The sequence below is a fragment of the Protopterus annectens genome, chromosome 8.part1 (assembly GCF_019279795.1).
Source record: "Protopterus annectens isolate FY-2018-M chromosome 8.part1, PAN1.0, whole genome shotgun sequence".
Lineage (NCBI taxonomy): Eukaryota > Metazoa > Chordata > Ceratodontiformes > Protopteridae > Protopterus > Protopterus annectens.
This window is the reverse complement of record NC_056742.1, coordinates 541,069,664-541,141,752: the sequence shown is the minus strand read 5'-3', so window position 1 is coordinate 541,141,752 and position 72,089 is coordinate 541,069,664.

Genomic DNA, 72,089 nt, shown 5'->3' with positions numbered 1-72,089 from the left:
AAAAGTCCACCCCCACCAAGCTGTGTTTAGCAATGTGGCCAAATTTGGAGAGTGTGCACTCTTGTGGTGTTGGGCCATGCTGTTATATGGATCAGCATGTCAGACGAGGAAGAAATATCAGGCACCTATGATTGCCTGGATCGTGGCCTCACCTCCAGATGGTTCTCACCTCTAAAACCAGATAATGAGAAAAATTAGGTACCACAAGCAGGGAGATGAGTATCGCAAGCAGATCGTATAAGGAGGAATGAAGGACAGGAACAGGGAGATGAGTATCGCAAGCAGATCGTATATGGAGGAATGAAGGACGGGAACAGGAAGATGAGTATCGCAAAGAGACTGTATATGGAGGAATGAAGGACAGTTGGAGGAGAGGCATTGCTAAACAGGAAGTAGCATGGGCAAAACATATAACAATTAATTAAAAAAGACATTGACCAGTGCATCTGTAATGCTTTCAGAAAGGCATATTTGATGCTAACGCATAGGTGCAGTCAGTCTAGAAAACCTCTCCACTGCAATATACTTTACTAATTTGCTCCATATCTTTAAACAGTGCTGCAATTTGGGGTCTTTATATAACTTAACACAAGGAAACAAAATATAGAAATCCCTTTTAATGCAAATTAGACAACTAGAAAATGATTGAACAACTTAGAAAGACTTAACAGTTGTCATTATATTTCATATCCTACAGACTCATACTATCCTTCAGGGCCTTTTCCAGCCATGACCACATCCATGATGGTAAAAGTAAATGCTATAAATATGTGGATGATAGAGTGTAGCCAAATATCCAGCATGCTTTAGGAATTGATTTGAAAGTAGAATGTTCAAAACAAAAGTTGTGCAGACTTTGAGAGAGCATGTACATTATACACACACACACACACACACACACACACACACACACACACACACACACACACACACACACACAGACTAAAATGAGATCGGGAGTGAACCCCAAACCCTGGGGCTGAGAGGCACACTATGCTTGCCTATGCTTACAGCTTAAAAGTGATCTCTCTGTGCTAGATAAGGCCATAAATGACATGTTTTTTCTGTTTTTTGTTTTTCTGAAAATTAGTTTAGAATTCACACTCGCAGGAGCCAGTATTGTATTTGGAAACCAACTGTTAATGGAAGACATCAAAAACAGGAAAAGAAGGGCAAATATATTACACGTGTCACATTCCTGAGGAACATGCTTCTCCTTAAAATCAGAATGAAGTTTGTTAATTACAGTATTCAAAAGTATGCTGGATACAGATATGGAAAAGGGAAAAAATGCACATGGAGTGGTGGTAATCAGATGTCTCGAAGGACAACAGTATGTCTGCTTAACATCAGAATGTATGAACCTTGTGATGATGAAAGCATAGCTTCAACAGTAGGAATATTGAACAGTTGTACTCCAGGGAAAAGCCTACTGCATTATAAAATTATTTTTTTCCATAGAAATGAATAAGCAGAGGGGTTATCCAGTAAAGAAATACTATTAGCTAAGCTGTCAGGAAATGAGAAAAAGGACTGCCAAGGCCAAGCCTTTTTTCTTTTCTTTATGAAATTAGTTTTGCCTGGGCAGTATTACAACTTCTGCTACATATTGACTAGTTCAAGCTTAAAACTGTTTCATCATCCCAAATGTACATTCTGCTTGTGATATACTTAAAATAAAATGTGTAAGGCTGAGTACGTTTATTTTTGTCATTAATTCTTCCATGCTGCTGTTTTATCAGGTCATTAGATTTTAGTTACAGCAGCTTTTAAAGAAGCAGGGATTTATGTACCAGACAATTAAAATTTGTTTCCACCAATTAAATAAAAGTTTTCTTTTGACTACTTAGACAGAATACACACACACAAACACACATACACACACACACACACACACACACACACACACACACACACGCACGCATATATATATATCTATATATATATATATATATATTTTTTTTTTTTTATCTTTTTAATTAATTTTGTTGATAGGTGTTTTGTAATCAGATAGTAAGTAAGAGATTTTAAGATATCTAATAGTATGGTAGGGTCTTCCTCAGAGTTAGATAAAAATAGCAAAACATTATCAGAATAAAGATGTAAAACACAGTTATTATCACCAGACATGATATCTTGGATTCCAACTTGTCCAAGGAATTGTACTAATTGTGTTTCATTATTTTTTTTAACAAGAAACATCTTTATTAAATTATCATGTATGACATATGATCTGCACAAGAGAGGCTTTGCAATGGGAAGTGAACACATTAGTATAACAGCAGGATAATGATGTGTTAAGAAAAGGTGTAGCGAACATTTACATGCACAAGAGTCATACAAAATATTCAAAAACACTTGGGCATAAATCTGGATTTGAACCTTGAGAGTATTGTAAGAACAATGTACAGACATGGATATTATCTAAACATACCGCATAGGAACTCCTATGTCACAAAGTTCCTATGTGACAACAGACTGCAGAAAAGGAGAATGTATATAACAATCTTTATTACCCTCATCACAAGTATGAGCTTGTTAAAAATTAAATTAACCAGATTAAAATAGCTAAGCACAGCAGAGCGAAAGGCACCACAGTTATGTAGTTGAAGGCAAAACTCACAAGATTTTGCCATCAGCTGTATACTTCCATTTAGCCTCAGCTGCAATTAATGCTCGGTGCCAGGCATCACACAAATGCAGAGGAGAAAGACTAATGATGCAGATGGGAGAAATGGGGCCATACACAGGGTGAGAAGGCCGCAGGGACAAGCAGCTGATGACACAAGCAAGACTATGTTCGCTCAGAAAAATATGTAGGCAACAGCTACACAGAAATGTTGTACTAAAACAGTCACTAAAGCTTAGCTAATGGCTAGATTAGAACCTTGAAAGTATGCAAAAATGTATCTCTAAATTTGAGTATCATACCATCATGCCACAAAAGGATTCCTTCTTCACACACTTTAGATAACAAAACTGAAGGATAGTGAAAAAACTGAAAAAGAAGGCGTGAACAGAGAAAGACCAGAGACAGATGGAGAGACTAGCAATAGCATCTTATGTGGGACATATCAGACCATCTGTATGGTGTGTTACCCTTACTTATCACATCATCATTAAACTGTCATGGTCTGTACAATAAAATGTTTGTTCTAGAAATCATAAAGGGGTCAGAGTGCAATCAACATTAATACATAAGTAAGACAGGGGTGATTTACTAAGTCTCCCTTTCAGAACTGCAATGTTTTTGCAAACCATGTCTTGCTGCACTCTTCAAAGGGTATGATAATGAAATGTTGTAAATGGAGAGAAACACAGATGTTTGTATTTAATTCTGTGATAGGAATATGAAATCTCATGAAATAATAATTTGATCTACAACTGTAATTAAACCAATGGCATTATGCAAAATATGTAAAAAACAAACAAAAAAGCAGACGCCAAAGTCTTCCAATAAGTTAACGCTTTTGTCAAGTTTATTCCACTCAACTTCTTCAGACAACCATTTGCCAAAAAACATTTGTCTTAAATAGTTTCACTTAATCATAAAAATCACATGACAAGCTATTCCAATTACCTTAAAAATATATGTACAGTAAAATACAACATTTCCTTCACTCCATGTTCCATAAAAAGGATAACATTTATACCACTTAGTTCCCTAAAAATATATATATTTATATATATATATATATATATATATATATATATATATATATATATATATATATATACATATAAGAAATGCATATATATGTAAAAATACATGTATGCATCACTTTTTCAGTTGAAGCAGAATGGTTTTACAATGGAAACATAAAAAGGGTAAAAAGCATATAAACAATCGTAACCAAAAAATGGGGAGGGGGTAAGAGTCACCTTTGCAAACTTTTCAATTTTAACACACAGGCTACAGAGAATACATCATTCAAACCTGGTTTAATGTATGCTTTTGTTTTTATCTGCCAGTACAATTCTCAAACCTCCAGTTCCACACTGAGTGGACCTCCCCTGATGTCATAGTTGGTTTGATCAATAGCCCTAAACATAAAGGAATGTCCTGGATTATCCCTCACATGTTTAGCCAAAGCATTTTTGACTTTCCCTTTCCGAATATTGTAGAGGTGTTTATATACCCTCTTCCTCAATTTACGCTCAGTCTTGCCTATATAAAACCACTGCAAGACTGGCACTGGGCCAAATAAACTACCCTACCCTAGCAGAGTTATGATTAAATCTCATCTTGCAAAAGTAATTAGCCCCTAATATTTTGTATTTATTACCTGTAGACATGTATTTACAATACATACAAGCCTTACACTTGTACATTCCTGGCATCCTAACCGGGGGAGTTAACTTAACTTCAAATATATTTTTGAAATTTTGCGCCCTCCTAAATACTATCCGTGGTTCAAAACCAAGTTTTTCCAACCTTCCATCGGCTTTAATAATATCCCAATTCTTCTTCAAGGCTTGTTTAATAAGCCCACAATTAACATTAAAAGTAGCAATAAATGAATGGTGATAATTACTTTCATCTTTTTTATTTAAATCATTGCCTTGGACCTCCCCCAATTTTGATTATTAACTTAATTTGAGGGACCAAGAATCACCCTAAAGTGACCCATCATTCTGTTATAAGTAACTTCATGTGCCAATTCATGAAGGAGATGACTTGGGTACCCTCTCTTCCTAAACATTTGGACCAACAGCTCACACTCGGCCAAAACGTCAGTTTCAAATGTACACGTATGTGCAGCTCTGACCACTTGGCCCTTCACCACCATTCATTTTTTATGTCTCAGGTGTGCACTACTATAGTGTAGTAGTGCTTTGAACCAATGGCATTATGCAAAATACATCAGTCTACAAACAGGAGAATTATCTCGATACTCCATATGGGAACTTCTAGATCATCGCATCCAGCAGCCTAAGAACTGTTGCAGTAATTGTTTCATAACACTGCCTTCAGTCAACCTCCGTACAAATGCTGAGGACAAAAAGTGAATGTATTTCAATGGGCAATTTCTGTGAGTTGTGTTTGAATCTATTTTTTGAATAGAATAAAAGTGTGAAAAATGGGTTGACAGGACAATGGTGAAAATGGAGGAGGAGCAAGCAGAGTGTAAGGCACAGGGGAAAGAATACAGGAATTGGTACCCTCTTTTTTATCTTTAAATATACTGTGTGTGACACATAGTGATACGAATATGAACAGTGTCTTGTGAAAGCCCTGGTATTCTGCACTTGTAATCCAGTAATACTGGTGTTTTTGCAAACATAATGATGTTTAATGAGCATATGCTCATACTGAAACACAACAAAGTTAAGGAAATATCAAAACTATAAATTTTAACTATTTATTTATAATGTTTCCTCCATGTCAGTACCTTTATTTTTTTTCTCTCTTTATTGTCTGTACACCATTTGGCATTGTGTACTCTGTGGTGATGACAGTCTCCAGCATTGAAATAAAAAAAAAGTAAAGGATTTAATTTAGGCTGCATTCCGTAGAGCAAGGCAGCCCGATAGCATTGCATGAGCATCAGTACTCTAGATAATACTCAATGAAGAAAATGCAGCTGTTAAATTTCTCTATGGTACAATGTATAAGTACACTGAGCTTAGAAAAAAGGGGCAGCAGGGTTTTAATCCAGTTAAGTGATAATTTTACCTTAGGGGTTCTGGACACATATTTGCACACATTTTGTGATATCATTGTTTTGTTGCTGTTTAAAACTCAGCTATTCTTACTATTGCAAACAACATATAAGCTCTCTGTTAACTTTCACATTATTTGGCATTATCTACACTTCTGATAATTTGTGCCAGAAATTATATTTGTGATGTGTCAAGGAGAAGGATGGATGGGTCACTGTAATGCAGTTATTGTTCTGACCATTGCTAGGGCTAGATACACCCTATTCTTGAATTAAAATGTCCTATCAGTTTTTTTATCTTTGTCAGTTTTTTCTTATAATGCCTTTTTTATTTGCTCTGTGCTCATCAGTGTGCAAACATGGTCTGCTTCCCAAGGAAAAAGTGAAACATTTAATTTATGTTGCCTTCTATAGTGCAAACCAGCCTGGCACTGGTGTGCAGCCACCAGCACTATGGATAGTACTTGGTGAATAAATTCTACCTCTCAGCTAACTATTCCTGTGTCAAAAGTTAGAACAGAAATGATGTGAGAGAAATAAAACAGATTTTGTAAGGTTTGAATCTAGTTAACTGATAATTTTACAGAGGAGGACATGCATACATATTTACACTCATTTTGTTAGACCACTGTGTTGTTGCATAAAACAAAACTATTCTCAATGTTGATAACAGCATGTGAGGTTTTGTCTGACCACTTTCATGTTATTTGTCATTAATTAAAAGTCTGACCATGTGTACCACAAATTACATTTCTGATGTTGCAAGAGCATGAGAGAAGGATGAAGGTGTTACTTGAATGCATTTCTTGTTGTCCTCATTGATAGCTATACCCATTGATTGAATTCATTTTTATGCCAGCTTTTTTCCTCAGTCATTTTTTATAATACCATTTACATTTGCACTCTGCTCAACATTGTACAGACTTCACTGCCTAAGGAACCAAATGAAAAATTAAATTTAGGCTACCTTCTGTAGTGCAGATGAGACTGGCACAAGAACATGGATACTACTCAATGAATAAATTCCACCTGTCAGGTAATGTTCCCTGTGGCACAAGCTATAAATGCAGTGATCTTAAAGAGCAAAGACAGGTGATGCACGATTCAACTCCAGATGACAGAGACTTTTACAGATGGGATCAGAATGCCATTTGTCACAACAGTTTGATTAGGAATATCAAAGTAACTGCACATGAATATCGTAACTATGTTTATTGTCATAAATGTATCAATACTGATTGCTATAGAGGGCCAATATAATGTGTGTAAATTATATTAAACATAATGATTATATTTAATGTGGAATGCACATACATACTGTAGGTATAGCATGCACAACAGTTTTGTTCTAATAATCGAGTTATCACATATCTTAACGATATGTTTATTGCAGTATGTGTGTCACCTAACCCACAATGTCTCTGAGATGCATTTGCAAACACAAACATTGCCTTTTACATAGAAATGCAGTCCCATGACTAAACAATGTCACATAGATACAGGCATCTCCTATGTATTTCTACATTGTTTTAAATTAGTATATATTTAATTACCATGTTATCAAGTAGGTTCTCTGGTGACAGTGACAGTTAATGAGTAAAGTTTAACATTTTATCTTTTTTTATTCTCTTGGGTTTGATTCCCAGGGGGTACTTAAACTTACAAGTGTTAACTCCCAACATGCCAATATATGACAAGCCATACCATTTTTTTCTCCAATCAACCATCATTATAATCAGCACCATATAGCATATCAGTGTTTAACACTGGAACATGTCTCAATAATTTGAACATTGCGCATGACCAAATCTCACTACCATTTTTAGCATTTTCTGTGCCTCTTGATGTACTAAGTGCCAATGTGTGTAGCAAGCAATTGTTGTGCTTCCAATTGCACAAATGCAGATGGCAAGGCTATGTGTGTTTTGTACAAGCTGTTATACATTGAGTAAATTGGGCACCAATTCAGAACCATATTTCTGGCTTGACTGCTGCAGACTTGGTTGGTAATGGTAGAGATGGTGTTCCATTTAGAACACAAAGGTGGGATCTTGAGGAATCCAGGATTTTTGTGTCACTCCTTTTGAAGAGCTACAGATGAAGGCTTCTGCAGGGGGAATATACTGGGTCTCAGTATAAGTCTGAGGCTTAGAATAGCTCGGCCAATGCTGTCTTCAGCACAAGTGGCATCGCATGCACTGGTGAGCAATGTCAAAACCACACTGGGGAGCAATGTCATCACCACACTGGTGAGAAATGTCTACGCCATACTGGTGAGCAACATCATCACCACCACACCGGGGACCATCATCATCACCACACTGGGGAGCAATGTCATCACCACACTGGTGAACAATGTCATCACCACACTGGGGAGCAATGTCATCACCACACAGGTGAGCAATGTCAACACCAAACTGGTGAGCAACATCATCACCATGCACTGGGGAACAATGTCATCACCACACTGGGGAGCGATGTCATCACTACACTGGGGAGCAATGTCGTCACCACACTGGGGAGCAGTGTCGTCACTACACTGGGGAGCAATGTCATCACCACATTGGGGAGCAACGTCATCACCACACTGGTGAACAATGTCATCACCACACTTGGGAGCAATGTCATCACCACACAGGTGAGGAATGTCAATGCCACATTGGTGAGCAACATCATCACCATGCACTGTGGAACAATGTCATCACCACAGTGGGGAGCAATGTCGTCACCACACTGGGGAGCAATGTCGTCACCACACTGGGGAGCAATGTCAGCACCACACTGGTAAGCAATGTCATCACCACACTGGTGAGCAATGTCAACACCATACTGGTGAGCAACAGCATCACCACACTGGGGAGCAACGTCATCACCACACTGGGGAGCAATATCATCACAACACTGGGCAGCAACATCATCACCACAAAGGGGAGCAATGTCATCACCACACAGGTGAGCAACATCATCACCACGCTGGGAAACAATGTCATCACCACACTGGGGAACAATGTCATCACCACACTGGGGAGCGATGTCATCACCACACTGGGGAATAATGTCATCACCACACTGGGGAACAATGTCATCATCACACTGGTGAGCAATGTCATCACCACAATGGGCAGCAACATCATCACCACAGGTATGAGCAATGCCATCACCACACAGGTAAGCAATGTCATCACCACACTGGGGAGCAATGTCATCATCACACTGGGGAACAAAGTCATCACCACACTGGGGAGCAACATCAACACCACACTGGGGAGCAATGTCATCACCACACTGGGGAGCAAATCATCACTACACTGGGGAGCAATGTCATCACCACACTGGGGAGCAATGTCATCACCACACGGGTTAGCAATGTCATCACCACACTGGAGAGCAATGTAACAATGTCATCACCACACTGAGGAACAATGCCGTCATCACACTGGGGAGCAATGTTATCACCACACTGGGGAGCAACATCATCACCACACTGGGGAACAATGTCATCACCACACTGGGGAGCAACATCATCACCACACTGGGGAGCAATGTCATCACCACACTGGGGAACAATGTCATCACCACACTGAGCAGCAATGTCATCATCACTACAGTGACATGAAGAAACACAACAGAGACCTCCTGAGCTGATGGGAAGATGAAATGTAGATTGGCCGACCCATAACCTGTCTATGGCATGGCATTAATTACCCAGCTAGCCATGCAGGTATTCATTATGATTTCATATATATCGATATTTCTCCTGTACAGCTGCAGTAGAAATTGCAGAAAACCATGAGGCACATCAAGAGAGACTAACTCACCTCAAAGAGGCAGGGGTAAGTGTGCATCTGTTCAGATTGTAAGACAGAGAAGTATTTTCAGTCCATCACTGAATATCATCTCAAGCGGGAGCACTTTCTAACTTTTATATCAGGTCTTCATACTGACTCCAATAGCTCTTAGTTATGCCATTAGGCAATGAGTACATCAGATTACTTGTGTGTGGGTTCAATACCCAGAAACAGATATTTGATTTTTTTACAGGCTATTATGTATAAGATACTTCAACTTCAATACCACATGACATTGACAATTCAGTATCTGAAAATGCAGTTATTACCTTAGAAAGCAGATATGATACAGTGATCTACATATCATACCATTATGATTGCTTGATTTTATGACACATTCATGCCTTCCCATCATATCTGGATGTGGTCAATGTGTACTTATGTATTTGTCAATATTGGTTTATTTATTGAAAAAATAATGTGACATGCTATTTATCTAATTCTCTTTTTTGTCCCCTCAACCCTTTATTCATCCTTTTATTTTATTTTTTAATACATTGCTTCTGAAAACAAAATGACCATCTTCACAGTGAGGTAGACTGACCACTGGTGTTCAGCCCACCATACAGTCACAGGTGGCTGCAGTGGCACAACCACAGGCAGCACAAACACCCAGTACATTTGGGTCACAACCTGTTAGTGTTGTCAACCCCTTCTTTACCTGCTCCACCTGTGTCAGGTAGCTCTGCCCTGGTTGATGATGCAGTACAGTAGTACCCTCTGGGAACAATTATAGTGAAAGGGCAATTTTGGTACCCAACCATAGCTGACCAGACTGGTGGAGGGCATTATGGAGAGGGACATCTGTGCTTGAATCAACAGTGTTAAATACATCTTGCATTGTATTGCCAAAATTATGCCACATCAGGCACTAACACAGGATAGAGTGATGACAGTTCTGAGAGTGAAAACTAGATTCTCACTGTTCTCAAGCTGAACATGGATATGCCTCCAAGGTCCCCTACTTATCTGCCATCATGGTGTCCACAACGTTTTGTGTCCATCCCCATCCAGTATTTCTTGTATACCCTGTATAGCTGGTTCTACTACCAAACATACCTTACCTAACTGACCCTCTAATTCCTAAGCACCTTCCCCAGCACTGTCTCCAAGAAAAACAAAAAATAGGCACCATTCCAACAAAACAATTACACCCCATACATAGTTTTCCACTTTGCCTATATGTCATCTTGATACACTTGATTTGGACCAATTGGCTGTACAACATTATTGTGTTGCTGTCAGCCATCCCTTTTTTGGTGACTCTCCAACGTTATAAAATTTTGAGTGCAATACTAAATTTTTGTTTTGAAGAAGTGGATCGATATGGTGCTCTCCAACCACCCTACTGCAAATTCCTGTATTGTTCTCCTGTGTCTTACCCTCTGCTTGCCCCCCCATTTTCACAACTGTCCTGTCAGCCCTTTTTTCACATGATTAATATGGTTAAAAATAGTATCACACATAACATACATGGCTATGAATAGCACATGGAAAAGCCTTCACTTTTTGCCCTTGCAGTCTGCACTAAGGTTGGCACCACACATCAAAGTGATGGTAAATGCCATTCACCTTCCTATGGCAAAAGATGAAAAATTTAATTTCAGCTGCAGTGATCTGGTTTCTATTGTGCAAATGTGCGTAAATTCACTGCACCATGGGAAAGCAGGTTAAAGGCCGTATTTTAAAGCCATTACTCTAGCAGTTGTTAGGTTGCTGTATGTTATGACCTTCAGTTCTTAGCTGCCATGTTAAAATAATTCCACTAGCTATAGACTAATGTTTTGCATAGTGTCATGGGTTTAATTACAGCTGTAGGTCAAATTCTTATTTCATGACATTCTATATTCCTGTCATATGGCTAACTGGAAATGTATGTATTTATCTCCCTTTCCAACATCTCAGTAAGATAACATTTGAATAGTACAGGAAGAAAGAAATTGCAAAAACATTGCAGCCCCAAAAGGGAGACTTGGTAAGGCACACTTATCTTGCTTATGTCTGAATGATGGTTTTACTGTCTTACCCTTCTTCCTAAATATAGCAGCACTTTATTGTACAGAACATGATAGATTAATAATGAGGAAATAAGTAAGATAAATACACCATACAGATGGTGTTACACATCCCAGGAAAACAATTATTTTGCTATTTCTCTCTCCATCTCTTTCTCTCTCTGTTCACCCGTTCTGCTTCCGTAAGTTGTCACTGTCCTTCACGTCTGTGATTTACAGTGTCTGAAGCAGGAGTTCCTTTGTGGAATGATGACATGATGCTCACATCTACAGAGAGATTTTTGCATACTTTCAAGTGTTCTAATCCAGGCATTATCTAAGTGTTAATGACTGTTTTACTACACTGTTTTACATGGTAGATGTATCTAAGTGTTAATGACTGTTTTACTACACTGTTTTACATGGTAGATGTATCTAAGTGTTAATGACTGTTTTACTACACTGTTTTACATGGTAGATGTATCTAAGTGTTAATGACTGTTTTACTACACTGTTTTACATGGTAGATGTATCTAAGTGTTAATGACTGTTTTACTACACTGTTTTACATGGTAGATGTATCTAAGTGTTAATGACTGTTTTACTACACTGTTTTACATGGTAGATGTATCTAAGTGTTAATGACTGTTTTACTACACTGTTTTACATGGTAGATGTATCTAAGTGTTAATGACTGTTTTACTACACTGTTTTACATGGTAGATGTATCTAAGTGTTAATGACTGTTTTACTACACTGTTTTACATGGTAGATGTATCTAAGTGTTAATGACTGTTTTACTACACTGTTTTACATGGTAGATGTATCTAAGTGTTAATGACTGTTTTACTACACTGTTTTACATGGTAGATGTATCTAAGTGTTAATGACTGTTTTACTACACTGTTTTACATGGTAGATGTATCTAAGTGTTAATGACTGTTTTACTACACTGTTTTACATGGTAGATGGTGCCTACATGCACTGTCAGCCACCACTATCCTACTTCCCTCCGAAGCTACTTGGTCCCTGCCTCCCTCTCCCCCTGTCTACATATATTCTCAGGCTTTCTCACCTGCATTTACACAATCTCTGCACTGAACACCTACTGCAAATTACGCTAAATGGAAGTACACAGCTTGTGGTAAAATCTTACAGTGGTACCCTAGTACTGCTGGGATTAGTGATATATAGTCAGGTTAATCTACTTTGTAACAAGTTTCTAGAGCTGAATACACAGCTTATAGTTGTCAAGACTTAATGAAGACTAATACATACATTTTCCATTTCCGGAATCTGTCACATGACAAGTTTGTGGCATAGGAGTTCCTAGATGGTGTGTTTAGAAAATTCTCAGGTCTGTACATTTTTCTTGGAAGATTGACAAGGTTCGAATCTGGATGAATGCCAAAGTGTTTCAGGTTTGTTATGACTCCTGTGGGTTTGACTGTTGGCTACACATTTTCTTACACCGTTATCCTACTCCTGTATTAATGTGCTTGGTCTGTATTGTGAAGACTGTCTTGTTCAGGTCTTCCCAGAATAATTAGAGTGATAAAGCAAACAATAACACAACACAACAATGTGTGCAGAAATGAACCATAAAATAATCTCTTATCATGTCTGTAGGTGTATTCCTGTCAACAATGGTTCATCTCTTCCCACACCTACTGTATCATCAAACGAACCTTCTTGATTCAGAAATATTTCCATAAGCCATGTTTCCACCAGCAATAAAATCCCCCTCATGTGTATCATAATACATCTGTCACATACATATAAGGATCGAACAACTGCAACTGTCATGACAAACGTGTAAATTCCGATGCTGACACAGAGCACCATACACTACTGCTAATTCCCATTCTAAGTCCCACACCTGAAGGTAATGTTATGCACACGCTAATACTTTGTACTGCTAATTCCCATTCTAAGTTAAACACCTCAAGAAATGATGACACATGTGCTAATACTTTGCCATCAGCAGTATACATGAGCTTGGCAGTGTTGCGGTTCAGGCAGAGATACAACAAATCATTCTTTGTTTAGGTTGTACAACATCTGTATGTCTTTACTGAATTCTGAAAACAAGTTATCTGGATTTCAGAGTGATGTTAACTCATTTAAGTCAGTCTGTTAATGTATGTCTGCACTCCAGTGGTTACACCTGTAGCTGTGTTACAATGGTGTATAACATTTTCACACATAATCTATCCCTGTTATTATGCAATGCACTGTCATGTTTAGGAAGTGTCTATTTGTGTTGTCAATGTACATTGTGTAATCATGAGACAAGCAAATGACAAGTGGCACTATAAATATTTACTATTTCGATGCAATTTTCATAGTATCAACTGGCAGAAATGCTTGATTCATAATCCAGTGGTTTACAATTGTGATTTTCATTGGCATCCCACACTGTGAAAGACAATGTACATGAACAAAAGTATATAAATCCTCGCAGAGAAGGATGTTATTACAAGCACAGTGTTGTTACCCTGGCATGTCTACATACACATCCATTGGTCCCAAACCTGTGATGTGCAGTACCATCTGTTCCAAGCAGTGAAGTTTTACATCCCTTACTTAAGCGGTTTTGTCACAGAAACAATTGTAAATGACAATACATGCACACATTAGTTACCCAGTGTTGCATTTGAAACTCCTACTTATCCATTTACACAATCTGTACAGCACAGAATTAGCTATAAGCACTGGAAAACTTTGAATTGTAAGAGCTCAGTGAGAAATTTTGATATACTGACCTCATTGGTGGGCTGGAGAGAAGATGTTTGTGGTGAAAGTGGAATAAAAGGATGGGGTCATCCTCTTTTATGTTAAAATCTTTTCCTGACTGGAAATTGATGCAACATCTCTATTCAGGAAGCTGTACATACCAGACATTGATGCTAAACACAAGATCTATGCTGTGACATTTGAACCTGCGGCCTGTCTAGTTATACAATCTAGAGAGCATAGTATTAGCTGCAAGTCCCACAGGACAAATCTGACTGTTAAGGGGAGACATTACATTCTTTCCATTTACCCTCCCCTTGTAGTTATCCCTGTATGAATAACATTGTATTCAGTGTAAAGTGCCCCAGGTTCACATCCCCTTGCCCACTTGCATCTACATGATTACAACTCACTTGCCTTTACTTCATATAAGCTGTCCATGTGTGCTCAATTAATACGTTTGAACACAGACAAGTAGTTTCATTTATATTGTGTGCTTGTGCTCTCAATGCTGTTTGTGCTTTAGAAAAGTGTGTTTCACAGCCATCAACACTGCTGCTGCCCATGAAACAGTGCTTAGAAAAGTGTGTTTCACAGCCACCAACACTGCAGCTGCCCATGAAACAGTGCTTAGAAAAGTGTGTTTCACAGCCACTAGCACTGCTGCTGCCCATGAAACAGTGCTTAGAAAAGTGTGTTTCACAGCCACCGACACTGCTGCTGCCCATGAAACAGTGCTTAGAAAAGTGTGTTTCACAGCCACAGACACTGCGGCTGCCCATGAAACAGTGCTTAGAAAAGTGTGTTTCACAGCCAGCAATACAGCTGCTGCCCATGAAACAGTGCTTAGCAAAGTGTGTTTCACAGCCACCGACACTGCTGCTGCCCATGAAACAGTGCTTAGCAAAGTGTGTTTCACAGCCACCGACATTGCTGCTGCCCATGAAACAGTGCTTAGCAAAGTGTGTTTCACAGCCACCGACACTGCTGCTGCCCATGAAACAGTGCTTAGCAAAGTGTGTTTCACAGCCACCAACACTGCTGCTGCCCATGATACAGTGCTTGGCAAAGTGTGTTTCACAGCCACCAACACTGCTGCTGCCCATGAAACAGTGCTTAGCAAAGTGTGTTTCAAAGGCCACCAACACTGCTGCTGCCCATGAAACAGTGCTTAGCAAAGTGTGTTTCACAGCCACCGACACTGCTGCTGCCCATGAAACAGTGCTTAGAAAAGTGTGTTTCACAGCCACCGACACAGCTGCTGCCCATGAAACAGTGCTTAGCAAAGTGTGTTTCACAGCCACCAACACTGCTGCTGCCCATGAAACAGTGCTTAGCAAAGTGTGTTTCACAGCCACTGACACTGCTGCTGCCCATGAAACAGTGCTTAGCAAAGTGTGTTTCACAGCCACCGACACTGCTGCTGCCCATGAAACAGTGCTTAGCAAAGTGTGTTTCACAGCCACTGACACTGCTGCTGCCCATGAAACAGTGCTTAGCAAAGTGTGTTTCACAGCCACCGGCACTGCTGCTGCCCATGAAACAGTGCTTAGCAAAGTGTGTTTCACAGCCACAGACACTGCTGCTGCCCATGAAACAGTGCTTAGCAAAGTGTGTTTCACAGCCACCGACACTGCTGCTGCCCATGAAACAGTGCTTAGCAAAGTGTGTTTCACAGCCACCGACACTGCTGCTGCCCATGAAACAGTGCTTAGAAAAGTGTGTTTCACAACCACCGACACTGCTGCTGCTCATGAAACAGTGCTTAGAAAAGTGTGTTTCACAGCCACCGACATTGCTGCTGCCCATGAAACAATGCTTAGAAAAGTGTGTTTCACAGCCACCGACACTGCTGCTGCCCATGAAACAGTGCTTAGCAAAGTGTGTTTCACAGCCACCGACACTGCTGCTGCCCATGAAACAGTGCTCAGCAAAGTGTGTTTCACAGCCACCGACACAGCTGCTGCCCATGAAACAGTGCTTAGCAAAGTGTGTTTCACAGCCACCGACACTGCTGCTGCCCATGAAACAGTGCTTAGCAAAGTGTGTTTGACAGCCACCGACACTGCTGCTGCCCATGAAACAGTGCTTAGCAAAGTGTGTTTCACAGCCACCGACACTGCTGCTGCCCATGAAACAGTGCTTAGCAAAGTGTGTTTCACAGCCACTGACACTGCTGCTGCCCATGAAACAGTGCTTAGCAAAGTGTGTTTCACAGCCACCGACACTGCTGCTGCCCATGAAACAGTGCTTAGCAAAGTGTGTTTCACAGCCACCGACACTGCTGCTGCCCATGAAACAGTGCTAGCAAAGTGTGTTTCACAGCCACCGACACTGCTGCTGCCCATGAAACAGTGCTTAGCAAAGTGTGTTTCACAGCCACCGACACTGCTGCTGCCCATGAAACAGTGCTTAGCAAAGTGCTTTTCACAGCCACCGACACTGCTGCTGCCCATGAAACAGTGCTTAGCAAAGTGTGTTTCACAGCCACCGGTACTTCTGCTGCCCATGAAACAGTGCTTAGCAAAGTGTGTTTCACAGCCACCGACACTGCTGCTGCCCATGAAACAGTGCTTAGAAAAGTGCAAGCATGATGTGCATATTTAATGAGCACTGCTGCTCATTTTGTTAACCCACTTCAGTCATGGCGTTGCGCAAATCCAACACAATTATTAATAATTCCCAGGAATTGTCTTTCATGGTGTATGCTTTTGCTTCCTAACATTCAGTAGAATAGATTACAGTTTTAATTTGATTGCTAGTATTAATGAACATTACCAGTACTAAAAGATTTCACTTCAAGTGCACAGAACACAACCGCTTTCACTATAATAGCTTTACCAGGTGTTTAAGATGCACAGTAAAACACATCTCATATAAAGCACTAAAGTAACAATCGCATAATACATTCCAATCACAATTTAAAAGCATATTACATACAAAATACCAGCATATAATTTAATAGTACATAAAAACATAAATAAAACATAAATACATTAGTGAAAGTTGCACTATCTCCTCAATGGTCTATTTTTAAGTCTGGGTCTCATGGGTACAGATTCATTAAGACCATGCCTCGTGTCTCCCCTCAACCTAACAGTCCATGTAGACTCCAAGTCTTCAGTCTTATTAGCTATATCACCTAACCTTGAACTCTCTGATATTCTATCAATGACCAAGAACTTGAACATATGGGTGTTGTCTGTGTTCATGACATGTTTAGCCAGGGTATTAACCTTGTGTTTATTAATATTGTAAACATGTTCTCTTATACGTTCTTTAAATGTTCTATTGGTCTTCCCTATATAGAATCCCATACTTTTAACAGAATAGGCAAGATAAACCACATGTTTAGTCAAACATGTGGAATGTACTTTAAAAGTGTACATTTTCCTCTGGTCAGGATGATAAAATTCAGCACTGGTATCAATATAAGAACAAACGTTGCACCGCCCAAATGGCCTAGTGCCATATTCACAATCTTTAGCAAAAGCTCCTCTTGGGATAACATAGTCTCCTTTTTTTAAGGACTTGCTATTCCTAAATTGAAACCTAGGTTCATCATCTATAAGTCTGGCTACATCAGGATCAGTAACTAAAACTTTTCAATGCTTCCAATGATGTCTATATACTGAAAGACATCAGTAGTATAGCTCAAAGGAACCCTAAGTTTCATACCACCAACCTGTCTATTTCCCACCCTACCAACTTTCCTTCTCCCATCTGAAAAGTAGGGTTTGGCCTGACTATGCCTCATTCCCACGACATCATTGACATTCATAAGGATGTGTTGCTCATTCTACCCTCTATCTCTGATATTATCCATGGCAACGTTTACCTGTGTCTGAAAGTCCTGCTCCTTCACATTTAACCTTGATGCTCTATATATTTGATTACGTATATCATTCCTAAAAATGTAAGGAGGATGTAAACTATCCCTGTGTAGCAAATGATTCACATGGCATTCTTTCCTATAGAGCTTAGTAAAATGTTCTCCCTCATTGTCCCTTACAACCAACACATCCAAGAACTCAATCTTATGAAGTGCAGATTTGAAGGTGAACTTTAAAAATTTCGTACCCATGTTAACAAACTCATGAAATTCCAAAAATGTGTTGAGGTCACCCTTCCACAAAATAAAAAGGTCATCTACAAACCTGCTGAAGAATAAAATATGACTGCTATATGGTCCGTTCAATACATATTCAGTCTCCCAAATAGCTATAACTGCATTGGCATAGCTATTGGCACAGGATGTGTCCATAGCTACGTCATTGCATTGTTTGTATGCCTGCCCCCTCAAACACAAAAACATTGTGTTCAAGCACAATTTCAAGTAATTTGGCCAATAGGCTAACAGTTTGCTCCCCATAGTTGGCATAGCATTCTAAGAACAGAACAGTACTGGCAATACCCTCTACACTGGGTATCACAGTAAACAGGGAGACTGTATCCATGGTAACAAGTAAATAGTCCTTACAGGTACTCATGGAAGCAAAACAATACAAATCATTGAAAAAATGCTCACTTTCCTTCAAAACATGCTTGAGGTTATCCAAAGCAGGTCTCAGATGTTTTTCTATATAAATCGACATTGATTCCATACACCAATTCCTACCCGTGGCAATCGGTCTCATGGGTGGATCTACATTATTCTTATGTAGTTTTGGTATGCCTTGTATGAGCGGAACTGTAGGTTTGCTCACAAACAAATACTCAAATAACTTATCATCTATCATATTTAACTCTAACAGACATTTCACCAAAATATGTACATCAAAAATAGCATTGTTGACTTGCACACATGATATTTTCTCATAGAACTGCCCATCATCGAACATGTCTCTCATTTTTGTAACATACCATTCCTTATCCAATAACAGAATTGGCTCACCCTTGTTGGTAGGTCTAATAATGATATCTCTGTTGTGCTCAACTCATTTCAATGCATCATTCTCATTTTTGGTTAGGTTATACCATTTTCTATTCCTATGAGATACAGCATTACCAAACTCCAAGTCATAAATGTCCTGTACACATAGCTTCTCAAAGGCTGTTACTAGTGAATTAGGCTTAGGGATAAACCCACTGGGTTTAGAAAAAACATTATTAGCATTGTGAATATTATTAGATAGAGCTACATCATTACTGGTACTACTATACAACAATTTTAGTGTTAAATTCCTAACAAACATTTTCACATCAAAAATGACTTCTGTGTAGTTAGACTTACTGGCAGGTATGAAGGACAAGCCTTTCTGTAATATACTTTGTTCATATTCAGATAACGTGTGGCTGGAAAAATTCCACACTAGTCCTTTTTCGTGTTCAAAAACGCTTTCTTGATGGTGTTCTGACTGTTTAAATTCCCTTCCAGTTTCCTTTCGTTGCGACTCCGACTTCTCTCTCTCTGTCATTCTTTTATAAACTTGAAGTTCTGCTCTTTCACGGGCAAATAGTGGCAAATGTAGGTCATATTGCCCAAAAGAGCTCACAAGGTCAGAGCCTGTACCAACTAGCTCAGTTGCTGTTTTAATGCTTTTAACCATTGTGGAATCCCTATGAACTTGAGCTGTGGTGACAATAACTTTTTTTGTGAGCTCCCAAGTCCTTGCACGGAGCTGCAGCATTATCTAATGGTTGAGGTACTTCTTTTCCACTTGCTGATCTCGCATCACTCACACAAAACATCTCCAACGTGGTGACAGCGCCATCTGCTGTCAAGGATGCTTCTCTAGCATCCAACGAACTTGCATTATTGGCATTTGATGCCTCCAAACCAACAATGCTGCCATCTACAGTCATGTCCGTAGAACTGGCCTCAACTCTAAGCTCAGCTACATCTTCTCTAGGCCAGGTAAAGACATTCCCTGCATGAAATCTCATCGATCACAGCATATTTTGCTAATTTTGCCTTTCTGTGGCTTGGCCTCATACACAGAAAGGGAATTCAGCATGTCAGTCAGATGTTGGTCTAAAACAGCATCTGGATATATTTTCAGCAATTGCAAATATTTGACATTCACAGAGTCAGTTGATGTCTTAATCTCCCTTTCAGCAGCTTGTACCAGAAGCCTGAGATAACTAAAGCTAGCTTGAATATTAACCTTCATCAGAGTCTACTGATACTCTGACATCAGGTGGTAGGAGTCCCACACTTCCACTGTCAGGATCACCTGTAATATTATTCAACAAACACAGGAAAAAATGCATACCTACACTATTATAGTCCAATATATGCTAACAAACTAACAGTGGTGCCACCATTACAGACAATACAGCAAAACGCACAACAGTCCTGACACCCACATCAGACATTAAATATTTATTTGAACTGCTTATCACTACTGACATAAAAAATGTCTGGCTTACCATGTGCAGATGATTGTAGGCTGCCTATGCTGGATGGTCCTGGAGGAAGATAAGCAAAAGGTAAAGACATCATCATCACAATGAATAGTATCACAAGGGTTAAAACTTTTTTCCCTTTATATGTACATTAATGATACTTTTAACAAGAACTAGGATGACACATCCACCCCAAGCCCATGTGTAATCAACCAGAATGTGTTAACAGTGTCAATCTACAACTATCCCCCCCCAAAAGAAATTTAATGTTAAACAAAACTTAAGTATTGCTGTCAATATTTTACTATACAAGAAGTATTTAAAAACTGATACAGGTAAGCCCACCTGGAAGATCCTCCTGGGAAATACCTGTCCTCCCTGAAACAGCAGCACCAACACCAATCACGTGCTGTTGTACACTTTTCACTGAGCTCTCTGGATCCCTGACAGTAGACAGGAACTCTTCATTTGATGTTGGGGTGACTCTGTAGTAGCCCCCCTGGTAGCCATCTGTACATTGGCCACCGCAACTGCTCTCCTCCAGACCAATGAAATCATATCAGTGGCTCAATGGCACACCTGATCATATGCCCTGCTCTCGACAGATGCTGCATTCACATCAGCCACTATCTGCTGCCAAATTTGCATTCTACCAGACATATCCCCATGTCCCCCCTCAAGCAGAAAGGCACCATGTTGCCTAAATGCTTCCACAGTTCATCTGGGTGTCCCTATTTGATACACACGCTTCAACTGACTGTTTATTTTAAAAGGCAGTTCATATACCCTTACAGATCATTTACACAACTTTTTTTAAAGAATGTCTGGAATAGGATTTCACAATACTTTGCACTGTATACACTGTCCTGTACTGTGGAACATATACATTACTATATGATAATCCTGGTAATCATTGTGGCATTCCGAGCATTCCCACTAATCTAGTTTGCTCACTATCCATGTTGCTTTACATGGTTTCCTGGACAGCAACACTGTTATCAGCCATGGGACCAAACTTGTTTATGTTTAAACACAGCACACTGCATGAATATGTAATTACAGCTGCTGTTCACCTCACATACATGTAATCTCCGTGTAGGCATCATACAAAGCCTTCAGGGAGTGCATTGAATCCTGCTGTTCATGTTTTTTAGCAAAAGTATGTACATTATCATCCACCTGTTTAGTATTTGATGCTAGATGGTATAACAAATATATTGTAGTCAAGTGGTTTGTTTTACATACTTAATTGTTTAGTTAATTGATTAATTAATGTGATGTTAGTGAATATATAAGGAGAAAAGAATTGTGGTTAATTTTCAGATTCTGATGAAGTTCCAAATTCACTGGATGAAAGCAAGCAATCTTTCAGTATAATAAATATTTCTTTGGATAATATTGATTTCACAGTGAATTTACTTGGTTATTTATCTGCTGTTCGTGGTATGATTTTGGCTCTTGGTAGTTTTATATACTGACTCTTTTGCTTCCATATAATCTGTTATTAATCTTCTGTGCAGTGGTTTCAATTTCAGTTTGGCAGAATTATCTAGCAACAAATTAACCTTTATAACCCCATGATCAATGCACATCAACAGTGGTAAACTTGTTTTTTTTTCTCAAAATCTTTTTTATTTTTCAAATACATTTGAATAAATTCCATAGTATTTGCATATAACATCTTAATATCTATGCACACTATTTACATCAGCCTGACCCTATAACAGAGCTCAATATATACAATTACCTTATAGGTATAACAATCCAGTTATCAGAGTGTATCTGTTCAGTTATTGTTGTGTCAATCAATGATAAGACTTTTTCCCATGGATTGTTAATAAATGGCTTAGAATGAATCCTTAATTCTTTAATTTTAATTTCCAACAATGATGTGGTCTTCAGTAGGCTGCAGAAGTCTTCCAAAGTCGGTATTGTGGTTGTATTCCATCTTCTTGTTATACACTTGCCACCCCCATAGTGCCTTTCTTAGGCAAGGCTCAAAAGACAAACCCACTGCTGCAAATAGCACAAGTAACAAAAACGTGAGGGTAATGCTACTCAATGCCAGAAGTCTAAACCTCAAAATGCATGCACTCGAGGCACTCCTCAGTATGGAGAAAATCGATATATGTGCAGTAACAGAAACCTGGTTTAAGGCACCAGACAGCACCCCAGCACTACCAGGCTACAACACATACCATAAAATTCGGCCACAGAACCCGAACCGAAATACAAAAGGCGGGGGAGTATCCGTATTCATCAAGGATACCCAGACCTCTAGGTTAGTGACACAGCACGATGCTTCAGAGATCATCCACGTACAACTAACCATGGGCAAAACTGCAAATCAAATTGTAGCTTGCTACAAATCACCCACCATATCCCAGGACCCCTATTCTGCATTTCTGGAAACATTGGGAAACATAAAGGTCCTACCAAAAACCCTAATATTGGGTGACTTCAATTACCCAAACATTAACTGGGAGAACTACTCAAGTACTAACTCCCTTGCCCAACATTTCAAAGAATTTATAAATTCAAACACCCTGGTTCAAATGGTCAACACTCCCACCAGAGGTGACAACATATTGGACCTGGTCATCACCAATATGGGTGACCGGTGTTACACACCGGAGATCAACTCCTCGCTGGTTAGATCTGACCATAAACAAATTACTTTGGATATTCACATTCTGCCCCCACCCCTCGACAAGGAAACCACTGTGAAAAACTTTTCAAAAGCAAACTTCACATTACTTAAGACCAAGGTGGAAAGTTTCAAAGCCCCCTTGCTGAAGGATAATGCTGTCCAAGCTGCAAAATCCTTTATTAATGCATTCTACGGGCACCTACAAGAATGCATGGATTGTGCCATCCCAAGAAAAAACAAGACTCACTCCTCCAAGAAAAGGAAACCAGTCTGGTGGACTCCTGCCATAAACAAGCTATACAACAGAAGGAGGAAACTAGTACAGAAAAGAGTAAAATCTCAAGAAAGGAAGACATCCCTGATCAGTATCAACAAGAAACTACGATCCCTCCTAAAATCATCCAAGGCGAGCTTCGAAAGAAAAATTGCCAAGGACTCCAAAGCTAACCACAAGGCATTCTTTAGCTATGTCAAGAATTTAAGTGGCAATGCTCAGATCTGCTGAGTTAGTGCAGAATAGAACAAAATACACTGAACTGACCGGTATCACCAACATCCTGGCAGACAGGTTCAGTGCAAACTTCACCCTCATCTCACCCTCAAAAGGGCCCATAACCATACCAGAAGAATGTAGAGTCCCTGAAATCACAGACAGGTTAAACTAGCCCTCTCCAAAGCCAAAAACAGCATCAATGGGACCAGACAGTGTCCCAGGCTGCATCCTACATGAGCTCAAAGACAAACTAACCCCTCACCTAAACACACTGTTCAAACTCAGCCTCTCCACAGGCTACGTACTCATAAAGTGTTGCACAGCAATGGTTATTCTGCTCCACAAAGGTGGAGCCACAACAGACCCTGAGAACTATCACCCTATAAGCTTAACTAGATTGGTCTGCAAGGCTATGGAGTGCATCATCATGGAACTCATTAACAGAGATATTGGGAACCTCCAAACACTGGACCCTACCCAGTTCAGCTTTGTTAAGGGCAGAGCATGCCACCTAAACCTGGTGGACTTCTTTGAGACAGTTACCAAGACTATAGGGAAAGGTGGTACACACAGCCTATCTAGACCTCGCAAAGGCCTTCAACACCATTCCCCATTCTGGTATTATAGACAAGCTCACCAGCCTGAACATAAACCCCTGCATCACACGATGGGTTGCCAACTGGCTCACAGACAGAACCCACATGGTGTGAGTTGTGTGAGTTAGATCCGACTCTAAACCGGTTACAAGTGGCATTCCCTAGGGCTCAGTCCTAGGACCCCTCCTGTTCAGCATATACTTCTCAGAGGTACAGGCAAGCACAGGAGAACTATGGCTGACCAAGTTCACAGATGACTGCAAACTAGGGGCTATAATTCACTCTCTGGCTGACACAGACATCCTCCTAAAGGGTCTCACAGAGATGGATACCTGGTGTCAAAATCATGGCCTCAAGCTAAATGCCAAAAAGTGCATAGTCATCCCCTTTGGAAAAAACAAAGTACCCACAAACTACCACATAGGTGATAGTCCCTTAAATACGGAAGACGTAATAAGGGATCTGGGGACCCAAGTAGACAGTAATCTCACCTTTGACAATCATATTGCCAAAGTGGTTATAAAATCCTTCTACGTGGCCCAGCTAATCACAAAAGGGTTCACATCCAGATCAAAAGAGGTCATTGTGCCCCTCTACTCATCATCCATCAGACCCATCATAGAGTACAACGCCCCATTTGGGATGTACTTTAGAAGACAGCTGCAACAGCTGGAAAAACCATAGAAGTACCTCACCAAGAGGATCACTGGCCTCAAACAGATGCACTATGCAGCTCGACTGAAGAACTCCAGCTGTACTCAGCTGCATGCCACCTACTCAGAGGTGATCTCTGCCTGACATACAAGGCCATGTCCAACCCAGAATTGATGGACATACTCCACCTAAAGAAAACCTTATCCCCTCGAGCCACACACTCTAGGGACCTAAACCTCACCACAACAATAAATAGGACGTGCTGGAGGGATAGATTCCTATCCCAGAGACTTCCCATGCTTTGGAACAAGATTCCAATCTACATTAGGCAGAGCTCCTCGCTAACACTCTTCAAAAGAAACATTGACGAGTGGATGGGAAACAGAAAGTTTGCCCCGGAGATCACTTCAGTGGCTCTGCTGGACAGAGGCACAGGGAACTAATCTAAGGGGGCGACAAAAGCCAACTCATTCTGGCTAGGCTTATAAATGCCTTTGGCAGATAGCCTAGTACCTACATATGAACCTATGAACCTATGAACTTCCTAGAGATTGCAAGTATTGTTCATACTAGATACATATTTCATTCATTCAAATGAGAACCTTTGTACACATTTAATAATACTAGAGCTTTAGATAAGTTGAACAATTCATTAAATAAAGCTTGTAAAAAGTTTCTAATACCATTTCAAAATGGCTTAATTTTAACACAGTCGAAAAAAATGTGATTACACTCTGCATTGTGTATTTGCTCACAGCTCCAACATATTCCCTTTGTGGAAGAATTAATTTTAGTAATTCTATCTGGATTTAAGAATGCTCTGTGCAAGCATTTCCAATTAAACACTTTCCAGTATTGTATAAAGGATGTATGTTTTATTGATAATAAAATATTTGATTTAATTTCTTCAATTAGCTGTAATGAACATCCAGTTGTTATATAATTCCAATATGAGGATGTGGGTGTTGTTTTATAATTTATCAATATCTTGTAAAATTTCGAAATACTATTTCCATCATAATCATTATATATGATTTCGTATAGGTATTTTGTAAGTTTATGTATTTCTTTAAATGAAGAATTACTAATTATTCTGCATAAATCTTGCGAATACATCAGAATGCCTTGCATAGTTAGCCAATCTTGTTGTGGAATTTTGTATGTTGTTTATATTGTTTGCATATCCAGAACTTTTAGTTCTTTGATACATTGAAACCAACAAACAAATCCTTTCTGTTCCCAGGAATTAATAATTTCTCTGTATATTTTATGTGGATATCTCTTTGTAACTATGAATGGTGTTAAAAGATTAAACCAGATTTTTAAATCTATATTTGCATTAATAATTTTCCTTGATGAGTCAATGTAATAATTAATCATACGAGTTTAAGTGGGCTTAGTTATGTTATATTGCATACTAATATATAATATGTGCCATGGCAAATTGTTTTTATCTGCTATTTGAAATTTTTTTTGTAAATCAAATTAATTTCTTGATATTACAGTTAGTAATTATTTTCAATTTGCAGAATAATTTGGATTTTCCAGTCTTAGATTGTTTCAGATATTGATGGTTTTTATATGTTTCTATATCAGGAAAGTTTAATCCTCCCTGATTCCATGGTCTGATATGATGTATTAAAGCTATTCTGTTTCTTTTGGGAATCCATAAAAATTTTATTAGGCATCAGTTTATTTATTTGAGTGTATTCCTTTCTGGTAACAGTTGTATTGCCAAGGTTATATATAGACTCTTGGGTAGTAAAACCATTTTGATTAACTGTAGTCTATCTTCAAATGTTAATATTATTTTGTTCCATTTTTCCACAGAGATTTTAATTGCATTGATGATAGTATTATAGTTTTTTGAGACTAATTCATTATTAAACTTGCATAACTCATTTCCTAGATATTTTAAGGTAGATTCTTGTTTCCCTATAATGTGATTCCCCTTCGTCTGCAATTCTTTTTTTTAGTTAAAAATAAAAATTTTGATTTTAATTTATTGAAATGAAGTCCTGAAGTCCTGTACAATGTGTCAATTAAAATCTCTAATTCTTCTAATGTCTCTTTTGTATTGGATACTGTTAATAATATGGCATCAGCAAAGAACATTACTTTAGAATTGTATTGTTCATAAACATCAATTCCTTTGATTTTTGTATTGTTACATATTGAATCTGCCAATATTTCAATAGCCAAAGCAAATAGAATTGGTGACGTGGGACATCCTTGTTTAGTACCCTTTGTTATATGTATAGATTCAGAGGTGAAAGGACCTAGCTTAACATACGCTAAATTATTTGTATATATATTCTTTAGTAGATGAACAAAGGAAGGAGGAAATTCACATAACACCAGAATTTTGAATAAATAGTCTCAATTTAGGGAATCAAAGGCTTTCTCTATATCTAAGCCAATTATGAATGTTTCTTTATTTTTCTTTATTAACATAATCTATAAGAGAAATTATCCTTTTTATATTGTCATGAGTGTGTCTATGATATATAAATCCAGTTTGATCATTATTTATTGTTTTGGATAGTGATATTTTCATTCTGTTAGTTAATATTGTCATAAATATCTTATAGTCATTATTTAATAATGATATAGGTCTATATGAGGTACAGAGGTTTGGGGATTTGTTTTCCTTTAGGATTGGTGTGATTAAGGAATATCTCCAAGAGGGTGGTATTAAAGCTTGTGACTGAATTTCTAATAGAGTTTTATGGAAGAGGGATCGTATCTTTAAAATGAAAAGTTTATATATTTCCAAAATTATGCCATCTATACCTGGAGCTTTATTATTTTTACCCTCTTTTATTGTATCTGTAATTTCTTTGTAGGATATGGGTGCTTGCAGATTCTGGTATTTTTTGTATTAGAACATTTTTCATCTAGATTTAATTGATCGATATGTATATTTTCTTTTGGGAAATGTTCCATATAGTGGTTTCTATAGCCCTCAAGAATGTCACCTATATCCGAGAAGTTTTCCCTTTCTTTTCATGGAAGATACTTTTAATGTTATTAGCTTTTTATTGTATATTGATTCTTATGGATAAATTATGTAGATATTTGGGAGAAGTGGCCAATGTATTAAGTTTTAGTTCTTCTAAAGCTAAATTAGTTTTATGTGTCAGAAGTTTGTTGTATTTATTGTTTAATACTTCTACTTTCTTTTTTGTCTCCAAATTATTTTGATTTTGTTTTCAGCTTTTACTGACAAATGTTTGGATTGCAGATCTAATAATTCAGAATCCCATTCTCTGATTTTTTACACCAAGTTAGGGTTTTACCATATATGTAAGCTTTTAATGAGTCCCATATCATTATTTTATTTATCTATGTGGTGTAATTAATATCTAAAAAGAACTGCAATTCAGATAATATCCAGGGTTTGAACTCTTTAATTTTAGTTATATATGCTGGGATTCTGGAGTTAAAGATTAATGGTTTGTACCCATTTTGAAGTTTTAGTAACAATGAATTGTGGTCTGAAAAGGGTTAGGGATTGATTGAGAAAGTAATGATTTTAGAATGTGTAGAATATGAACAGCCAAAAGCATGTGTTTTAGGGAACTGAGTAAGTGACAATCTGCAGGTATCAAAATGTACTTTGTATTGCGAACTCTAAGTAAACTGTGAATAGTGGAAAACTACTGAAAAGCAAGCGACTTCTTAAAAGCAGGAAATGTGCCTTATATGGAAGTGTATCCGATTTTCTTTCTTTGCCTAGAGATGTAGTAATGTGAACTGCTTTAAGCTTATGGGTAAACTACTGATTGGTTAATTGCTCTTTGTAATGATCTAATTGGTTCAATTTATATTTTTGTACTGTCAGCAGTATTAACAGTATATAAGCTTATACATTCCTTTGTTCTGGGAGTCTCCCTGGTGCTTTCCATGAGGCTCCCACACGTGTGTAATAAATACCACTGAAAGAAAGGACAGCATGTCTTGTCTTCATTGAAGTTAAAATCAAATGCAGTAATTGGTGCCGTTTACTCGGATCTGAATTGATAGCAGCTGCGACAGTCAGGGATTGAACAAAATACAGCTAATAAAAGGGCCCACAACATTTTTTTTCTGTTTTTGTGGTGTTTCTTTCATTTCCTGCACTCACTCTAAAATTCTATTTTTGTGATATTAGTACGTTTGTAGGGGTCAAATAATTCCTCTCATTCAGTCATTCTAAGGTAAGTGGCATGAATTCTCCTTTTCTACCATTGATTTTGCAGTATGAGTGTGGGTTAAATGAAAAACTGGTGACATAGGAGTGAAAGGAGATACGAGAGTGGGGAAAACGACAAAACATTGCAGCTAAATCTATGAGATACAGTATAGCTTATTGTGTGAGAATGGAAGCGACTGTGGGAACCATAAAAGAGCCAGAAAAAGATACACCAGCTGGTTATATGTATTTTTGTGTGTCCCGGGACAGCTATATGTTTATAAGTCAGTGGATCGCCCTCACTAAAAGCGACGGTAAACTCGCCTTCCCAGAAAATGGCAGTTTTAATAAAAATATTTTGCTTAATCTTCAGAGAAAATTAAAGAAAAAAATACCAGGGTTGTATTGAGCAGTATTTAATGATTAAATGACAGAGGCAAAAGAGAGAAAAAAAGATTCGGTAATCAGTAGTCTAAAAGACAATCAGCAAAAACTAAAAGAACAACTGAGGAAATTACAACACACTGCTAGTAACCTAGACATAGTAAATGGTAAAAATTTGAAGGACCCACACTTTAAGGGGCTTTATCCTGTAAAGGAGTTAGCTAAGTTACAGATAACCGAATCCTCAGAGGACGATAATGCCTGGTTCCCTCCACTACCTACTGCTTCACCGGTGCCCCCACCATATGGGTCCCCCCTGCTTAGCAAAGAGCTGAAACATTGCAGCCAGACTCCACCAGTAGAGATGGGAAACAAGCTGCGTGAAAACAGTCCAGTGAATCTGATGAAGAACTAAGTGACAAACAGGAATCAGGGGGAATAAAAACTCGCCACCAGCCTCACAAGGAAGCAAAAGCCATAATGTATTTCAAATCTAAACCCTATAATAAGGGAAAAGGGAGGAGACATTCCCACCGGCAGAAGCATTTTGGGCAGTTCCCCACTATTATCGATGGTGAGGTTGGCTACTTTGGGCCAGATAAATTTAATCCAGATGCAGATTCTGAATCGTCAGATGATGAAAGACTGCTGCAATTGAGGGAAGTACCCAACCCAGCCCATGCTAGAAATGCACAAGAACCACTGACCATTGTAGTGCCTAGGGTTTGGTCAGCGATTGATTTCCAGGCCATTACTAGGTCATTACCATCCATCCGCACTAATCCAGCTCAATTCCAGTGTGTGCTAGCAGGACACATTAGTCTACAGAATCCCATGATAGAAGAGGTCAGAGCAGTTCTTCGATATGCTGTGCCTACTGATTTAATGAAACGAGTTTGGGACTATGCTAACATCCCTAATCCCATTCTGAAACATAGTGTACAGGGGGATAATGGATTTGAAGTGGTCAGACAATGTATAGTGGATGCTATCACTGTAATAGTCCTGCCCACACCCAACTGGTCCAAGATTAAGTCATTTCTTCAAAAAGAAGACAAACCTGTGGATGAATATTTAAATCATTTCACTGAAGCCTTTGAGGCTTACTCTGGTTACCCAAAACCCACTGAAGAACCAGCACAAAGTGGATTATCGGCTGCCTTCGTGGATGGGTTGCACCAGCAAGTATGGGACAAATTAAAGGAGGTATGTTTAAACTAGCCTAGTCTTGGATTGCATGAATTGGTCACACAAGTGCAATAACTATCCATCCATTTAGCAAAGGAAAAGAAAGAGTTACAGGAAAAATTAGTTAAGGCACAGATTCAAATGTGTACTGCCTTTGGGCAATGTGAAAGGGGAGGACGAGGAAGAGGAAGGGGTGGACGTCAAGGGGCGGGAACTCAAAATAGACAAAACTGGCAGAAAACACGATCAACCCCACCCCAAGGTTACAATAATCAGATGGAGTGTTTCAATTGTGGCCAATCAGGACATTGGAAAAATGAATGCCCATACTTGGCTGAACAGCCTGCCCCACCCACTGATCTCACAGCAATGGAATTCCAATTGGACTCAACCCAACTGGCAGCAGCCATCAACGGCTCAGTCGCAATGATGGTTCCCTGAACACCAACAACAGCAGCTGTGTCCTTTCATTCCAGTGGATCAAGACGGACCTAATGTCATGCTGCTTGTCAAAAATAAACCATACCCATTCCTAATTGACACCGGAGCAACAAAATCCATGTTAGCAGTCAAAGCGGCACTGAATGTCCCCCTCTCTAAAAATACAACTAGAGGGGTAGGTGTCCCTATTGAATATTCTGAAACCGTCCCCATCCCAGTAACTTTGGGACCTTTGCAGGACAATCATGCATTTTTAGTAGGACCCTCAGCACCTTTAAACTTATTGGAAAGAGGTCTGCTCTGTAAAATGGGGGCCACCATTTTTTGTACAGCTGATGGGGGTATAGCTACAGATACCCTCCCATGAACAAAATAGTATTCTGGCTGCTCTAAATGAAATTGTCGATCTGCAAATGATGTACGTGGCATCTGACCTTAATAAAAACAAGCATTTGAACTCTATCCTTTTATCTATGGACTGCTCATGATAACGCCGTAGGATTTTTGACTTCGGCCACTCCCATAAAAATAACCTTAAAACCTGGGGCAAAGCTACCTTGTGTGCCACAGTACTCTCTGACGGCTGAGGCTACATCTGGTATTGCCCCTGTCATTTCTGCTTTGGTGCAGCAAGGAATCATAATTCCTACAATGAGCCCATGTAACACCCCAATATTACCAGTTAAAAAACCTGGTAAACAAGCTTACAGATTTGTGCAAGACTTGCAAGAAGTTAATACAGCTGTTTGCCCATTTATTTCAATCATACCAAACCCAGCTATGATTTTGAGCTGTATTCTGCCCACGGCACGTTGTTTCATGGTCATAGATATCTCATCAGCTTTCTTCTCTATCCCGGTGCATTCCAATAGTTTGCATTCACTTACCAGGGTCAAGAGTACACTTGGACCTGATTACCCCAGGGATAGGTAGAATCTCCATCCCTGTTCTCCAGAGAAATGCACAGACAGCTGCAGGATTTGCAGTTACCACCGCATTCAGTTTTGGTCCACATATTGGACCAAAACTGAATGCGGTGGTAACTGCAAATCCTGCAGCACCATTGACCCTGGGTCATGATACTGTACTAGCAGTACCCCATGCACTACAAGCACTACTCTTAAAAATGAAAACTCAGTATCTTTGCAATGCTCGCGTCACTAAATATGAGTTAAGTTTATTAAGTAATCCTGCTGCGCAAATTACACATTGCCCACCACTAAACCCTGCCTCCTTAATACCAACTAGTGATGAGGGTGAACCACATGACTGTGTACTTGTTGTTAACACTGTTCTTTCTCCTAGGGTGGACTTGCATGATGTTCCTTTGCCTAACCCTGACTTAGTTCTTTTTGTGGACGGATCCTGCTTACAAAATAATTCCGGTGAACGTCAGGCTGCATGGTCAGTATGCACGCCATCTGAAATAGTACAAACTGGACTATTACCACCTGGCACCTCCGTACAGGCTGCAAAATTAGTGGCTCTTTCGCATGCATGCAAAATAGCCAAAGACAGATCTGTTACCATCTATACTGACTCATGTTATGCCCATGGTGTTGTTCATGATTTTGGTACCTTATGGAAAGAAAGGGTTTTTTTAACATCCTATGGAACTACTATTAAAAATTACCTATACATTGATCACTTATTACAAGATTTGTTACTACCTTCTGAAATTGCTGTAGTTAAGTGTGCAGCTCACCAGTCCAATGATTCCTTTATAGCCGAGGGAAATAATTTGGCTGACTGGGCTACCAAGCAGGCTGCTCTTTCACAGACTGTTCAGGGACAATTTTTGCAGCCTACTCTACAAGTGATTACATTTGACACTACTGTTCTAAAAACTTTGCAAGACAAAGCATCGGAATCAGAAAGAAAAAACATGGCTGGCGTAACGTTGTTTCAAACTTTCTGACTCAATTTGGCAACATCCTGATGGCAGGTTACTTTGCCCTACATCCATGCTAAATTCTCTTATTAAGGCTTATCACTTGCCAGCTCATGTAGGGGTACAAGCATTAATAAAACAAATCCAAAAGGATTGGTTTGCCCCAGGACTTTCTGTTTCTGTGCAACATTTCTTGAACATATACTCCATTTGTTTACAGCATAATATTTCAAAAGGCACTACGACTCTTGCTCAACCTGTGCCAAAACCAATGGGACTTTATTGAACTCCTACCTTGTACTTGTTTTAAATATGTTTTGACTGTTGTTGATTTTTTTCTGGGTGGTTAGAAGCCTACCCATGTGCCAAAAGCAATGCTATTTCTGTTGCAAAAAAATTGTGTTATAAACTAATACCTCATTTTAATGTCCCCTGACACATATACTCCGACAGAGGGACCCATTTTACTGCTCAACTAATCAATTCATTATGTAAAATGTTAGGCATTACTTGAAAATTCCATTGCCCTAATAGGCCACAGGCCTCAAGCATTATTGAATGAATAAATCAAACTTTAAAAAACAGACTTGCTAAAGTTACTTCAAAAACAGGCCTAACTTGGGTACAGGCTTTACCACTGGCATTACTATCTATGTGGACCCAAGCACATCCTACTAAGGGTCTTTCTTCTCATGAAATTCTCATGGGTTGCCCTATGCATATGCCTATGACACTACCACCACCCCTCTCTAAATATGATACTTTTGATAATGATATTCTCTTGTATTGCAAATCTCTTGTTTCTTTTCTACAGTTTCATCATCAACAAGTGGCAGCGGCTCAACATCTTCCAGATCCCTTCCTGTCATCCACCCTACAACCGGGTGATTGGGTATACATCAAATTCTTTTCTAGAAAAATGGTGCTTCAGCCACGCTGAAAGGGGCCCTTCCTGGTTCATCTAACGACTTCATCTGCAGTTTGACTTCAAGGGTCTCCTGTGTGGATCCATGTGTCACACGTTAAAAAAGTTGAACCATCAGATTGCCAACAGCCTCTTCCATTTCTTACTCCTGCTTCTGTACCCATTGCAGCTCACAGCAGAAGCAAAACTGCCACATCTCCAGATGATGCCTGATGATAACAAGTTCCTTTGTCCCACAGCTTCAGCACCACCTCCTACTACACCAGTGCAATGTGCCTTTCCTCAACAATACTGGATGGCCCTTCTTATCGCCATTCTTCTTGTACTCCTTTTTCTACTCTGGCCATTCCTATTCACAGCAGATACCATACCGATTCACAAAAAAGCAGCATGGCACTCGCCTTTCAACACTTACCAAGCTATAAAAGTCACTTACGCAGCATCTTTAAATGTTTCCAACTGTTGGGTCTGCTCTGCAATCCCTACTGTCCATGAGGGATGGTCTATAGCTTAATTTCCTCTCAATATAACTGATACCTGGACTTCTTTATTATATGACTCAAATAACATTATTCTTACTAACAAAATGAGGGTAGCCCTACAACTGTTTAAATGACAAAATGGCATTCTGTGCTTTCAAAAACATGGACATGTGTCAGTAGGATACAGTAATTGCGACACTACAGTAATTCATAACTGTACAATGAATGACACCTCTTGCTTAACCGATTTCTCACTTGTAAAGGGTTTCTTAAAAGATGCAAACGCTATGACCAATTTCACCCGAGAATTAAAAATTGTTCACAGAAAAATATTCCGAGGTTTAACAGACAAGGGAGACCATCTGAGCCCTATTAATTTCACTGTGATTGTCAGAGATTGCTATTTTATTTGCGGTCAAAAGGCATCTAAGTGGTTGCCAAGGAATTAGTCTGGTAGCTGTTTTTTAGGTTATTTAGTCCCAGCTATCCGACATGTATCTGTTTTACCTCAAGGAAAATTTTGAAATGCTCGAGAGGTTAAAAAGCCTGCCAATCTGGTAGGCCAAGTTGACTTCTCGTGGATATATCATCATGACTTAACTCATGCTGGCACCAAAGGACTATCCCATATGGACTTGGGTGATGATGTCATATCCTGGGCCAGTATAATCCCAGCATACAGAACAGTGAAATCAATTTGGAAATTGAGAAAGCTGTCCAAGCTTCTTGAAGTCTTAAGCAATGCCACCTTTTCTGTTTTAAAACTAGTGACTAATGAACTGACTACTATGAGGGCTGTGGTCCTCCAAAACCATATGGCACTCAATTTTGTGCTTTCTATGAAAGGAGAAACTTGTGCTTTAATCCAGGAGGAGTGCTGTACATTTATTCCTGACAATCAACATGAAATTACAAGCCATCTTAAACTGATTCAAAAAGTCTCCGAACTTTCTAAGGCCAAATAGGCAGATAATTCCACATGGGCGTGATTAACCAACCTGTTTTCGGGTTGGGGTGGTGGACTATTAAAGTTGATTTTATTAATTGCAGTATTAGCTATTGTTGCTTTCCTTGTTGTGTTTCTGATTAAAGCACTGATTTTAAAATTAATGTCTTTTAAAACTACTAAAAAAGTGCCAAAGTTTTATATGCCTGCTGCTATAAATATGAATGATAAAGTAAAAATGTGTGACAATATTGAAGGAAATAGTAACATGGTAATGTTGAATTTGAGACAAATGTATGATAGACTAAGTGGTGATGCTTACACAGCATCAAATGGGGGATTGCAGAATATGAACGAGCAAAAGCATGTGTTTTAGGGAACTGAGTATGCAACAATCTGCAGGTATCAAAATGTACTTTGTACTGTGAACTCTAAGTAAACTGTGGATAGTGGAAAAGTACTGAAAAACAAGCACCTTCTTAAAAGCAGGAAATGTGCCTTATATGGAAGTATATCTGATTTTCTTTCTTTGCCTAGAGATGTAGTAACGTGAACTGCTTTAAGCCTACAGGAAAACTACTGATTGGTTAATTGCTCTTTGTAATGATCTAAAATTTATATTTTTGTACTGTCAGCAGTATTAACAGTATATAAGCTTATACATTCCATTGTTTTGGGAGTCTCCCTGGTGCTTTCCATGAGGCTCCCACACGTGTGTAATAAATACCACTGAAAGAGAGGACAGTATGTCTTGTCTTCATTAAAGTTAAAAGCAAATGCATCAAGTGTAAGTCATGGGCAGCAAATATTTTATCTATTCTAGTTTGGGTACCAAATCTGTGATCTTGATGGGAAAACAACAAAGATTTGTCTTCTTTAAATTTGAAGGTATCTACAAGATGAAATGATTCTACCCACTTGTTTAACACTTTTGATACAGCAGATGTATGCAGCGTCTTTTATTTGTAGTTTCAGAAATATCAAACATACAATTAAAATCTCCAATGCCTGGGAACCAGTATAGATTGGCTAGGGTCCATATTCTGTTATTATATTTAAGTATTACTAATGCCATAAGGCCTTCTTTATCTTCATACTTATAAATGATTTCTGGGTTAATCACATTTGTTTTACATAAAATTGTTACCCCTTTTATCTTTGTCTTATAAGTGGATTGCGCCAATATCATATATTCCTTAGGATTCCATTTGTAATTGTCATTTGTTTTGAAATGAGTTTCTTAAATATTTATTTATTTATTTTTATTTATTTATTGCAGTTTGTTAACCGGGAAAGTCCATTGGGCCAGAGTAGCCCATTTTCAATGGAGGCACAAGGAGAAATGCTCCAGACAGAAAGACAATATTATAAAAACATTCAAAAGTAATAACTAAGTACAGCATTTTAAGATATTTACAAGAATAAAGAATTAATGTTCAATTAGTACATCATAAATGGAGACAAAATAATTATTTATGCAATGGCTGTGTTTTGAATAGGATAGGATAAAGAGAGGTGTCAGGATTCAGGAAGGATGAGTACAGACAGTACAGTACTTCTTGAAGGAAGACAATTTATGCTTTGCTCAGTTTTAAATATTTCAGTAGATTTGATCTCTTGCCAGGATTGTTTAAGCTATTGGTATTTAAAGATAATAAAGTTAAATCCATCTTAGGTTATTTAGACTATAGATTTTTTGTTTTATTGTGACTATTAAACATTTTCATCTGATAACTATAAAGTATATGTTTGAACTTTTAAAGGAAAATATCAGTTTTATACTTTGAGTGTTTACCAATAAAGTAATGTTTTGGTCAGGCATACTAAAAATGTTTTTGTGAAATAACAAATGTAAATTAGTAAATGTTAACAAAACTAAGATCCACACTAGCCATGGAATGAAAATCATTCATAATCTGATGGATAAACCAAAGTCCATCAGATTATCACTCATACCTTGACAATCCAGAACATCTGAGCTCCATAAATTGAATTATCATATGGAGAATATTTGTAATAGGAATAAGCAATATTTATATTATTTTGAGCAGATATAGTACTATTGTAGATTAGACAGAATTCTAATACAATATAAATGTCTACTTATTGTATAAGCAATTAGTATTTACATGAAAGACAGATGACAAGCAATTCAATCATAGTAAAGTAGGATGTATCATATATAAAACCTCAGTAAAAGATTATGTCACACAGTTATTTAACATATTCACCCTTACTGATGAAGTCTTTCAAAACTTACTACTTAATATAAATAGATGGTAATAATATTTATACCTAATGTTTATAATACAATGTATTTTACTGGATATATCAGAAGTTATATTTCATTGTTTGCCATCATTTAAATAATCACTTTGTTTGTTGCTAACTTACTTAAAGCATCAAGTTTTTTTATGTAAACATTGATGAAAGTTAGCGCATTTTAATAATGAATGCATACCCCCCCCCCCCATTTCCTACACATAAGGATTTTCATATCTGTCATTTCTTATTATAAAATGAGTGAAAGTGTAGGTTAAAAACAATAAATTAATTTATTGTGATTAATGATTACAAGTTCCCTTTACATATTCATAAAATGCCATTTTATGGCATATACTGAAAGTTTTTAGATGTAAATGGCAACATTCTATTTTGTATAATCAGCAAAGTTAAACTGAGTGATTATTGTCAATTTAATACTATTTGTTCAGAATATGATTGTTACATTCTGTGACATTTCAAGTTCAGGCTTCTATTGTTTCTCTTGAATAACGTTGTCAGTTTGGAGTCATGTATAAAACATTAGTTATCTTGATAACTGCTTAAGTATTATATATGGTCAAGATGGGTTACAAAAATTACAATTCAAGTTAAAGCAATTACATGACTTGTTATGCATATTTACTTATGTAAGAAAATCATCATGCTTCCCCTTGATGTTCAATGTAGTGTATGTCATTATACACAAGCCCATGTTATTAAATCATCTTTAATACCTAAATTCAGCAGACTGCTTCATCTTATATACTGGTTATATATTTTATGTCTAGTTTTACTAAAATCATACATTACATAACTATTGTGTGTATTGTTTTGGCTGTTGCTTAGTTATTTGAGAGACCACAAGCTGTAATATTTATTCTTATTATTAGCTCCTTCCAAGGATGTTTATACAGTCCATAGACTTTAAATTATGAGACCCTTCTAGTTTCTTATTTGTTATAAGTATATTTCCATCCTTACATACACACATATCAGTACTTCCAGCACAAGCAATAATGCCCATCCAGTTTTGTCAGAATACCATTCATTAATTCATGTGGTATGTTTCTGGGCTGTTCTTAAAATATCCAAATCAATATTTATCCTGTTCCATTTTAACAACCTGTTCCATGCAGTGGCCACTCCGCCAGTGAACCACTCAACATACCTTCCATTTCCACAGATATTTCCATGAAGAAAATCTGATGACTCTCTAGTACTTCCCGGCAACCCCAAACACCCCTAGAATCAGCTATCCCCATATGCCCAACACGTCCAAGCAAGCTCACTTCCCAGACCATTGCAAAGGGTACTGCACAAGACCAAGTGCTCTTAGTCTTTCACAATAACTCAGACTTCCACTCTTATGTAAGTCCTTAATGTGTTTGGCCCAAAATACATTTTAAATATAAAACTGAGCTTATTATTATGATTTTTTTTGTCAAGAATCAACTTAATGAGCTAAATGAAGTGTTGGGGGACCATCAATATGTGTACATGTGGTTTTAAAGTAGCCCTTTTATTATATATATATTTTTTTAAAACCAAAAATGTCATTGCCGATAATCATCTCGGAGGCTCCTCAGAGCCGTTAATCATTATCGTCACTCTGTCTCCATTACCATAGCAACCTGGGAGCATCTGTATCTGTTAGTGTGTCTGTGTACTGCATACCAGAGGTTCGCGATGCACCTGAAGCAAAGCTTCACTTCACTGCAACTTCAAGCCTAAATTCCATCCCTTTCAGTGAGGCAGCAGCCAGGAAAAGAACAGAGAGCAAACAGATAAAAAACAGCCTCCCAACAAGCCACCACAACAAGAGACAACACACTTCTCCAGCCCTCCCACCTCTCACTCAGCAGATGTACAAACCATTCTCTGCCAAAATATCACAAATCACAGTTCTATCCACCCCTTCCCCTTGATCCAGGCTAAAACACCAAATGTCTCTTCCTAATTCACAGGCATCAGTAAACCTCAATCATAAGCCACAACCCACAGCTTCCCAGAGATGAAAACAGCAACATCCACATGCACCATGTCATGCTTAATCAAACAGCACTTGAAGCTATGATACCTGCCATAATTGATATTAACTATGTTTAGACAGAATAATAATGACATTTGTACTAGCTACCAGACACAGCTGCATCCACGCACACCATATCAGGATTGATCAAACAGCACTCGTAGCTGTGATACCTGCCATAATTGACATCAACTATATTTAGACAGAATAATGATGACATTTGTACTAAGAGCTTGCTACTATTATTTAACCAGGATATACATGACATTTCTAAATCATACTTTAACTGAAGAAGGCATTAGTCTCCATGACAGCATTTTTTTAAAACACTCGACTGTTACTGCTATTATATATGATGTTAATTTGTTACATTTGAGTCTGAACTCTGATGAATGGTACCTTGTTGAATTAGTTAATTAATTACTTAAAATCAATAAAAAAGGAACAAGATACATATTCATTGAGTTCAAGTAGGGGAATAGAAACTTCTATATTTGTATTATATGTTGCTTTGTTTGGTTTACATATAATGTAGATATTAACCCATCTTGACCTACCTTTGTTTGTGAAGAATTATTGGACTCTTTGAACATCTTGAATAAATCATTACTGTTTCTCAGTTGTTTAAGAATCACTCCTTTTTTTAAATAAAAACAGATGACAAGTGATGTACCATATCAGTTGATACTTTGGGAGATGTAGTTGTAAGAGTTATTTTTTTGAGACAGCTATCTTGGAATCAGTTTTTTGTTTCTTCTTTCTAGCATCAGTCCAAGGATTTGTTGCTTTTATTCTTTTAAGAATAGGGACCATCCATTCCATTTCTTCTGGGATAGACACTATGTTGTTGTTTTTGATGAATATAGTAGCTTCTTCTAAGTCATTAAAGGTTCTCATCTCATTGGCAAAAAGTATTCTTATCTTGGCTGGAAAGGCCAGCTGTGCTTTAATGTTGTTTTGTTTCAACAGTTTTATTATTGTCCAGACCTTTTTCCTTTGTTCTAGTATTCTGGAAGAATAATCATTGTCAAACCTTATCAGGCTTTGATTGTATTTTAAGGGTGATTTTCTCCAAGCAGATTTTAATATTAGTTCCTTGTCCAGAAATGAAAGAAATTTTATAACTATGGATATAGGTGGAGTATTTGTTGAGTTAGAAGCAGGTTTCCTCAGTGCTCTATGCGCCCTTTCAATCCCAAATGAAAGTCCCTCATTCAAGTCTAAAAATACAGGAATCCAGGTTGTTAAGAATGAAATAATGTCTTCTTCTTCAGTGTTTTTTCAGGCAGACCAAAGATCCTTATGTTGTTTCTCCTTTCCCTGTTTTCTAAGTCATCTATTTTGTTAAGCAGCCATGTATTCTGTTTCAGCAGAAATTCTTTTTGAAATTCTTCCTCTTTGAGTCTCCCTTCAATGTCATTTAGAGAAGTCTCTATATTTGCTGTTTTTGTATGGTGTTGCTGTAATAGTTCCTTAAGAGTATCACTCTGTTTTGGAGAATTTAATTTGAGGTTTTATAAGTCATTTTTAAAGCCATCCATCTTCAAAGACAGTTCCTGTAAGGTAGATGTCATCAATTGCAGTTCTTTTTTCAAAGCATCATCTGGGTGAGAATTCCTTGAGTTGTTCATATTCAGACACTCAATATATCTCCAAGTTACTTGACAGGAAAAGTTTTGTATATCTCCACCAAAATTGATATTTATGTAGTTTAGTAGTTTATCTATATATTTCTGATGTTTTAAATTTGAACGTAATAAAATGTTCCCATATTATTATACTAGTTTATGGAGCTCTCGAAATTCACTGCTCTCAGTTGGCATCTAGGCTCCACCTCCAAAAATGGTAAAACTTGAACTAACAGTGAATTTCCTTAGGAACACAATTTCTAGTATGTTATGTTCCCTAGTAGGCTTTTTTACATTCTGAAACAATTGTTCATGAACATAGTGTGTAAGCAATTTCCTTACTAATGTTGTTGGATCAATATTATTCCAATCAGTTTCTGGTAAATTTAAGTCCCCAGCCTCTATTATTTTGTTTCATGCAAGAAATGTATGAATTCCTTTAGGTCATCAATACTTGACTTTAGTAGTCTTTACACTCCAACAACTGTTATATGTTCCAGGATTGTCTTTATTGTCACAATTATACAATCTACAGCGTTGGTGTTATCACTGAAAATGTAATAAACACAGGCTTCAAAGTGATCTTAAATCCCTATCATAACACCTACACCTGATTTTTTTTTTAGAATGTTTGTTACAGTAAAAACATTTATACCCGGACAGAACTGGTGTCCAGTCATTGCTCTTTAAGTGTGTTTCACAAATGATAACATCACCACTCTTGGGGTAATATAGCAAGTTTCCCAATAAAAAAAAACATTATTACTAATATTCATAGCATTAACAACCAACAGAAAAACATGAAATGTTGCTATCTGTGAACTGTTACATTTCTGACCTGGCAAAAATCCTGCCTTGTGTTACTTGTGTTAGTCAAATATTCAATATATCCACTAGAAAAATTCTCTTCAATTGTTTTGACAAGTGCATGCCAACCTGTCTAAAAACATGTGACCAAATTTAGGCTTGGATGCTATACTGGCCCCATTTTTTTTAAACTGGGCCATTTTTTATGTAATTATTTACCCCCCAAAATCATTTTGTTCACAAAGACCTGACTCCCCTTTCTATATATGATTTGTGAAAAATACATCCTAACACCAGTACAAGCTATGCTATCTAAGAGTGCTGTAAGTTCCCTACTAACAATCAGAGAGTCCTTGCCTCTAGAGCAATAATGGACCAGTGTGCATCCAGCAAAGTTAGGAAAGAACATTTGGTTGCCCATCGACTTCTAACAGGCATGTCTAGTCACTCCAAGGATATCACTGAACCATTTAGTACCTCACTGACATGACCCATCATTGAATTCATTACTTGATTTTGTACCCTTGGAACAGGCCAACTAAAGGAACTTGAAAAGGTGCCATGATTCTGTACTAGAAGCAATGGTTGCATTTTAACAAAATGGTCCCACAATTAAACAAGAGTGCCAAATGTTACCCTGATGCTGTAACACTTTACAAAAGCTTTTGAACTCCATGTTCTTGATAATAGCAGAATGTTTCAGAGTTGTATTTACTTATTTATTTAACATTTCTTAATCAGTAAGTGGTTTCATTCACAGATCCTTTTCAGCCATTACCCAAGCCAGAAAGGCAAATCCTATAAGTGAAACCAACAGAGGCATGAAAGCATTTTTGAATAAATAGTAGAACTGCACAACTTATCCGAGAATTTCTAAATATGAAGTACTAAGAAATAGATTAAGTGATAGCTCTGTATGCAGCAAATGCCACAAAACATCTAAAGGAATCAGTTTTCTAAGGAAGTTCTTACACTTGATCTATCATTAAATTTAGTGATTTCACTGGAAGCAGCAACCAGACATCCTAGAATTACAGAAAGATTTCAGTTGGTATGCTGTAAGCAGTCTATTAACTCACCTAAGATGCAAATAAAAATGCATTTTAGGTGCAACAGATTGTAACATTATTCTGACATTTGCTGAATCTGGTTTACTGGAACAGAATGAGGGAGATGTCATAAAACAGACATGCTGACATAACGCACAAGATTAAGACTTATAGGAATAAAGTGGATGGGAGACAGAATGGAAAGAATTGGAAATGAATTGGTATTGCACAAAATGAAACTAAAGGGCCGGATAGAGAAAATAAACAAGATGACCAGCTGTGTTTAGTGTTGTTTACCCTGAAGGAAGAGGTCACTGGGGTTATTTAGGTCTCTCCATATAAAGAACTTAACATGGAATTAGATATGTTACTGCTTTGCTTATGATTTCTATATTAGAGTATAAGAAATTATTTTCATATATACAGAAGGTTGGAGGTTAGCATACTATTTAAGGTGCTTACCTCACAGACAGAAGGTACAGGGTTTGATGCTACCCTTTGAAAGAGAAATTGGCTAGGTATAAAATGTCCCACAAGGACAGCTTGCTTAGTACTTTTCTGCGAACAATTAAATAGCTTAAAACTACCATTAAACAACAATACAGGTGGAAAGGTTATTCTAAACAGAATAAATAAATAAATAAATAACTATACTAATGACATATGAAGGCAAAAGCCAAAAGCTGAACTTATACTCTTGTGACGTAAAGTGAATATGATTACATAGCAGAAAGTGACCACAACAGAAATCAGTTTGCATAAACAGAAGATAAACCAAAACAAAAATGCAGATACCCGAGAACTATCCACACAATTTAATTTAAAGACATAAGCACTTCCTTTTGCAAAAGTAAGGCGAACTCTTTCAGATAAAAACAATCTCTCCGAGATACATTTTTATATAGTAGGAAATAATACTATCTAGTAAACAAATACTCCAGTTAATTAATTAACAATTAACAATTAATGAATCCAATTAACAAGTACATATAAAATACAAAGAAAAAAATTGCAAGAAAAAAATTGTAAAAATCAAACTCTAAAATCTCCAAAACACATATTTGCATCCTTAACAATAGCACACTATTAATAGATACTCTCTCATTGATACTCAGAGTAATGTGATGGCATCTAATAGCTACTGCCAATATAATTCATGCATTTCTAAAAATGCAGACCAGTTACCCCCTTTATCAAAAGAAGGTCCCTACTCTAAAATAAAAAAAATAAGTGGGTAGCAGAACTTAACTTAATGTGGTATTTTATTAAAATAGTTAACAAATGGCAGTTGCGAGTAATAATAAACCTGCCACAGATGAGGTAAGGTAGTAGGTGAACAAAAAAATGTACAAGACACCAAGGTGCTCCCTAATGTACAGTGATAGTAAGATGTCTTAATACTCCAGTTTGACAATTTTATTTATTTTAATTTTGATTTTTTAACCATGTAGGTAGGCTAGTGCAAAGATCCTTTTCAGCTATGACTCGGGTCCATAATGGTAGAATTTACAAAAACATTAGCACAGTTATGACATTTCCATTATATATAATTTTATATGAGTAACCTACTGGTGGCCAAGGCTTGAACTCTAGAGCTTCAACTAGCTGATGATTGGAACTCCTCCATAGGAAATCACTGTTGACACGTTGTACAGAATTGATTCCCTTTTTGGATGGGAATCTCCCCCTTTTTCAGTTTGTGTAAGTATGGATTTGGTGCATATAACTTTGGTGGGTTGGCTGGCTTAACCCCCCCCCCCCACAATGGGGGTCTAGGAGGCTTGCAACCACTGCACATACACTTAAAAAAGTGTTGTTCTGCAGGATATTTTCCAGGGGTGCAGTTTGGGGATTCCAATCCTCGGTGCATTTGCTATCATGTACTCATAGTTGAAGGATTTTATACATATAAATAATGATTTACAATTAATTTATACAGCCAGTTCATTTATAAAGGCAATACATTAGATTTTTATAAGTAGTTATACCTTCCACAGTTAAACATATGAGATCTGAGACTTGAGGAAGGCAATAGCAGTATTTTTAACCATTGTCAGTAAACATTTGTAAGCTGCATCACTAAAATGCTGCTCAGAAAGGGTTGCTTTGAATTCTAAGAGGATTTTTTTGTCCGTAAGCTCAGAGAGGAGAGACTGTTCCATACTGCTGACCCAATTCTTGAAAAGGCCCTTTCACTGAAAGTTGCTTTGAAGGATGATGTATGCAGTAGGATGTGATTAGGTTGAGAATTTCTAAGTGAGTAGCTGGGTTGTGCGATAGAAAGGAGTCTTATTAGAGGTGGTCAGTTACCTTCTTATAGTATTTTGAATATTACTAAGACGGGCAAGAAGGTGGGTCTTTCTGTTACTGGGAGGAACCAGGTTACTTTCTGTAACAGAAGGTAGTGGTGAGTATAATTGCTCATCAATAAGGCAAGTCTTCAAATTTTGTTTACTGTGGTCTGAAGGCATTTTGTATTATAGAAACAACTGAAGGTAAGTAATGGAAGGGCATATTTTAGTTCAGGAATGAAAACATTTATAGCGATAGCCATTCTAGCAGCAGGTGTAAGTAGGAATGCGATTTTATAACAGACCTTCAGTAGTGAGTTCACTTTTTTATGTAAAACATCTAAGTAATTGATAAATATTTATATCTGTGACTAATGGTATGCTATTGTTTTGCAGGACTGTTGAAGTTTATGTCGGCATATGGGGATGTTTTTTGTAGGGAGAAGAATAAAAACATTGTTTTTTTTAAGGATTATTAACAATTTATCGGTTGTAGCCCAATAAGAGAGGTTGCTAAAGGATTGTGTAACTGCGATTGTAGGGCCAAAGGGCATCCATTGGCTCAGAGTAGGAGAATATCATCAGTGTACAGTAATAGGTTTAAGGATGGGAGGTCATCCTGGAGGTCATTAATGAATAAGGATAATGGAAGTGGGCCTTGGGACCTAGCACTAAGCCTTTTGGCACTCCTGTGTTGACATGCTAGCTGTACATTCCTGATAATTTGAATCAACCTGGAATGGCCTGTATTGCAAATAGCTTTGGAACCATTTTATGGTATTGGGTCCAAAGTTAAATTTGTAAAGTTCATTAAGGAGAAGGGATGTGATCCACTGTTTTGAATTCTCTGGTCATATTGAAAAATGTTTAAATCTACACTGTTAGCAACTGCAAGTACAAGATGCAAAAATAACTGAACACTGCCCGACAACTCAACAACAGACAAACAACAAATATTGTTTTCTCAAGACAGAAATTACATCTAACTAGCATACACTAAGGAATCTGACTAATATTTCAGTCCACAGATCTGAAAAACTGCTCATTTGATTAAGAGATGATACTAAAACTAATGCTGTATACTGGATTACTGCACAATACAGTCATGTGTACAACCATGTAAGATTGATATTTGTATAGCGGCTGGCTATACCTTAAAGTAATCCAAGAGTGATGTTTAAATGAACAACATGATATTCACAGCAGTTTTGTAAAACAATCAGTAGAGACAGCGTGCCCTTGAAGCCTAAAAAGAAACAAACATTCATCATTTCTGAGATTCTAATACATAGTCAATGACTATAACTCAGATAAAGCTATTTTCAGATTAAAATAAATATATACAAGTTCATTAATCCATTTATAGTTAAAACTTAAGCATAAAGTAAGTTCAGAACAAGCATGGATGCAATAACAAATACAGGCGCATAAATATCAAGCTTAACCTGAGTGTCTCCAATACCCTATGGGAGGACTGAGTGGTAGAATATATGTGGTATGTAGAAGGTAACATTCACCTATATTGCAGTGTGAATGGGGGTGCTTGGTACAACGGAGTAGGTGAGATCAGAAGTAATGGGAAAAAAAGCAGCATAACTCTTGTCTCCCCACTCCCCACCAAGCGCATGCACACACACACACACACACACACACACACACACACACACACACACACACACACACACACACACACACACACACACACACACACACACACAGACACACACACACACACACACACACACACACACACACACACACACACACACACACACACACACACAAAACTGTCAGTGAACTGTGGATGTGTACACATGGTTCAGTGTGTGTGGCCAAGACATATAGATTTAGAAAACAACAATAATCCTGGGCCATATGAAACACAGTTTATCGAGAATGAAGAAGAAGTGCCCAAATACAGTCAAGTAGTAAAAAAAACAGGATTTGTACATTCAGTTATGTTTCCCGTTCTCTGAAGGAAGTCACTGCTATAGGGGAAACGTGCTTCCTACAGGTAAAGAGCAAAAAAACCAGGATTTGTACACTCAGTTATGTTTCCCGTTCTCCGAAGGAAGTCACTGCTATAGGGGAAACGTGCTTCCTTCAGGTAAAGAAAGGTTCAACGTCAGTTACAATATGTGGGAAGAACAGGGGCATAGACTCTGCAAGAAAGGTGTGGGAAGTTTTATTTTTGGAACATACAATGAATGACATTTAATTTAACTGAACTGAAATAAATTGTGTTCCATTGACATGGTTTCAAAATGCCAATAAAGAATAAAGCCACATCCAGATTATCACTTCACAAGAGAAGTAAAGTGATGGATGGATGTATATGTGGATATCCTATTAAAATATATAGTATCCAATACCAAAAGAGGTGTTTTCAAATCCCTAGCTAGGTGAAAGTTATTTTTTTTAAATTAGATGAGACAGATACACATACAGATAAACATGCAAGATAATTCTAAGACACCTCTGAAAATAACAAACATAACTGTTTGCTTTTCAGACTGGCATCTATGCTTGCTGTTTGGAAATAAACCTGGGATTATGCACCCTGTAGAATTCTATATGTGCAGTGATAACAGGAAGTAATCTTCCTGATGGGGAAAGTAAGAAGAAATATCTTATTCATCGACAAAGTGTCCTAGACAAAGTAAAATAATGTAGGATTAAGGTACATAGAGACAAGGATGAATTGTTCAAAGATGAAGTGTTCTTGTGGTTATGATATTGATAAGGATGGACTATACACATCATAGGACAAGGCTGAAGTTTTAATGCAGGTAGCCATCGGTCAGAACGTGTCACAAATGAGGTCATACAGGATTAATACTCTATTTCCACAAACATCTCCATGCCATCTTATGGGGTTGCAACCATGAAATTCAATAACACGAGATGGATCTGAAGGCAAATAGACATTTGTCCATGAACACGGAATTTACGAAAGCACAATACAGAATCTCATTGATGGGGAGACCTTGGGGTGCTTTGTGGGGATGGTTACCTCCTATAGCAACCATGAGTGAGTTAGAGTATTAATATGAATTTCTATAGTTAAAAATTACTTAAATGAGTTTGCTTCAATGGTACTGCTAACATTTAGCTTTGTATTTCTATTTTATTCTGGACAAATGTATGGCAGACATGGATGGAGAGGATGACATGGAGAGTACAGCTGACCAAATGGATGTGATCTTGCTTGAGTGAGATACAGATGAAAAGAAAAACATTATGCGAGTGTCATCAAAATGTGAGAATTCTATTAAAAACGACATACTCAAGGACAACCAAAAAAGCATACAATCTTCAATTGTGGGCTAATCTGCAAAACTTGTTGAAGAAGAACGAATCTCTATAACAAATTACATCAGTTTGTTTCTTCATAATGACAATATGCATTACAATCAGATATCAATAACACATTGTAAATATATTAATGGATGTCTATGTAAATACTTTAGTTAGTTCATTTATGTTAGTTTGGTTTATATCAAACAAGTAACTTATATAATGTAATTTATATATGTTAAAGTTTTCAGGTTACAGTTTTTACTATGATTTTATGTGATTATTTACAATTTTAAATGTATTAAATCAATAAAATTGTTTTGAAAAAAAAAATGTGGGAATTCTGCTAGATGTGGTTTTGCATGATGTGAGACACTTTTCTACAGTGTTAAGATATGCTAGACAGTAAAAGGAGTGGTTGGTGTTTGGCAGAATAGATTTATAGGTTTATCTGTATTTACTAGGCTAATGACCACAAGGGCCTTTTTAAGCCTAGCCATGCATCCTATATCTCTAACAACTTTTGGTACTCTTCATAACTGTAAGCTGGGGCTTGGGAGATGAACCATTTACAGGCTGCCTGAGCCCATTAGAAGCATAGGTTCCAAACCAGGGATGAATTTTTCTGTTCCCCATCCATTTGCCCAAGTTACACTTAAATTGGGTTCGGAAGGAACTCTGTTTTACATGAATGCAGAGCCTGTTCCAGAGAAGGGGTAGTCTCTGGAATACATAACCGTCTCTCCACCAGGTCCTATTTATATCATAGGTAAGATTTAAGTCTCTACAATGGGTAATTATGGTGCTGTTTGTTTTGTAGATATTCAGGAGGTCCATCAGATTAGGGTCTGACAATGCCTTGTATGCCAGGCATAGCTCTCCCCTCAACAACCTGTAGGAGACACAATAGAGGGCCTTGAGGCAGTCTGGATAGGACATGTTATGACCTCTATCATTTTAATGAGGAACCTCTGTAGACATTCCAGTTGTTGGATATACCTGGTTAAGTACATAACAAAGGGGGCATTGCACTCAATAAGATGTCTGATGAATTCCAAATACAGTGGAACAATGACTTCCTGGATCTAGCTGCCATATCTTTGTTTATAAAGTACACAACATAGAATGTTTTTCTCACTACTCTAGACACCTGATGGTCAAAGGTTAGATTACTGTCTATGTGTGTCCCCAAGTCCCTTAGTACAGAGTCACATCTTAGAGATTTGCTGTCAATATGATAGTTACCAGGAGTGAATGACTTCCTTAAAGAGACTGTTATGCATTTCTTGGCATTTAGTTTTACATCATGGCCCTGACACCAGTTGTTTGTCTGTGTCAGTCCTTCATGGAGAACATTTGTGTCAGTGTGGGATTCAATGACAGGTCCTAACTACAATCATCTGCAAATTTAGTCAACCAGAGGCCATTGACGCTGGCCTTGATTTCAGAAAAATCAATGCCAAAAAAAAAAGCAGTCCCAAGACTGATCCCTGAGGAACTTCACTTGTGAATGACCTCTATGTAGAGGTGGACTACCCAATTCTAACTTCCTAGGTCCTGTCTGTGAGTCACCTGGCCATCCCTCTAGTAACACAAGGGTTTGCACATAACCTATTGAGTTTGTCAACAATACCCAAGTGGGGTATTGTATCAAATGCCTTGGCCAGGATGAGCTAGGCAGTGTGAACCATTTTGCCTTCATCCATTGCTTTGGTCATCTTCTCAAAGAAGTCCACCAGGCTGAGTAGGCATTACCTGCCCTTGACAAAACCAACTTGGGTTGAGTCCAGTGGCTGGATGTTTCCTATGTCATTATTCATAATTTCCATGATAATTCTTTCCATGGCTTTGCATATAAGGCTACTGAGACTTATGGGTCAGTGGTTTTCTGGGTCTGTGTATGACCCACCTTTGTGCAGAGGGATGACTGTTGCTATTCTCCATTCATGAGGCAGGAAAGCCTGTTTGGAGGCTACAGTTAAATATCAGTTCCAGAGGGCCTGATAGGTCATGTTTCATGCTATTTAGAAGGCATCCTGGAATATTGTCTGGGCCCATTGATACTGTGTTCTTGGCCTTAGAGAGAGCATTAAGAACCTGTTCCCTAGTTAGAGCAGAGGGAGTTATATTTGGTGGTATTTCCTGAGGGAAGGTTGAGAGAGAGAGAGGGATAAAGTTGGAGCTGAATTTGTAGGCCAGTAGGTTAGTTATATCTTCTGGCTCAGTATAAGTGGCTTCATTAACAATGAGCTCTGCACACAGTTGTGTATTGCTTTTCAGGTTGTGGGCATATTGTATGCCTTGCCATTGTCCTTGGCCTGGGAGGCCAAATTTACCTCAAGTTTGTCTTTTGTGGACTCTATTTGTCCTCTGAGTTGTTTGTTCAGTTTGATGGGAGTGCTTTTTCCTGCTGGGTGCTTTACCTTCTAATGTTTTCCATGATGTTCTTCCTTTTTTATACAGCCTATCGATGCTGTGATTCCACCAGGCTGGCTTGTTTTTTGAGTTAGTTCTGTACTTCTTCCTAATGGGCCTCTATGCAGCTACTAATATGCTTGTATAAGGTTTCTGTCAACACTTCCACATAGGCAGCCGTGTTCTCAGGGTTTATGGGGGCTTGAAATTTTATCAGGTTATCACTTAATAGTAGGAACTTAGCCTTAGTGTATTTCCTGAATATTCCAGGTTTATCTGGGGTTCAGGTTTTATTTTTACTTCAAAGGAGATCATTTTGTGGTCTGACCTTACCAGAAAAGACATTACATTAGGGGGTGTGGAGCACTCTCCCATATTAGTGAGGACTAGATCCAGTATTAATGTACCCCGGTTGGTGTATTAATAATCTGATCCAGGGAGTTTGTGTTTACAACATCCAGGAATCTCTGTGCCTGCGCATTTGGTGTCGTATAGGATTCCCAGTTAATAGTGGAGTAATTAAAGTCATCAACAAATACAGTATTGGATTGGATGTTGAGTGTTTCCAATAAGTTTAAATACATGGTATGGATTTCCTGGGACCTGTAGCTTGCTAGGAAGTGATATGGGATTTTGCCTATGTTGATTTGAACATGGAGAAGCTCAAGTACATTGTCCTGTTTGACCAGCCTTGTGGTATATTTATTTCTGATGTAAATCGAGACACCTCCACCTTTAGGCCCTATCTGTGTAGTAACCGATCTAAATGTGTAGAAGGCATTATAACCTTGCACTGCTAGTGTGCTCTCTGTAGCTTTAAACCATGTGTCAGTGACACACTGATGTCAGCTTTCTCTAGGGTGAGGAGAGCTTTTAGGGAGTGGATTATTTATTATAGACTCCTAGCACTGAGCAGTAACACCTTTAGATTTTCTTGGTTTTGATTTGCTATGTCAGAAATACTTTCAGTTTGGTATTGCATAAAAAAGGTACTATGGGAAGGGCAATGTTTTAGTTAATATTCAAAAGCCTAGAGGGGAGAGGTGCAGTCATCCCTGCAAAGCAGTGTGGTCTGTTGACCATCTCCTTCCATGCTGACAAATATTGCACCCCCTTAGAATGACATCAGAAACTAAGACAATTATTAAAGTCAGCCATCTTTTGTTCATATTGTGGCATCATCCTTGGAGAAGGTAAAATGCTGCTCAATGCTAGGCTCATACTAGCCTGGGATACATATTCCAAGAGCTCCATGATGTCCCTTTTCATATAGTCTAGGGAGGTATGTTTCAGTTCATTTACACTCACATGGACTATGACTGATTATACCATGACCCTCCATTAATATTCCAAAACGTGCACGCTGATTGGTTAGCGTGCACGTTGTAAATCGACTTATACTAATGGAAAAAGGTCCGGTCGCCCGGACTTTTTCCATTAGTATAAGTCTATTTATAGCACTGTCTCACTATGTTAAAGGAGTTTAACATAGCGAGACAGGTTTAAAAAAAGCAACGGAGATCTCCGTTGCTTTTTCTAAAGCTGACTCACTATGTTAAACTCCTTTAACATAGCGAGACAGTGTGTAAAAAACAACAGAGATCTTGCTTTCTCCGTTGCTTTTTTTTTAAACCTGTCTCGCTATGTTAAATGGGTTTAACATAGAGAGACAGCTTTAAAATAAGCTCGGAGATCTCCGTTGCTTATTTTATAGCTGTCTCGCTATGTTAAACCCATTTAACATAGCAAAACAGTTTGTAAAAAGCAATGGAGATCTTGCTTTCTCCATTGCTTTTTCAAAATTGTCTCGCTATGTTAAATGGGTTTAACATAGCGAGACAGCTTTAAAATAAGCAACGGAGATTCTCTGTTGCTTTTTTTAAAGCTGTCTCACTATGTTGAACCCATTTAACATAGCAAAACAGTAAAAAGCAGCAGAGATCTTGCTTTCTCCGTTGCTTTTGCCCACAGCTCTGATGTACTGCGTAGGCATATGCATGCGCAGTACATCAGAACTGCCAAAGAATACCAGACAGCTGTGGAAGGGCAGCAAGGAGGCATTATACAATGCCATTATTTAAGAAAAGTAATTATTTTTTTCTTAAATAATGTCATTGTATAATAGCAATAACCCACTTCTGGGTGTGGGTAATGCTGGATTTACCCACGGTTGGCTTTGTTTGGCCACTCAGGCTTCGTCCTCGTGACCAAACCACGCCAACTGTGGGTAAATCCAGCATCACCCACACCTAGGTGTGGGTTATTGCTATAATCGTACTTGTGCTTGTGGTCCAGTCACCTGAGTGCTTGCATGATGTGGTGGATTTTGGTCCCTGATTAGCAACTGACTGTGACTTTCTCCTTACTCAGCCTGGTGAGAGAGACTTCACTGTGTCTCACAATGGAGTCTCCAATGACCAGAATGTTGTATTGTGTAGTGGCTTGCCTTATGTGCTTAGAAGTAAAGGCTCCATGTTGTATGTGTTGATGTGGGTGTTGTTTTGAAAGATTCAGGGCTGCTGAGGATATTTGTTATGTTTACTTCATCTAGGAGGACTCTGGGGATTAGTAAGGTTACATTTAAGTACCTCAGCATATGTAGGTCTATGTGTCTGGTTTATACTGTGTGTTATGGGTGCAGTGTGTGTACTATTGTCATTTAGGAGTGCTTTTATATGAGAGCTTTGCCTCCAGTGACATTGTGTAAATACATCTCTTACAAGCTATATGAGTTTGTTTGAGAATTAACTGGTTGTCAGTAAACAAGAGGCATTTTTCTACATTGCCTCATGGCACCCATATCTACCATAATGGTAATGGAGATAGAGTGGTAAAGTTCATGTCTGTAGCAACAGAACATTTTTTATTGATTAGATGGTTGGAGTGAGAATATAAAGTAAAGTTAGGAGTATTCAATTTGCAACTCTGGGGACAGTGCTTGTCACTGCAAAATAGTTGTCCTGTGTGTGACTAGGTATTGTTAAAATTTCAGTTGTGCTTTTATTGGAAAATGTCAACTCAAGGTGTCCATGTCTATACAGGGCACTGCTAAACACTTGAGGGGAAACTAATAAGTAGACCCTGATGATTTTTGGATGAGGTATTTAGGCAGATATTCTGAAATTCAGTTAGATCGTAGCAAATCAAGCAGTATTTACTGCACTGAAAGAATTAGCTTGTCAAGAATGATGAAAATATGGTATTTGCCTGATTGACTACTGCCTGGCTACTACTAGTGCTGGTCTCACTACAGCTTCATGTTGCTAGGATTCAATGCTCCTTTGCACCTTCTCTCATCAGAAGCAAAAAATTAACACCGATCTCAAGATATGAAGCAGACAACAGCCTGTTTGGTTATCCACAGTTTTGTCTCAGATGATGCAAGGATCTGTAGGCTTGTTGTAGCCTTTTCCTGGTAATTGCCTTGAATAGCAATTAGACCAATGAGGAGGTCAAACACAGACACTCACTGCCCAATCAGACACACTCAGGAATCAATGTAGTCTGCTCTGACTCTCACCAGGAGCAAAATATAAGCACAAATTCCAAGCTGACACCTGTGAAGCAGTTATTAAGCTTTTTGGTGATCAGCAGTCTACAGTAAATAATGTTTATATGCTCTTTTTTTCACCAGAAGCAAAACAGAAGCACTAATCCCAAGATGGCTACTAAGAGGCAGAATGTGGGCTCCACACTAATTGGTGACCTTGGAGTAAATGTTGCAGATTTTAAAGGTAAGATGGGAAAAATGGGCTAGTATTCTAAGAGCTGAGGTGTGCACTAAGCAGTTGGATATGAAAGAGAGAGTAACTTAAGCTTTAGCTAGCTAAGTGACGAGTCACTAATTTTAAAAGAACAAGGTAGATTGGAAGGGGGTGGGCAATTTATATTCAGGTTCTATGACATACAGTGGGATGTCTAATAAATTTAAACAGCTGAAGGTGAGCGAGTTCACAAAATAATAATTTTGTGCTTACTCATAATAGACAAAGAAAGATGAGAGGGAAGGAGATATGTGGTCAAATTAACATAAGGGGCATGAACTACAAAGATAGGTGAGCTTAATTTCTGTGTGACTCACAAGAGACACAGCTGTGGTCTCTTTCCTAGTTTAAATATACAATTAAAAGCAGAATACTAGTAAAACACAGTGCAAGGAAAATAAATCACAATATACAAAACAGAAGAAGCAATGAAGCAATACAAAATACAGGTAAGTAAAAACAAACTAACCTTTCCCTCACAGCAAGTTGTGGCAGAGTCTGGGTGAGATTTTCCAGTAAAGCATTGATATATGTTATCTTACTCCTTAAATAAAATGTTAGGTTCCTAGCTCCACCCTCAGAAAACAGGTAATTAACCTTAATTGAACTGTTCTAATATCTGTGTGACTCACAAGAGACACAGCTTTGGTCTCTTTCCTAATTTAAATATGCAATTAAAATCAGAACACAAGTAAAACATAGTGTAAGGGAAATAAATTACAATATACAAAATAGAAGTAGGCAATTAAGCAATACAAAATACAAGAAAGCAAAAACAAATAAACTTTCCTTTACAGCAAGTTGTGGCAGAGTCAGGGCGAGCTTCTCCAGTAAAGGTGTTTGCCTTACATAGACAATGTACAGAGTATGAGTCTTACCTTTGAAAGGGACATTGGTTGCGCTTAAAATGGCTAGCAAGGCAGCTAGCACTGCACTTACCCATGAGTCCAAAGTCTTTGAGGGAACAGTATAATGGCATCTTGCTACTGAAACAGCAATGTGGTGAAACAAGGACTAGTAATATTGAGAGATATGGTCAGGTGGGTTCCAATGAACAGTGACTAGCTTCATTGGAGTTCAAAATGTGAAGATGGGATTTGAGATTGGGTTACTTTTTGGAAGTTTAGGAAAACTCAGACTGTCTGGAGTTTCTTTAAACTAAGATAATACTTCTGACTGTGTTTAAAATGAAGCTTTGGGACTTGATTAAGTGTATAGGCTTCCCTTAATTGTATCTGACTGAGCAATCTGCAAACCAAGAGTAATTCTAGTACAGTCTGTGTCATATTGTGAAAAGGGGTATGTGCTATGGAAGATTTAGCAACAGAGCAAAAAAGATATACAATTTAAGATCAGACAATTCATGTAAATCATGACTTTATAAAAGACAACTTTAATGTATAGGTCACAGTTTACAGAGGCAATTAAGGCATATTGGAGGTACATGTTAAAATCTTTGTTGTTATTCTCTGCAGTTTTAAAGTGTTTTTTTTTTCTAAATGGATAACAAATATTCACAAATATTTTTATTCAGAAATCCACAAGACGAAGGAGGTGCCTCATGCAATGGATGTTGAGTTAGAGAAAACAGATATAAATGAACTCCAAGAGGTATGACTTATTCACACTGTGAAGAAGTATACACAAAGTAAAATGATTAAGTGCCCATGAACATCAGAAATTGACATTTTGTTTGCTTAGAAATCTGAGAGGCATAAATGATATCTTTCTCTGTATTGCTAACTGAAATGACATATCTGGATCATAATAAGGTTCTTAGACTCTTATGTAGCCCTTTGGCATTAGACTTCACGCAGTATCTGGTTCGATTGTAGACAGTTTCCTTAGCTTTCTAAAATGAACAGCCATACATCTGATTGTCAAATTAGTCCCGTGGAAGTGGTCAACACTAACACCTGACCCCCAATCACTACCCTGCTAATCCTTATTCTATGATGTGTGTGTGCATGTGTGTGTGTGTGTGTGTGTGTGTGTGTGTGTGTGTGTGTGTGTGTGTGTGTGTGTGTGTGTGTGTGTGAGACCGGTCTGCTAATCACGGATGACAGGGTGGCCATATGCCAAGACAGAAACAGAGAGAAAGATGACAAAGTGACTTGACAGACCAGATCATGAAGAAGAAGAATTTCTTCATGAGGATGTCAAACCATAGCCCTAATGCAATAAGGATGACAGAAAAGCTCAATAAATATGATTGTTTTAAGAGGAAGATGACCATCTACATTTGCATCCTATCCAAACGGGATGAACAGCAACATCAGTTACCAGGGATAATAATGAGTATCTAAGGATTTCCCAAACTGATCTCTGGATAAGTTATATACCCCGGTGATGAGTTACCTCTTTGGTCTTCAAGTTCTAGTCAGATGAGATTTGATGCTCTGGGCCATAATAAAGTGACCAGATGACATTCAATTAGGTTTCAGTCTACTTTCTACCAAAATCTTCTGAACAGAAACTAAAAGTTCTGGGATTCCCTTAGATCTGTAAGACACATGTTGGTGATAATGGCTGGGGACTTTAGCTTTGTGATGAACCCAAGTTTGCACTCTGCTACAACATGCTCTACAAGACAGTCACTCCTTCAAATGTACTAGAAGAAGCAGTTACATCAGCACCACCCATATGGCATGGGTAGAAAATGTATTCAACAGCTCAGACCTATACTGATCCCAGCCAAGATAGATTACATTTCTGTGGTTGTTCTCTAGAAGAGTCTCCCACAACAGGCACACAGTCTGTCACTAATATATATATATATATATATATATATATATATATATATATATATATGTATGGGTATAGGACTATTCACTGAAAGTCAAATGACTGTGCACAAATCACTGAAAGCTCAATTCACTGAAAACACAATTCACTGAAACACATTTCACTGAAAGTTATATAAGACCTTGTCCCCACTGTTGTGCGACCCTGGAGTTAGTATATATAGTAAGGGGGTGCGGGGGGGTGTATCCCCCCACATAGTTTGTATATATATTATGTTCAGAAAAGAGTAATTACATATATATATATATATATATATATCATAAAAACAATAGTTAATATCTCTTTACTTGCACAAGACAGAAGTCAAATATTAATGCAGTTGAGTTTGCCATTGTATAAGCTTTAAGATGAAATGTTTTAAAACCTTGTACATAGCATAGTTTTGGAATTATTGATGCAAATATGAACAAGCAATATTTGACACCTATAGGCATCATTAGGTACATGCACCTGGAGGCATCACTCAGATGTAATGAGTTACTTATAGTCAAATACTCATAACAGCTAAATTGCAGGATTTTGTTTACTGAATGGATAGAATGTGTATATCACAACTCAAGAGGCCACTGATGAATATATTTTGATACTAAGTCATGCAATTTTTAAAGGAAACTAAATAATCTATAATGAATGTAAAATATTTAAGTTATGCAGCAAAATCAACACAGTTGCCTTTTTGGTTTTTAAATGGCTCCACAATTCATTCAGCAAATGCAACCACTGATTTTGAGCTATTTGCCAGTTCCAGTATGAAAGGTCATTTTGCAAGTTGTCTAGGAATCGAGGGACGGAATTCAAATGGCTGAAAAAAAAAACAACATGATGAAACAAAACTCTCCGGTTGAACAAACACAAAGAAAGGAGAAATCTCCCAAAAATGAAAGAATAACTGCAGGCAAATATACTCAGAAATTAAACTGCCAATGCTTTCTTATAAAAGCAGCTATCTGCATTTTGTGTAACTGGGCATGAGGCTCAGGGAGTTTGGTCTCAGAAAAGTGTAGATATATCCTGTTTGTCTCAAATCCATAGATTTTAAACACGTAATCTCCGTGGTATCTCCGAAGTCTCAAAACAACCCATTAAAGTGTAGTGAGTCTAAAAACAAAACAGTGTAAGAAACTTCTCTGTGTGGAAGATTTTCATTCCATATATTTCTAGTTAATCAGTGTATATTAATCAGATCAGACAATAGTAGTAGAAGTAGCGAACGTAAACTCGTCAAGTCAAAAAGTAATAATAGAAAATATATAATTCTACAGCATTACTAAGTATTCGAAAGTAATCCAAGCAAGGCAGGCAGTCTGTTTCCAGTTGAAAATACTTTATTAAGTACACAGACAAGCGATCCAAGTAAAACAAAAATATTGTAATAATTTCCTCACAAGCTTTCTAAATATATATATACTTTTTATCAGGCATGGGAGTGGTTTATTGTGCTGTAAAACAAAGTGTTATTGGTACACATGTTAAATTCACATCCCTTCCCCCATCAGTGTGACATTCAAGCTGGTCCTGCCCTACCTAGTAGCTGTCATAATAATATATAGCCCTAATGTACTTTAATTGTACATCTTATTTAACCAAATTATTAAGTAGATTATTAAGTCTGTGATTTTATACAAGGTAATATACTACATGGCTGGAAATATATCAACCTTAGTTCATTTTGCGATCAAAAATTACATATAAATCTATACATATACATTTTGCATGTAAAAATCAGTTTCTATTTTCATAACCTATTGTTAACAAAGATCACTTTCGTCCTAGACTTCTTCAGGTCTGAGTACAAGAATCCTTGTACACAGTGCTCCCTCACAATTACTGTATAACAGCAGCTATGGAGTCTTTTAAGAAACATAATCAGGGTACACAGGCACAACTGCAAAAGTTAAGCAAGCTCATTAATCTTGTACTGGACTTCAATTTTTTTACTTTCAATGGCAAACACTACAAACAAAAAACTGGTATAGCAATGGGGGTTGCCATGGCTTCCAGCATAGCTAACATAGCCTTGTGCAAATGGGAGGAGGACTTTGTGTTAAACAACAGACTACATGCAGCATATCACATGCTATTTACGTTTTATTGACAATGTCTTTATTGTGTGGGAAGGTGACACCTTGCAGCTTGGAGATTTCATCACTTACCTCAATCAAACAACCCCCTTCCTGAAGTTTACCTCTTCCCATAGCTGTACTTCAACCACTTTCTTAGATATGCAGATTTCCAAGGACACCAACAATAACAGAATCACCACTGATCTATTCAGAAAACCAACGAGGGTTAACTTATTACTCCACAGTAAAAGTCTACATCCTACAAAAACCAAGTATAATGAAATGAAATCCCAAGGCTATAGATTAGCTCGAATTACCACAGAGATGGAACCAATTTTGAGAAACCTGAACAATTTAGAGAATGATTTTCTAGTGAGAGGCTATGAAAGTCAGATGTTAAAAAACATCCTGGAACCCATTATAGAACTGAAAAGGACTGAAGCACATTCAATCAACCTCCCCAGTAGAAAAATGTTAAGTAATACCACAGAGAATAACAAATGCAAAAATAGCTGCATCCTGACATACACTTTGGATTATCACAGTATCAAAAATATTATTGAAGAAAACTGGGACATTGTCACAGGAAACCCTTTTCTGATTAACATCTTAGGTGAAGCCCCATCATTTGTTTATAGGAAGGCCAGGAATATTAGAAGTTTTGTTGAATTTAAACCTAGACCATGTGAGAAAAGCACTAAAAGATGTGAAACTAATTGTACATTTTGTATATTTATACAGCAAGGTGATAGTTTTTATTGCCCTTATTTAAAGAAGATCATTAAAACCAGTGCAGGGGGTGACTGTAACACTAAAAAGTAATCTACAGGGCACAGTGCAATGAATGTGATGCATTCTATGTGGGCAAGACTGTAAATAAACTCAAGCAAAGGATTTCATGTCATCTGTCAGAAATCCGCTCTGGATGTAAAAATAATGCACTAGCCAAACACCTTTCTCTTCATAAAAGACACACAGGTTTTAAGTTCCAGATCCTGGATCGCATAGACATGGGTGATCTTGAAGGAGACATCCCGAATATTCTGGAGAAACATGAACTCATGTGGCAATTAAAGCTGAACTCTTTTAGAAAGCCTGGACTAAACTATTACTGTTCAATTAAAAGTGCACTGGAACTTAGAAAATTGCCACATTGTTTACATGACTAATTGTATTTTATTTTATTTTTTCTACAAATTGGTTTTAAATACCATTTTAAATCATTTGAAATTTAAGTGTATATTTTGTTTCCATCATCATACATATAATTTTTTTTTATTTTTATTTTTTTCTGGTTCTTTTTTCCACTTTATTCAAAATGATGGTAATAACAATACTAACTAATTATACAATTATATAGGTTTTTAGGATTCTTGTACACAGACCTCAAGAAGTCTAGAAGGACGAAAGCGATCTTTGTTAACAATAGGTTATGAAAATAGAAACTGATTTTTACATGCAAAATGTATATGTATATATTTATATATAATTTTTGATTGCAAAATGAACTAAGGTTGATATATTTCCAGCCATGTAGTATATTGCCTTGTATAAAATCACAGACTTAATAATCTACTTAATAATTTGGTTAAATAAGATGTACCATTAAAGTACAGTAGGGCTATATATTATTATGACAGCTACTAGGTAGGGCAGGACCAGCTCGAATGTCACACTGATGGGGTAAGGGATGTGAATTTAACATGTGTACCAATAACACTTTGTTTTACAGCACAATAAACTACTCCCATGCCTGATAAAAAGTATATATATATTTAGAAAGCTTGTGAGGAAATTATTACTCTATTTTTGTTTTACTTGGATCGCTTGTCTGTGTACTTAATAAAGGATTTTCAACTGGAAACAGACTGCCTGCCTTGCTTGGATTACTTTCGAATACTTAGTAATGCTGTAGAATTATATATTTTCTATTATTACTTTTTGACTTGACGAGTTTACGTTCGCTACTTCTACTACTATTGTCTGATCTGATTAATATACAGTGATTAACTAGAAATATATGGAATGAAAATCTTCCACACAGAGAAGTTTCTTACACTGTTTTGTTTTAAATCCATAGATTTTCAGACTCTATGTTATCAAGCCACTCTCAAACCACATAAAAAGGTTCCGCAAGCCTCTTCTAGTTATCCGAAAAGAACTTCAGCTCACCACATACAAAAAAGCATATGCTATACTGTGCAGAAGCTGATAGGTCATTAAAATACATGCACATTCACACACATGTGCGCACAAGCGTGCGCCACACACACACACACACACACACACACACACACACACACGCACACACGCACACGCACACGCACACACACAAACACACGCACGCACACACAATCACCATTCTCAGTTTAATACATTATTGTTACACCATTGACTTGTAGTCAGAAGCACATATTTGTTGCCTGTTGCTCTCTGCTTTTAGCATGACCACCGCAAAAAATTAGTACTGAATAGTTATCATTTAAATAGAGAAAATTTCAGTTTTGCTTGTATATCCCCTGAAACAAAGCTTGAACACTCCAATGACGGTGACCCACCATATAAGAACTGATCACCTAACCAACTGTAGGTTCAACTAGAGGTCAACGTCTAACTTTGACTCCAGTGTTGATCAAATGAATGATAACTAGTACATGCAGATGTAAATGTTATTAGAGTTAAGAAGTTAAAATGATAATGGACAGAAATTAACTACATCCTGCAGACTTGGGTTCAATACCTACATTTTCTGCCAGAGCAAATTGGTTAATTAGATGAAAGTTCCTAGATTAGTCTTTGCAGCAGACATTGGATTCTACTGAATGTTACTGAAACTTAAAACTAAATAAGTAATTAAATAAGTACACAATCCACTACAGCCATTGGGGTGCAAGCTGTTTGGGTCTTATTTGACAGAGGGACCCTAATTTGTTTTCCTTTGAAATAAGTCAGCCGTTTCAGGCAGCTATATATTCTGCAGCTAACTAAGGAATGCTAACACACTAAGACTGTACGTGCTGAAGAGACATACAGGGTTGAAATGCAGAAGTTGTCAATCATCTTTTGCTTCAAGGAAGCATAAGCATTTTATTATATTAATGACTGACTGGTTGGTTGCACTACTCACACACCTACTGCTTTTCTGTCTATAGTCCTCAGGTGACATAGGTTAACATCTTGGAACTGAACTGTGTAATATAAAAGCATCCTCTTTTCACAGTAAAAGCAAAGAAAAAGGACTGCAAAACAAAATGCAAAAGCCTTAGAGAGCCTCTCTTGATAAGGGAATCTGCCTAACTATGGTCAGAAAAATTCATTTGGGATTGTGGCTGGAAAGCAAGCTTTTGGAGAAGTATTTTAAAACATGTGAACTCTGCTTCAGGGTTGAGCCAGTCCAACCCAGCTGTTGAAAATATTAGGTATCAGAGCAACATCTGGCACAGTTATTTGCTGTTTTTTGTCAAAGACCTTGCAGAGTGCAGGTGTGGAAAACCGTATACATGGGAAAAGAGGGGGCCTCTGATTTTGTGATAAAAGTTTAATTATTTGATTAATTTGACCGTCTTCTTTTAAAGTAACAGTTCACAATTCATCTGAAAGTTTGTGCTTGAACACTATCAGGCCCATTACCCATCTTATTCACTTAGATCTGTTTTGCTCGGTACAAATTTTTTAATTTATTTTATACATTTTAAATAAATCCAAATAGTGCTATAGTACCTGCTTTTATTTACGTTTCTGACTTATTTGTGAAGGTAAACATTATTATATGGTGTGAGTTCTGTGATTTAATTAATATTGTGCTATAATACCAAAATCTTCTATATTTCTTAGGTGTCTCTTTCACACATTCACAAATAAATAAAAACAGTTCTTATGATATTGGTGGCCTGGTCTAAAACATGGAAGCTTAAAATTATTGCAAACAAAGCAAAATATGTAATCTAAGAAGCAATAAATTAAAGAAAGGAGTCCATACCTGCAGAGGAAGAAGCAGCCACAGAAAAAGATGTTCAACATCAGAATGAATTCATATCGGATAACTAAAGGTCAGCAGCCTGTGTCAAACAGCTGTAAAGGTGAACGATTCATGGGTTTATAGAATACTACTGTATACAGAACAAGGCTAAAGGTGAACGATTCATGGGTTTATAGAATACTACTGTATACAGAACAAGGCTAAAGGTGAACGATTCATGGGTTTATAGGATACTACTGAATACAGAACAAGACTAAAGGTGAATGATTCATGGATTTATAGAATACGACTGAATACAGAACAAGGCTAAAGGTGAACGATTCATGGATTTATAGAATACGACTGAATACAGAACAAGGCATGTCAGGAGAAACTGAGAAACAATTATCCCACAGTAGAATTCACTATCAAATAATGACAAAACAGAAATTGTGGGCTTGAAGTCATTATAATAAACTCATGAAACTGGGATTTTATCAAAATAGTTCAGTATTACAGAGTGCTGTCATCAAATGTCAGATCTTCTGCACTCTGACATCCTAACCTAAATATACTGATCCCAAGGAAGTGCAAATTGAAGGAAGAGAGAAAGACCCTCAGTCCCTCTCCCTCACTACAAAATGCTTCATCATACTAAATATTACAATAGTCCTTATGGTGATGAACTGTTGATTAGGTGAGTTCATTTCAATGAACTTGGACTTGATAGTTCATCATCTGAGCATCTGTAACAGACTGAAGACCCATCGTACCTACCGAGTGCAGCTCTGCGACCTTCTCTTCATAAAGACATCGAACTGACAAAGTTCACAGATGGGCACCAAATAGAGCTACATCAGAAGCCAAAGACAGAGGGTCTTTTGTTCAAGACTCTGAGAGTTGTAAGATACAAGCTTTTCATCAAAAGGGAAGGAAAAAAAGCTTTTTATTTAAATTCTACTTAAATATTTTAAGTTGCACTTATAGTCACCTGTGTGGGGATATCTTTTTGTACTTCCCTGCTTTTTTTTCATTTATTGGTTTGCATTTTTTTAGTTTGCTCTGGGACTGCAACCTTGCAACTTCATTTGCACTTGTGTCAAGATCATGGATCACTGCAAAATGTTAGCATTGTTCATATATAAGTTCATAGGGTCATAGGTGTTTACTAAGCTAATGACCACAAGGGCCTTTTTAAGTCTAGCCATGCATCCCAAATCTCTGATAAGTTCTGGTACCCTTGATAAGTGTAAACAGGGACTTGGGAGATGCAACATTTACAAGCAGGGGCCTGGGAAATGAGCTGTTTACAGGCTGCCTGTTAGAGACATAGGGATGAATTTCCTGTTCCCCAAGCAATTGTCTAAGTTACACTTGAATTGGCGTAGGGCGGACATCTGCTTCATATGGATGGTGACCCTGTTCAAGGGAAGAGGTAGTCTCTGGGATACATACCTGTCTCTCTAGCAGGTCCTATTTATATCACAGGCAAGGTTTAAGTCTTTAGAATGGGCAATTCTGGTGCTGTTTGTTTTGCAAATATGCAGGAGTTCCATCAGAGTGACATCTGACAGTGTCGTGTATGCCAAGGCATATATCTCCCCTCAAGAGCCTGTAGGAGAGAGAATATAGGGAAATGGCCTTGAGGTGATCTGCACAAGACATGCTACTTACTCCCTGCTTTCTTTTAGTGATGAACCTCTGTGGAAGTTTCATTTGTTGGATATGTCTGGTTAGGTACATACCAAAGGAGGCAGTGTACTCAATGATAGGTCTGATAAATACTGAATACAGTGGAATAATAACTTCCTTGGACCTAGATGCCATACCTTTGTTTATAAGTGCCACAACATTGAATGATTTCCTCACTACTGTAGACAGATCATGGTCAAAGGCAAGATTACTGTCTATGTGTGTCCCCAGGTCCCTGAATACTGGGTCAGCTCTTAGGAGTGTGTTGTCAGTATGATAGTTACCAGGGTGAATGACTTCTTGAAGGACACTATTATGCATTCCTTGCCATTTAGTTTTAGTCCATGCTCTGGCACAAGTTGTTTGTCTGCGTCAGCCCTTCCTGGTGAACATTTGTGTCAGTGGGTGATTCAATGACAGCTCCTAATTTGCAATCATGTACAAATTTAGTCAGCCAGAGGTCATTGACACTGGTCTTGACTTCAAAGAAGTAAATGCCAAAAAGCAGCGGTCCAAGAACCAATCCCAGAGGGACTCTGCTTCTGACTGGCTTCTTTGTAGAGGCAGACTCCCCAATTCTAACTTCCTGGATCCTGTCTGTGAGCCACCTGGCTATCCACTCGGTGACATAAAATGTTTCTATCTAACCTATTAAATTTGACAACAATGCTCAAGTGGGGGATTGTGTCAAATGCTTTGGCCAGGTCAAGGTACACAGTGTGAACCATATTATACTGCACTTCTGTTTCCATAAGTAGAATTATGTGTAAAAGGTAGATTTTTTTTATTTTGAACCCAGTCTGGACAATCTTGTAGCTTCTTTCACACTCGTGGCAAGACTGTGATATGCTGCCACATTTGCACCTCATTTAGTCATTTATTACAGTATCACTGGGAAATTGCTGCATGGTCTGCTGCATTAGTCTGTGGTAGGTTTACATAAGTTGCAGTATTGTGAATTCTGTTCCAAGGTTTTGTGCTTCAGTACTTTTCACTCCTGTATATACCTGTCTAAAGTTGCATTACGGTGTCTTTCTGTTTATCTTTCTACTGTTTTCCCTGTTTTTGAGCCTGCCCCAGCCCCACTGAAGCATTATGATAAACGTTTCTGTAATTGTAAGCACAGGACTTGAGCGCCAATTTGAATTTGTTTCACAGAAACTCTCACCCTTCTCTTGTTATTCTTTTAAGAGGTTGTCTCTGCCTTCTGTCCTTTGTAGTAATCTGACTTCCAAAGTCTCTCCCTCACCACTTTCATTGCTATTGTCTGTTGTATAACCTATATAAGTCCTTTCACACCCATTCTTTTCCATCATATATTCGTAATATTAAGTGCCCACCTAGCAAACCAGTATTGCACTTGAGTAAACCCCCCTCACTACAAACTGTCTCCATTTTTCCAGAGCTCCCATCTTTCTGGCACCCTTATCACACTCTGAGGGGTCCTGTATTAATCCTGCTTCATTGGGAGATGACAGGTTTACTTTATTGTTTTGCACTTCTTTTAATTGTTTAGAGTGCTGGTGCTTTATTTTTGCTTTAATTCTTTATTTTGTATTTAAATCATTCTAATGGTTCCTAATATATGAAATTACCTTTTCAAGGTAGTTTAAGTTTTGTTGTAGCATTACTCTCACAGGCAATTGTTCTTGCTGTGATTACATCAAGAGGTCAACAGTGCACTATGCAGACACAAATGCCCAGAAAGTAAATTTTAGCTATAAAACTTCCCTTGGAATTGAAACTTATAACTTCTTGTGGACACAGTTTAGAGCAGGTAGTTTGCACATTAAACAGCATGACTCTCAATTCTTTGCACTATCTAACCTTGTCTAGTGCCAAACCCCAGATACCACCCCAGGAGACCTCTGTATAACCCAGTCCATAACCTACAGTATCCCACCTAAATACAGGTCCGGATTTCATGGATGTGTAAGTTCCAAATGTCTCCCTTGCCAGCTTGGTAGATGTGCACATCCTGAGACAATGTAGCAATTATTGTCTCATATTCCCAGACAGCCATTTAATTCTTAAAAAAACAAACACAGTATGCGAGAAACACACATACTCATTTTCACTTGAGGCAAAAATCTGGCATACAAACAAAGCAGTCAAGAACACACACACTATATCCACCATTCATAGTGTCCATCACACGCACACAGACCAGCCTATGCTGAAGCACTAAAAAGCAATCTTCCCAAACCTCAAAGAACTCCTGAGCCTATAAATAGTAATGCCTATCCTCAGCAAATTCAAAAGCACTCACCAAAAACAACACTAAACCGAGCCCCAAGAGCAAAGCCCATAAGGCAAGCCAACACACTGCTTAGGACTCCTGTCATACAGGACACCATTGTGCAACACACAGATGCCCTCTACTGACCAGACTAAAGAAGGACAAGATAATGAGTACTTGCTTATCTGCAGCCAGGACCCGCCAAGTTACAACCACACTTAAGTCACTACACCACAGGTACCAGTATGATTCTATCATATAGTCCATGTGGGAGTTAATGACCTGATACATACTTCCTTAGACTATATGAAGGGAGACATTGTTGATCACTCTGGATATGTGTCTCAGGTAGGTATGTGGCTTGCACTGAGCAGCATTCTACCTTCACCAAGGATGATGCCACAGTATGAAGAAAAGATGACTGACTTCAATAATTTGCTGACTTTCTGAGATTCAATATTTGTCTGCATAGGAGGATAAGGTTGCTAGACTAAGTTGCTTTGCACAGGATGGGTTTACTGGAAAAGCTCCCCCAGAGTTTGCCACTGCTTGCTGTGAGGGAAAGGTTAGTCTGTTTTTGTTTTCTTGTATTTTGTATTACTCTGGTGCCTTTTTCTATTTTGTATACTGTGAGTTGTTTTATTTACAATGTGTTTTACTTATATTCTGCTTTTAACTGCATTTTGCAACTTGTAAAGAGACCACAGTTCTGTCTCTTGTGAGACAGACAGATTTTTTTTCCCAGCCTCCCTCCCTGTTAATGTGTTCTTAAACACCACTGTCTTTCTAGTTGCCTGTCCCTTATGTTAATTTGACTATGTACATCCTTCCCTCTCTCTCCTTTCACTGGCTGGTGTGAGTAAACACACAATTATAATTTTGTGAAATCACTCCCCTTCAACTATTTAAATTGATTGGCCATCCCACTGTATTCAATAGTAGCAGAATACAAAAGTGCCCACCCCCTTTCAATCTATCTTGCTCTTTTAAAAATAGTGGCTCTCCACTTAGACAGCTAAAACTTAAGTTACCCACTTTCATATCTAACTGTTTAGTGTAGACTGCAGTGTTTAAGATAAAGCATTTTTTTCATCTTACTTTTAAACATCTATTGCAAGACCACCAGTTATTGGAGAGACTACATTCTGCCTCTCAGCAGTCATCTTGGGATTAGTGCTTCTGTTTTCTCCTGGTGAGAGAAAGAGTACAGTGACATTATTTCCTGGAAACTGCTGATCACCAGAAAGCCTAACTGCTTTATAGGTGACAGCTTGAAATATGTGCTTATATTCTGGTCCTGGTGAGAGAAAGAGCAGAGTGCATCGATTCCTGACTGTTTCTGGTTGGAGAGTGAGTGTCTGCGCTTACTGTTCCTGATTGGTCTAATTGCTATTCAAGGCATCTACCAGAAAAAGGCTACAAGCCTACAGACCCTTCCATCATCTGAGACAAACCATCACCAAACAGACTGTGGTCAGCTTCCCTTCTTGACATTGGTGCTAACATTTTGCTTCTGGTGAGAGAAGAAGTAAAGGAGCGTTGTATCCCAACAGACTGAAGATATGGTGAGACCAGCATTAGTAGTAGCCAGGCAGTAACCATTCATGTGACTCCCCTCTTTTCATCATTCTTGACAAGCTAATTCTTTGTTTTCAGTAAGTACTGCTTAATTTGTTTCTAGCTTCAGAATATCTGCCTAAATATTTCATCCTTACATTTTCATGGTCTACGTATTAGTTTCCCTTCAAGTGTTTGGCAGTGCTGTATAGACTCAGACACCTTAACTGTCATTTTCCTATAAAGGCACAGTTGAAATTTCTCCAATACCTAGTTGCACACAGGACAACTAGTTTGCCGTGACAAGCACTGTCCACATAGTTGTAAACCAGATACTCCTGACAGTGATTGATATTCTCACTCCAACAGTCTAATCAATAAAAGAGGGTCTGTTGTCATGGATATGAACTTTCCTACTGTCTCTGTTACCAGCTTGGTGGATATGGGCATCCTGAGGCAATGTAGAAATTGCCTCATATTTACTGACAACCATTCAATTCTCAAACAAACATATGATATGTAAGAGATGTATTTACACAATGTCACTGGAGGCAAAGCTTTCAGATAAAAGTACTCCTAATGTCAATAAAGTTGTCAGTAGTACACACACTGCACCCATCATGTACAATTCAAAGCAGACAAATCAACCCACATATGCTGAGGCACTTACATGTAACCTTCTTAAACCACACAGACCTCCTAGATGAAGTACACATAACAAATACCCTCAGCAGCCCCAAACTCACTCTTTCAAAACAACACCCACATCAACACATAGAGCTACATCTTATGGAGCCTTTACCTCTAAGCCCATAAGGCAAGCCACCACACAATCCAACATTTTATTTTTTATTTGTTTATTTTACATTTATTGACCGGGATAGTCTGACTGGATACATGTCCATTTTCAGTGGAGGCCCGGGGAGAAAAGCTCTGAGGAAAGCATTAAGATTACAAGGTAAACAATTAAGATTACAGATACAGTATATACTGTGGTTACATACTTAACAAGTTGCACAAATTCCAAAGTTTCTAGATAATACCTGGGGTAGGTCTGGTTTAAGAAATACAACTAAGCTCTATTACAAGTTTTTAACTCATACTAGAGTAGAGTTAGTTAGGTTTGGTACATTGACATAGCCAGTTTAGTGTTCTAGCCATTCTAGTTATTGGAGACTCCATCATGAGACACACTGATGTTCCTCTCACCAGGATGAATAAGGAGAAAGTTACAGTCAGTTGCTTATCAGGGGCTAGGATCCACCATATTCTATATGCACTCAGGCCATTGGACCACATTTACCAATATGACTCAGTCATAGCCCATGTGGGAGTAAATGACCTGAGACATACCTCCCTAGACTATATGAAGAGAGACATCATGGACCTCTCAGAATATGTGTCTCAGGCTGGTATGAGCCTAGCATTGAGCAGCATTACCTTCTCCAAGGATGATGCCACAATACAAACAAAAGATGATTCAATTTAATAATTGGCTTAGTTTTTGGTGTCATTCTAAGGGGGTGCAATATTTGTCAGTATGGAAGGAGATGGTCAACAGACCATGCTGCTTTGCCAGGGATGATTTGTACCTCTCCCCTCTATGCCTTCAAATATTAGCTAAAACATTGTCTTCCCCCATAGTGCCTTTTTTAGACAATGCCAAACTGAAAGTACTTCTGATATAGCAAATCAAAACCAAGAAAATCTAAAGGTATTACTGTTCAATGCTAGCAGTCTAAACAAAAAACTCCACTGCCTAGAAGCTCTCTTTACCATAGACAATGCTGACTTCTGTGTGTTCACTGAGACATGGTTTAAAGCTGCAGAGAGCACACCAACATCACAAGGTTATAATGCCTTCCACACATTTAGGCCAGCTACTTCACAGGCAGGGACTAAAGGTGGAAGTGTCTATATTTACATAAAAAATAAATATACTTCAAGGCTAGTCAAACAGGACAATGCACTTGAACTTCTCTATGTTTAAATCACCATAGATAAAATCCAGTACCACTTCCTTGCAAGCTATAGGTCCCCCTCTGTGACACAGGAAACCCATATCATGTATTCAAACTTTGTTAGAAACACTAACCATCCAACCCAATATTATATTCCTGGGTGACTTTAAATACCCCACTATTAGCTGGGAATCCTATATGACATCAAACATACATGCAAAGAGATCCCTGGATTTTGTAAATGCAAACTCCCTGGACCATATAGTCAATACACCAAACAGGGGTGCAACCATACTGGATCATCTGGTCTTCATTAATATGGAGACTGCTGCACACTCCTTACTGTAATGCTTTCCCTGGTAAGGTCAGACCACAAAATGGTCTTCTTTGAAGTAAAAATAAAACCTGGGCCCCCAACTAAACCTGGAATATTCAGAAACTATTCTAAGGCTAACCTCCTGCTATTATGTGAGAACCTGGCAAAATTTCAAGCCTCCATAAACCCTGAGAACACTACTACCTATGCAGAACTATTCACAGAAACCCTACACAAGCATGTTAATAGCTGCATAGAGGCAGCTGTACCCACCAAGAAGAAGTACAGAACTAACTCAAAAACCAAGCCGCTCTGGTGGAATCACAAAATCAGTAGGCTGTATTACAGGAAGAAGAAAATCATGGCAAAAATTAGAAGGTGCGGCACCTAGCAGGATAAAAGCACTCTCATCAAACTAAACAAACATCTCAGAGGACAAATTAGGTTTACTAAAGCAAAATGAGAGGTAAGTTTGGCCTCCTAGGCCAACCACAAAGCATTCTTAAGCTATATCTGCAACCTCAAAGGCAACACACAATT